This window comes from Ammospiza nelsoni, chromosome 12, assembly GCF_027579445.1.
Source record: "Ammospiza nelsoni isolate bAmmNel1 chromosome 12, bAmmNel1.pri, whole genome shotgun sequence".
Taxonomy (NCBI): domain Eukaryota; kingdom Metazoa; phylum Chordata; class Aves; order Passeriformes; family Passerellidae; genus Ammospiza; species Ammospiza nelsoni.
The window spans coordinates 2,041,237-2,112,161 of record NC_080644.1 but is presented as its reverse complement, the minus strand read 5'-3'; the positions used below and the strand labels follow the sequence as shown (position 1 = coordinate 2,112,161).

At 46.2% G+C, this 70,925-nt stretch overlaps 1 protein-coding gene across 6 annotated transcripts; it reads left to right on the top strand.

Annotated features, from left to right (window-relative positions):
- The first annotated feature begins 10,202 nt into the window (after positions 1–10,202).
- On the top strand, positions 10,203–44,785 carry BCAS1 (brain enriched myelin associated protein 1). Of its 6 annotated transcripts, XM_059481070.1 has the most exons (13): positions 10,223–10,328; positions 10,809–10,952; positions 13,067–13,140; positions 13,230–13,311; positions 19,038–19,546; positions 24,286–24,432; positions 24,933–24,977; positions 27,667–27,807; positions 30,149–30,184; positions 30,816–31,016; positions 34,958–35,125; positions 41,211–41,459; positions 43,707–44,785. In XM_059481070.1, the coding sequence occupies exons 3-13, from the start codon at positions 13,072–13,074 to the stop codon at positions 43,779–43,781; spliced, it is 1,722 nt and encodes a 573-aa protein (XP_059337053.1). In that variant the 5' UTR covers positions 10,223–10,328; positions 10,809–10,952; positions 13,067–13,071; the 3' UTR covers positions 43,782–44,785. The 6 variants fall into 6 exon arrangements, with proteins under 6 accessions (XP_059337054.1, XP_059337053.1, XP_059337056.1 ...); XM_059481071.1 differs by lacking the exon at positions 10,809–10,952 and having other exon boundaries at positions 10,203–10,328; XM_059481073.1 differs by lacking the exon at positions 10,223–10,328 and having other exon boundaries at positions 10,726–10,952; positions 19,041–19,546.
- Positions 44,786–70,925: the final 26,140 nt, after the last annotated feature.

Here is a 70,925-nt window from a genome sequence, read left to right as displayed (position 1 = left end):
GCTCTGCTCCATTTGCACCTTGCAGTTCATTGTCCCATTCCAGCTTTAGCCCAGGCAGTCCCACCCTGCTTGTTTTTCTCTCTCCAGCCCACGGGATTTGTGCTCCTGGGCTGAGATTTGGGTCATTTGTCCTTGGTGCCCAGCTGGAGCAGGAATTGTTTTGTCTCCCTGCTCTGTGCACAGAGCTCAGCAACGCTGAATGTGAAGTTCAGAATTACACCCCAAAGCAGCACAGAATGTGAAAAATAGAAAAGCCAAACCTGAGGCATCTTTGGGAGCAGGCCCAGCCCCAGGAATGCCCTCAGGGAGCAGCAGGAGCCACTTTGGGAATGGGAATGGAACAGGTTGGGATGCCCAGTAGCCAGGCTGGACCTGCAGCAGCAGCAGGAGCAGCCCAGTCCTGCCTGTGCCTCCTCCAGCCTTCTCCCACTCCTGAAGGATTTGCTGAGTGAATGAATTGCCCTTCCAAAACCCTCCATATCTGGGGGAAACAGAGTTTACAGCCAAGCTGTGTGTGCCCAGCAAACCCAGCTGACCCCGAGCAGCAGAGCAAACCTGCCCAGGAATCCCTCTGTGATAAGGGAGAGGCCAACGAGGGCAGCCCAGCCCAGCCCTGCCAGCACCTGACCCACTCTGCCCTGCCAGAGAATCCCTGGGCTGCAAACACCCCTGCCCTCCTCCTGTGGGCTCCAGCACAGCCAGCAGCACGGGAAAACTCCATTTCCCATGGTTTTCTTTAATTGGAAATTTGGAGAAGAATATATATAATAAATAGTGGTGTTTTTTTCTCCTCTGAGAGTGGCCTCAAACTGTGTAAATTTTCAGGTTAAGTGCTCAATTAAAAGGTCAAATTATCCAAATAGAAAACCGGAGTGTCAGGCAATGATTGTCCACTGGACTCAGTTACCTGAGGAGTTCATTGCACACTGACCCCCATTAAAGATTACCTAGAGCAGAGGGACGGGCAGTGCTTCCTGCAGTTATTTATAACTCCTCAGATCCGGGGCAGGGAGGTGCCAGGGCTGCCCCTCGGAAGTGTTTGCACGTGGAATTTGCAGGATTCACAAATACGATGAGGATGCTCTGAGAATTCCCAGCCAGTTTTTTCCTGGGGGAAAAATAACAGTCCCTATGTCTCAGCAGCATTGCAAAAAGTGACATTTATGTAACAGAATATTTCAGCTGTTACTAATCCTTGTGAAGAAGTCTCATTTTATGGAATGCACCCACAATTTCCCTATGGGATTTCTGCTCTGACTCAACATTTCAAGCTCATTCTTTATTTCTGACCTTAAAAAACTCAGTTTCTGTTCGTGCTGGGTCTGCCTCTAGCAGGGGACAGTGACACAGGGAAATCGTTCCCTCTGTGATTTCTATTCATACATGGGGAAGGAATTGCACTCTGTGAGGATGGAGAGGAGCTGGGATGGCATTCCCAGAGCAGCTGAGGCTGCCCCTGGATGGATCCCTGGAGGTATCTCAGGCCAGGCTGGAGCAGCATGGGCAGTGCAGGTGTCCCTGCCATGGCTGCAGGGATGGATGATGGATGATGGATGGATGGATGGATGGATGGATGGATGGATGGATGGATGGATGGATGATGGATGAATGATGGATGGATGATGGATGGATGGATGGATGGATGGATGATGGATGGATGATGATGGAGGGATGGATGGATGGATGGATGGATGGATGGATGGATGATGGATGGATGGATGGATGATGGATGGATGGATGGATGGATGGATGGATGGATGGATGATGGATGGATGATGGATGATGGATGGATGGATGGATGGATGGATGGATGGATGGATGGATGATGGATGGATGATGGATGGATGGATGGATGGATGGATGGATGGATGGATGGATGATGGATGGATGATGATGGATGGATGGGTGGATGGATGGATGATGGATGATGGATGGATGGATGATGGATGGATGGATGGATGATGGATGGATGGATGGATGGATGATGGATGGATGGATGGATGGATGGATGATGGATGATGGATGGATGGATGGATGGATGGATGGATGGATGGATGATGGATGGATGATGATGGATGGATGGGTGGATGGATGGATGATGGATGATGGATGGATGGATGGATGGATGGATGGATGGATGGATGGATGGATGGATGATGGATGGATGATGGATGGATGATGGATGATGGATGGATGGATGGATGGATGGATGGATGGATGGATGGATGGATGGATGATGGATGGATGATGGATGATGGATGGATGGATGGATGGATGGATGGATGATGATGGATGGATGGATGGATGGATGATGGATGATGGATGGATGGATGGATGGATGATGGATGGATGGATGGATGATGGATGGATGGATGGATGGATGGATGGATGGATGATGGATGGATGGATGGATGGATGATGGATGGATGATGGATGATGGATGGATGGATGGATGATGGATGGATGGATGGATGGATGGATGGATGGATGGATGGATGGATGGATGATGGATGGATGATGGATGAGCTCCAATGTCCCTGCCAGCTCTGTGACTTTGCACAGCACTCTCATTAATCTCTGAGCACATTACAGGTGGTTCCCAGAGCTGACTGGATGGGTGGGTTCCTTCCCCAGGGTTTGGATGTGCTCAGGTGGGACCTGCAATGGTTCTGCTCCTGCACTCAGGCGCCCCAGCAGTGCCACACGTGCAGAGCTGTCCTGTCCTGTCCCTCAGGTGTCCCCTCTGCACTCACATGCCAGTGCAAGAACATTAACCACGGTGTCCTCTGTAAACCCAGCCCTGCAGCACCTGCTGCTCTCTGGGACTGTGGGCTGTCCCTGATAAGGGCTATCAATCTCCTCACAGAGCTACACACAGATAGTGGGAACACCAAAAAAACCCTGCTGAAATATCTGTTATTCCTCTTTCTTTTAGTATTCCGTGAGCACACATCATCCCAGCACAGTGATAAAAACCTTCCTGAGTCACTGCTGGGTTTGTTGTGAGGCCTCAGTGAGTGAGCCCTGACATATGAGTCACCTTAAATCATTAACCACACCTGAAAACACCAGCACGGACTCCCTGACCCCAGGGAACAAATTTAACAACACAAAAACTTGATCTGAGACAAAAAAAGAAATAAAGATAACTTTAGAATGAGCCTGGTTCAGAGCAAACAGTGGCAGCTGTGTGGTTTGAGTCATGTGCTGGCATTTAGCCCCCTCCACCTCTGCCTGCACCAGAGGCATCTTCAGAAGGTTTCTCATGCCTAAATTGGGCTTTTTGTTCAGAATGGGAACAAAGGGATGAAGCTGGAGGAGGAGTCTATCATAACAGCTGATTCATTAATGCCAGTGAAAGAAATTTGATCGTTAAAGGAATGTTTAAGTTACTCTGAATCACCCAAATATCAATGTTCAAATCAACTTCTCTTGGTTGTATTTTTTTATTTAAAAGACAATCACCACAAGAACCTAATTTTTTTAAGGATGTATGAGTATGTCCCTGACCTGTTGACACCCACATATTATTTTCACAGCTGGGACTTGGGATTTTACTCAAGATGCTAAAAACAAACCTGCCCATGAGTCTGTCATGACCAGAGCAGTTCTTGTGCAGCCAAACTCTCCCCTGAGTCACAACAGTCTATTTTATTTGTCCATTTTAACAGCACAGGACAGCAGTTGGTGTTGTAGCAGCATGGAGGAAACCCAGAGGGCTTGGAAAGATTATTTTAGAGTAGGCAATTAAAGAGTAGAAATCTCACTTCCAGTTTGAGCTGCACAAACGAGCACAGACAGGTGCAGTTCATCAGCCAGGATTGTCCTTGGCTGAAGGCAGCAGAGAACAGACAGAAAATTCCTTTGCAGGAGGAAGAAATGGCTGGAAGTACCTGGGAAAGGTTGGAAGGCACAAGGCTGCTTGAGAGTACCTCATTTTGAGTCCCAAATGCTCAGAGACTTAGAACTGAGGTTGATTATCTGGTGGCATCCTCTACCAGTGAGGAAAAGCATCAGGAACTCAGAACCGAGGTTGATTATCTTGTGGCACCTTTTCCCAGGGAGGAAAAGGGTCAGAAATTCAGAATTGAGGTTGATTATCTGGTGGCACCCTCTCCCAGGGAGGAAAAGGCAAGGCAGGGAGAGTTTTCCAGCCCTGAAGTTGCAGGACACAGATGCCAGAAGTTGCGTAAATAATGCCAGGAGTTGTATAAATAATGCCAGAAGTTGGGTAAATAATGCCAGGAGTTGTGCCCAGATCCTCAGCCCCTGCTGAGCCTGGGATTTGAGGACAGGTGACGCAAAATCAGCTTCAGACTCCCCTGCAGCAGCTGCCGAGAGACTCGGGATCCTAAGGCAAGGAATGGAGCCCCAGAGGGATTTTGGACAGGCCAAAGCTGTGTTTCCAATAATCCCAAATGTGATGTTGCAGTTGGCCTTTGGTGTGGGACAGCACATGGGGGTTTCTGCTGGGGAAATGATGCAAATCCCACTTCCAGAGAAATCTGCTGGGTTTAACCAGACTTCCCTGGAGCTCCCTCTAATCCCAAATTAATAAACAGAACACAGAGCAATTGCACAAAGATAAACACAGGGACAGCTCTGAGCCAGGGGAAAGGAAAGGAAAGGAAAGGAAAGGAAAGGAAAGGAAAGGAAAGGAAAGGAAAGGAAAGGAAAGGAAAGGAAAGGAAAGGAAAGGAAAGGAAAGGAAAGGAAAGGAAAGGAAAGGAAAGGAAAGGAAAGGAAAGGAAAGGAAAGGAAAGGAAAGGAAAGGAAAGGAAAGGAAAGGAAAGGGGAAAAGGAAAGAGGAAAAGGAGAAGGAAAAGGAGAAGGAGAAGGAGTTTTGGGGTGAAACGCTGGGCTCAGCTGAGCACACTGAGCATCTCCTGCGGTTTAACGCTGCCACCTGCTGACGGGCTGCCGGGCATCCTGGAACTGCCTTGGGTATCCCTGAGCTTCCCGGAACTTCTGTGAGCATCCCGAAACTTCCCTGAGCATCCCGGAACTTCCTGAGCATCCCTGAATCTCCCTCCTGGCCATCTCTGCCAGCCGATGCTGAGAATGTGGTCTGATTTCAAGCTCCAATTGATTTTTACAAGTGGGTAAATTAAAGGGGACATGAGATGTTATGTGGGAAGTGTGACTGCCAAGCCTTGGCCGTGGGGCCAGGTCAGGTCCTGCTCAGGAGTGTCACTGCTCGCCAGGGAGCTGTGCTGGAGCACAGCGATGCTCTGGGAATTGTGGAGTGAAGCTCTGGCTCTCTGCAGTGCTGAGTGATCCGGTGGGTCATGGAGCTCACACGGGCTCAGAAAGGGGAAAGGGAAAAGGGAAAGGGGAAAGGGAAAGGGGAAAGGGAGAGCCCAGGGGCTGGCACAGCTCCTGCCTGATATCCCAGCAGCAGCAATAAAATAATATCAAATTCTTCTCCCTCACTAACGTTAGTGTTTCCTCCCGTAACTTTAAAGATTTATCCTTTCAGTGGACTGCATCAGGGATATCCATCCTTGCAGTTCCACTCAGCAGAAGTTTAACAAATCATATTTTTCCAGGGAGAAAAATTGGCCGGAGCTGCCCTAATCCTGCAGTGACCTGAGGGGACCCTCCTGAGCTGAAGAGGAGCTTTAACATCGAGCTCCAAGGCAGCTGCAGAATTCACAGCTGGGATTGCAGGGAGAGCTCTCCCAGGTGATCCTGGTGAGCAGGAAGCACCAGGACAAGGTGCCCGAGGCCATTGATGCCTTTTCTTGAGAGAAGTTCAAAGAAAACAGAAGGAAATTTGGACTTTTCCCTCAGCCAAACCCACCAGGGTGGGGAAACAAAGGTTTCCCATCAGCACCTGACAGAGGGGCAGGAGTGTGGCCATGGCCTCACCCGTGTCCAGCCGCAGCAGGAACTGGCCAGGACACAGCTGGCTGTGGCACTCTGCCATTGCCAGCTCTGCACATCCCACCAGAGCAGGCTCAGCCTCGTGCCAGCACAGGAGAACATCCCAGATCTGACCCACGTGGGCCAAACCCCCCCAAAATCCATCACTTCTCTGCCCCTGCTGCTTTCCTCATTAAAGGAAAAAATTAAATACAGGGTTTACAAGAAGAGTTTTTTTACTTCTTTTTCTTTTTTAGTAGCTTCAGCTCCTCAAATTGTCCATATTTCAGGCTTGGCAAGGGGAAGCACTGACAGGAAAGCAGAGCTGGGGTTCAAAGCAGAGCCTGCTGTGGAGGCCCAGGCTGTGCAGAAGGAAGTGAATATTTGACATAGTATTGTTATCATCACTGCATGTTTGATAGAGACCACAAGTGCTCCTACAGGAGGGTAATTGTGGCTCAAATGCCTGTTCCACCCACTGAGGCACCACAGCTACAATAACTCTCTGTCTCAGCCCTGACACAGGAACATTTATCTGCTCTAGAAACTCCCACGTGGAGAAATAGCTGGAGTAGAGTCTGTAATCCTCCTTCTTTAAAACCAGAACGGTGGCAGCAGGAACCTGGGGGATTTCTGTCATGGGGGAAGCAGAGACAATCAGATCAGCAGCTCCCTTCCTACACCAGCCTGTGACTCACAGTCTGCAGGAACTCCTGGCTGAAACATCATTGAAAACACTGCTCAGGCATCTCCGGGAGCAGAATGAGGAATGTTTCCCATTTCCCAGCTGGAGTGTGGGAGCAGAGTGGGGATCTGCAGGGGTTCCTCTGGGCTTGGGGCAGCTGCTGCAGAGCCAGAGCACAGGAGGGGCTGCAGCCTCACCCAGGGCATGCTGAGAGGAACAGGGAGCAGGGCAATAACTGGGGATGGTGCTGCTTCCCAGGGCTCCCGCACTGGAGAAACCATCCTCTCCTTTTCACTGCCCACTCAGAGCACGGTGGGGAAACACAGACAGACCTGAGCATTAATGGAACTCTGTGAGAGACAGCAGGGAAACACAACGGGCTGAAAACACCACTGGGACAACCCAGGAACCACCAGCTGTACAGGAACCAGGTCCAATCCAGGCTGGAACTCCAGCAGAAGCAGTTTTCCCTGGAGCTCTGAGCCAGGCTTTGCAGGAACACCAGTTCAGGTGTGTGGGATCTCAGCACCTCAGGATGGAGGTGCAGAGTGGCCAAGACCACCCTTGGGGGGCTCGGGAGTCCTGGAATGTTGCCAGAAGTGTCTGGTGGCTGGACTTTGATCCTGCACGGGAGACGACACCTGTATGAGGATGGGAGGATTTCACTGGGTGAATGGTGAAGGGATAAGTTAATTAGAGTGTAAAACACGGGGTTTAGGATTTCGGTACAGGGGGGTCTAAAGAAGTAAGATGGAGGAATTGGGGCATGTCCTGTTCTTCTTCTTCTTCTTCTTGGCCTCCATCTTCTGTGGTGATGGTGGCACTTTGGGATTGGTTATTACTAGAAGTGCACTGGTTAATAAGGGTAGAAGGTATTGGGGAAAAACTATAAATATTGTACACATAACTTCGGGTATAAAGATAAGTGACCGCCCCGGGGGCTTGCGGAGTGTGCCCATGGCTGACTTGCTGTGCAGACCTCTGTCGGGCTGAAAGAAAATCTTTTAGATAAACAATTAATAAACACCGAGACCGAGACAAGATCAGAAGTCTCTCCTCGTCCTTTGAAGCGTCGGCTCTTCAAGGCCATCCCTGGGCCTTTCCAGGCCACCTAAACAGCCGAGAAAGCGACACAGGTGTGCTTTCCTTTTGCAGTTCAAATCTCTGCTCCCCCAGAGAGGAGGATGCGTGTGGTGATGGGCATGGGATGTCTGGGCGATGACATTCCACCTCATGTCTGTCCCCAGGATTATGGATTTTGTAATGGACATCAGGGATTTCAGAGTGCCAGCACCCTGTTTTGGGGTCTGTCAGGTGTGGAAGCCCCAGCTGGGTGACATCAGTCACTGCACTGCCTCAGGTTTTTGGAAACCTCCTCTAAGAAGGTTGAACTGACAGTGTGAGGTTCAGAGGGTCACAGAATGCAGGAATGCAGGCTGCAGGTGAAGAACCAAACCCTGTGGACCTCAGAGGGGCTGGACTGGGCTGGAATTCAGGCATGTCTCCCTGCTAGAATCCAGGATCCATCAATCCATGCAAATGCTGGGCTCTGCCATCTGAAAGAATCCATGATTCACTCCATCCATCCTCTTCTGAGAGAAACATCAAAGCTGAGTCAACACCCCATTTATATTTTGTTCCAAATGTCAGAATCCCACTGGAATTATTCCCAATTTTGCTTTTTGCTCAGCTGCTCTGCTGCAGGTTCCCTGTGCCCTCCCTGCCAGGGGGGTTTTGCTGCTGGATAAACCCTGGCAGATGGAAACCCTCAGCTCCAACCCAGCACCAGCATCCCCAGAGCACGTGTGGCACGGGCAGGCACACACCAGGACTCATCTGCTCCTCCACTGTCAATATTTGAATGCTCCTGGCTCTGGCTCTGGCTCTGGACAGCCATAAAGAAGCTGGGTAATCATTGCTAATTGCTGGAGCTCTGTGCCATTGATGAGCAGGAAGTTTTATGCAGCTGTCAGATGCACGAGCTGAGCATTTCCTGCAGGGGAGGAAGATTTATTTGGTGACAGCTTCATTGGAGATTTTTAGAAAGAAAAAAAATAGCATTTTGAGGGATGGAAAATCAGGAAAGCAGCACAGCTTCCCGTGCTTTGCAGAAGATTTTATGTGGCTGTCACCCAGCTAAATAATTCCCAATTTGGCAAAATAAAACTCACTGTGTGCCCCTCTGTCCGTCCTTGATGAAAACATGGGATGGCTTTGAAATTACTCAGAAAGAATATTAAAGAGCTGAAAGACACCTCAAAGAATGGATGGTTCATTGTCCACACAACTGGGGAAAAGTAATCAGGATAAAGCTCACCGTGATGGCTCAGTTCAAGGAAAAGCCTTTTTTGGAGGAAAAGGAGCACTGCAATTCTCATATTCACAGGTGAAGCACATGATAATCCGAATTATTTCCTTCATGATGAATATTAAGGTTTTAAGGCTGAATTTGAAGGCATTTTAGGAGCAAATAGATCCATGGAAGGCAAAATATGGTGCAAATTTGTAGTGAATGTAATGAGTTTCTCCTACAGAAATGAAGCATTTCCAGAATTAAATATTTACATCTTGCATTTCAAAACCACTTCACAATAATATTTTAACCAAGGGAGAAAACCCAAAAAATAAAAATAAAAAGACAATTATTCCAGCATTATTGCACGGGGGAGTTGTTTCACAGCCAGGCTGGAGTTCTGTGCCTCAGCCCAGGGATAAGCTCTGCTCCAGGGACCATTCCTAAATCAGATCTGTCTGTGGATGGAACTTTGAGACTGGACTGGTGGGATGTCACCTGAGCTTGTAGCAGACAGGGATTTGCACCAAGATATAAATGAGAAAGATGCCTGACCCAGTGCTGGAGGGAAAGAGGGAATCAGGGTATCCCCTCCCTTCCCACGCCCTGCTGAGGGGCTGGGTGCAGATTCCTGCTCTGGTTCCATCCCTGCAGGTTCCTCATCACCCCTGAAACACCTGAACCCTCCCCACCCAGCACAGCCCTCCTGACAAACCCATTTTCCTCTTTTTGCCATGATTAATAACAGAATTATACCCAAACCCATAAAGAACTCTGAAATCAAAGTGCCAGCTGGATGATGCAAGCAACTCAATGGTGTTCCCTTCAAACCATACAATTGGAAATTCTTTCTTGCTATTTTGCTTGCCTGTGGAAACCTTTGTAAAGCCAGGTGTTATTGGCTGAGGTGCTGCGAAGACTGAGAGCAAAAAGCTCTCCCTGCTGCAGCCACCCCAATGTGATGTGGGCTCTGTGACTCACCCGAGGGAGCAGCAAATGGTGACAATGGCTTTAAACAGCAGCACTTGGTCAGTGTGCACACCGTGCAGGGGATTGGGAACCACCCAGCCTGCACACTCTGCGTTAGGAACCACACTGACAACAGCAGACAGTCCTGCCACTAAAAGAACTTTGGGATTTCCCTGCATTTTGGGGAAAGCCCGCGTCGGGAAGGGGTTTGTGGGTGTCACCGTGCCCAGAGCAGGCGGTGAGGGCTGCCCCAGGGTCAGGGATCCCCAAGGGCCTTGGAGCAGGTTTGGGTGGCCAGAGAGCTGGGAAAACACCTGGGGAGGGCTGGGAAAACACCTGGGGAGGGCTGGGAGGGGCACGGGGCTGCTCCACCCCGGCTGTGTTTGCACCCAGTGTTTGTGAGCACTCCCCGTGGGGACAGGGACAGTGGCACAGCACTCGGGGCTGGGTGAGCGGCACACCCATCACCTGGACCAGCTCCAGCTCCCAGAGGCTGTCCCAGCCCCTCTGCCCCAGGTAACTCCTTCAGATCCTTCCTATCCTTCATCTCCTTCCTTCCTCTGTGCAGCTCTGCTCTGATGGTTTGGCTTTTCCTTTTGCATTTGCTTTTTGCTGCTCTGCTCCAGCAGTCCTGCCTGTGCTCTCCTGCCCAAGGGTCCTGCAAGTCTCATTTTCTGTGTTTGTGTTTTAAAGCACCAGCTCTGCCTTTCCCCAAAAGCAGCGCCCTGGCTTTTCCTGCACAAAGGGAGCCCAGGTTTGTGGCAGAGCTTTCCTCATCCACTCTGGGACTGCTTGCTCACCTGGTGGCGTTGTCCCCTCCCCGAGAGCCCAGGGCGTGAATGTTTGAGCTATTTTGCTTTTCCCACTTGGAGTGGCTGAAGGAATTGTATAAAAGTGTCCCGGGAGCCTGAAGGGCTGCAAGGCAGCGTGTCCTGCATGCCCAGCCCCTGCCAGGCTGGCTCCCAGGCGCTGCTGGGTGTTCCTTGTTTGCCGTAGGTGACTCATCCCAGCTCCTGCTGTCCCTCCTGCTGTCCCACCCTGCTGTCCCTGTGTGCCCACTGCTGCTGCCAGGGCTTAGAGCCACCTGCTCTGTTCCCTATCCCCGTCCCAGGTGCCTCTCCCTGCAGAGCTGCTCTCAAGGTAAGCGGAATTTCTGAACTCTGCACTGTTATCAGCCCTTTCTTCTCTCCATGTCAATAGAGCTGAAAATTCTGCTTTTCCACCTGGACGTGGCCGTGTCCTCAGGCTCAGCTGGGTTCCAAGGGCAGGGAAATTGATTGTTTTCTGTGATGTTTAAATGCAACATATGGTGGGTTTTAGGGAGGAGTTAGTTGTGGGCTTTTGGCATTTACAGACATGGGTGATATTCCCATGTCTATATTCCCATTGCAATATTCCAGGCTGGTCAATACATCAGGGAGGGGAGGCTTGGCTGCCTTTAGCAGCACACAGCGGATCATAGATTTTGCTATATGTCATATTTTCAAAGTTTTTACCATTCTGCCAGCACCAAACTAACGATTTTTGAGAGAGAGAGAGTGAAAAAGGAGGATTTTCCCAAGCCTTGAACTTGGCACGCTATGGTGCACGCAACATTAAAGCCAATTAAAAATGCATTTATTTTCCTTTGGAATTATTTTCTGCATTACAATGGAAGCAGCGAGGCATAATTGGCGAAAGGGATTGTTTCAGAGCTGTAGAAGCTGGTAGTTCATGTTCCTTTTGGAACCAGTCAGGCTGGATTCCAGCTGGCCTGAGGGAAGCCCACAGGGAGAATACCCTTGGAGCTGGGTGAAAAACCTGCACCTAGAAAGGAGCCTCAGGACAGGAATTACTGATGACTTATAGGGGCTTTCCTCTCATTTTGAAGAATGTTCTTGTATCAGGATCATCTCTTCTCCCCTCTCAGCCCTCCAAATTCATCTTCTCCCATAAATTTGTCACATTTTCTCTCACAAAGTGAGGAGGTCCTTTCTGCAAAGCCCTGGCACAGCTCCAGGGAGGAGGATCTCTTCACATCCCTCTACATAAAGGTGTAAGGTGGATCTCCCTCTCTGCAGACACCCAAACTCACCTGGCTGAGTTCTGTGGCCCTGGCTGGGCAGGGGCTGGGTGATCTCCAAGGGCCCTTCCAGCCAAACTCTGCTGCAATTCCCTGATTATCCACTCCAAAACCACATCATGAGAGCTCCTTTATTTGCCTTCACATTGGATAACTCCAACTTTAAGTCACGGTGTATCAAATGAGAGAAAAATGGATCTGAGCACATCAACAGAGGCCTGAGCACTCTGGGAAAAACAAAAACCCATTCCATGGGAATGCCAGGGCTGGGGCTGCTGTTTGTCAGCTCCGGAGCCACACGGGGACAGTCAGCTGCAGGAGCTGGCACAGGGCACAGCTGCGACATCAGCTGCCGCTCTGAGTCATTCTGTGTTTGGATCATCCCTGTGCTGCTCACAGCTGTCTATAGGTGGCAGTGACCTGTCATTTTTCTTTAAAATAAGGCAGAAGCAGCACACATGGATGTTTTCTAAATCACACAGGGGTTTGGGGTGGAAGGGACCTTAAAGCTCATCCTGTCCCATCCCTTCCACTGCTCCAGCCTGGCCTTGGGCACTGCCAGGGATCCAGGGGCAGCCACAGCTCCATCCTCTCCATGAGCACAGCAGAGAACAGAGCTTGGTGCTTTGGGATCACATTTGGGATTGTGCAGCAAGTTTTCCCATTTTTAGCAAAAAGCCCCTCCTGTTCATCTCCATCTTTCCTTGAGAGGGTTCCTGTGAGGGAAAATGTTTTGAAATTCCGCATGGCTGCTCCATGTTTTGAAATTCCACATGTGTGTGTTTTATTTCACTGAGAATAATAAACTGGATTTTAGGAAATGGCTGAGCGTCCCTGGAGCAAAGTCTGCCAGAGCTCAGAGCCTGTGGCCCCTGCTCTGCATCAGCTCCTGACAACTCACCTGGAGTGAGGAGCTCTGCATCAGCAGGAAGCTGCAGGGGCTGAGAATCAGAAATACTGTTAGAAATCTTTTTCAAACAGGAAAAGTTCGTTGGCTGGTGGCATTTTGGGAGCAGCTGTGAGCCCTGAGCACGATGGGCTTGGGGCAGGCTGAGGATGGGGCAGGTGCCCCGGGTGCGGTTTCAGGGATTTTAACACCTGCCCCCATTGGCTGTCTCTTAACTAGAATTGTGAATTCACATTAATGACACAGAAAGGGTTATTTGGGGTTTGTCTCTCCCCCACCTCGCAGCAGCCATGGGGAATAACCTGAGCGTGCCAGAGGAAGCTGAGGATGACAACACCTGCACGGTGAAGAGTTTCCAGGTGAGCAACCCCATCCCACACCCCCGGCTGCTGCCAGCGCAGTTTTCACCCCTTTGATGCCCTAAAAACCCCGTTCTTTGTTATTTCAGCCTCTCCCCGAGTCTCCCGATGGTATCGCGAACGGATCCGCGGTGTTTGCTCAGAGCCCTCCCCCGGCAGTGAATGGTGCAGGTACGGACTGGGAAAGGGTTGGAAATGCCCTGGGGGAGGTTGGGATTGAAGGAATAATGAATATTCATGAGAGGCTTTGAACTGGGGATGGACCCGTGCTCCAGCTCTGACTTGGAAATGTGGCTCTGCAGAAGCTGCAAAGTTTAAATACGGGAAAAAAAAAAAAAAAAAAAAAAAAAAAAACCAAAAACCCCAAAACCATTAAGGACTTCTTTCCAAAATTAAGGAATACTTGAAATTTCCGTGCTGAGAAAAATACTTTATGGTTTATTGTGAACCCTCTCAGTCTGTCACAGGCACTTGAAAAATCTAAATTTCGGTAAAAATAATCAAAGGCTGGTGTGGGGATATGCAGATGGATCTGATAGCAGCCCAGAATCTCTGCTCCGCGGCCCGAATTTCCCAGTGCCATCCCACCACAAGTCACTTTAAGCATTGCCTACCAGCAAAGCCTCTCTGTGCGGTTTTTTCGGGTGTAAACCAGCAGAGTTCTGAGGAGGAAATAAAAGCCAGATGATTTTCACTGCCTGAAGACCCAGAAAATACATGTACATTTTATTCCTCATATGTAAAATGAAGCATATGGGACTGCTTTGCTTAAATGGATTACCTAATTAATCAGTTTAAGTAGCAAGTTGAAAAATTAGACGTTCCTGTGTTGATATTTCTTGTATTTTAACTTTTTTCCTGTTTGAAAAGCAGTTTAAATCATTGAGATACCATTGAAATCTCCATGTTTGTGAAATGTAATCAAGATTTTGGAGAAATACAAGTGATAGAAGTTACTTCCAACTATGTTTTCATAGTATTTCTAAAATGAAATACTGCAATAAATAGCATTTTGGGGGCACAGAGTGAGGATTTTAGGAAAAAATAAGGGAACTTGGTTGTATTTTCAGTAACAAAAGCACTTGGTGAGCAACAGGTGGAGGGGCAAGGTTGGAACTGGAGGTTTCTGTCTCTGATTTGCATTACACAGAGCAGAAATGCAGCAGGAGGACAAAACAGCAAGAATTCCTGTGGGCTTGGCTGGTAATTCCATGCAGATTGAAACATCTACCTGCTCCTAGAAAGAATTACAAAGGAGTTAAAAAGATTACAAAGGAGAAAGGTTGAGTGGAGATGCAGCTCCTTTGTCCCAGAGGATAAATCCCATTCAGCAGATGCTGCTAGCAGCCAGAACCCAGCAGAAATCCTGAAATGTGAAATATTTCAGAGATGCTTTTAGAGAATGATCGTTCCTATTCTTGCTGCTGACTCCTCTGACCCTATTTCCATTAATTTCTGGAAATCTGCAGGTAAATAACAATGCAAGTTAAATTAGTGAAAAAAGATGATTCCCGGAGCAAAAATTTATTTGCATGGAATGATGGAGTAAGATGGCAAAAGGATTTTAGTGTGCTCCTTCTTTTTCAAGGAAGGAGGAGAGTTTTATTTGTTTTATTTTGGATTTGTATTTGCTGCAGAAGTTCATTCAGGGCAGTTGTACCCTGTGCTGCCCTGCCCTGCTGGAATTCCTGTGCCAAATGTTCCCTTGTAGCCATTAATGGTTTCTTCATGGCCATTAAAATATTTTCTCCATGATTATCTGAACACCAGGGGAGAAAAAAAGTGCTGTGTGGCTCTAATTCCATGGCTAAGCAAAATATTTGTTTGTGGCTGGCTTGTAGTCAGAAGAGAGGAATGAGATGAGCTTTAGGGTCCCTTCCAACCCAAACCATTCCATGATTCTGTGATATTGCATTAACCATTGAGCTTCTCTATTTTTTACTAAATCATGGAAAATATGTTGGTCTAATTTGCCAAATTCCAGGGAAAAATGAGTTTTTACAGAAGAGGGACTTTGTGTAGCCACAAAATTTCCTTTTTGACACACCCTGATGAAGGGAAGGGGACAGAGAGACAAATCTTCTGGAGTGTGGCTGCCTTTTGTTAAGGAGTTGAAAGGCAAATGCTGGAGCAGGAGTAGTCTGAAAAGCAGTTTGTAAATTGTGTATTGATTTTCATCTCACAGCAGCTTTTAATCTCAGTCACAACGAGCAGCTTTGATCTGCTCAAAGACCTGGCCTAGAATTTGGGGTTTTTTTGCTTATCTTTGCAATTCTGCCTCCGGATTGAGGAATAAATGTGGGGGGAAAATGGCACTTGTGTGTCTTTGAAAACAAAAATAACACATATTTTTCACCCAAATACTGGAATTTCAAGGCTTTTGTCCCTCAGTTTGCTGTGCCTGTTCAGTGCAGCCCGGCCCAGCTCTGGGATCTGCTCTGAGCAGAATTTCCTTGGAGCAGCTGGAGCTCTCCTGACACAGCACACACACACAGAGCCCATGGCAGTGACATTTTCCAGGGCTCCCATTCCTTCCATGATAATTTGAGATAAAAGGAGCTCCATGGGTTCCTGAGCTGCTGCTTGCTTAGCTGGTTTTCTTAGTGCTGAGCTTCTACCCCTAATTTTGAGCCCAAGCCAGTTTTCCTGTGGTTAATTCGTTATCTGTTACATAAAGCAGAAGTTCAGCATCTCTCACAATTATTTTCCTATGGATATTGTTTCTCCTTTCTTTAGCTGGGGAAAGGTTTTTGATTTTTGCTTCCTTCCCAAGTTTCCAACTATAATTAGAAGTTCTTTTTCAAACTTTACTACAGGAGGCTCAGGAAACTACAGCTGGTACTTGGTGGCCCCAGCTGAGTATCTCAATAGGTGCTGGAATAGCTGCAATTTGCACTTTTGCTGTGCCTGTCAGGGCATTGAAACTGAAACTGGTGCTCATGAAATATCACAGGAGGACATTGCTGCCCAAGGACTTCTGCCATGGAGCTGCTTCCTTAGAGGAATAGCAGAAGAAGAATGCAGGGAAAAAAATAAATTCATGTGTGCCCAGAAAGTGGAGATCTCTTTGCCTGCCAGAACGGGCTGTGCTGGGGAGCACTTGGCCCAAAACATCCAAAAAAGAGAGAGCAAAAGGCTCATTAAGAATGATCCAAGGGCAGCTGTGGCTGCTGTCACCACAGCCCTGAGGGTGCCACCTGTGCCCCTGCTGCTGGCAGGGGTCTGGGTGAACGTCCCTTGGGGTGATGCTGGCACGTTCCAGCACTGTCCCACTGCACCCCAGCTCGGGCAGGAGCTGCTAGGGAGGGCCCAGAGGAGGCTCCAGGATGGGCAGAGGGATGGAGCAGAGCTGGCATTGCTCACCTGCACAGGAGAAGCTCTGGAGTGAGCTCAGTGTGGCCTGGACGAGCTAAGAGCAAAGGCGTAGAGAGGATTTGCAAGGGATGGAGGGACAGCACACAGGGAATGGCTTCAAAGGGACAGAGAATAGGTTTAGGTGGGATATTAGGGAAAAATCCTTCCCTGGGAGAGTAGGAAAGGCCCTGGATCCCTGGCAGTGCCCATGACCAGGTTGGACGTTGGGCTTGGAGCACCTGGGACAATGGGAGGTGTCCCTGCCATGGCAGGGTGGGGTGAGATGGTCCCCAAGGCCCCTTCTAACCCAAAGCACTCCATGATCCTGGGTTCATCGAAAACCCCATTCATGGAAAACCCCATTTCTGCTCGCCAGGAGCAGCCTGGGCTGTGGGGCAGGGTCCCATGGGGACACCCAGCCATGGGATCAAGGCTGTGGGCAAAGGAACCTCCAGGCTGGGCCCTGGGCTCTGCTCTGCTCCTGGGATGTGCCCAGGGTCCCTGGGTGCTGCCAGGCAGGACAGACACAGATTTCCACTTTCTGGGCATACATGAATTTATTTTTCCCTGCATTCTTCTTCTGCTGTTCCTGTAAGGAAGCAGCTCCACTGGAAGCAGCCCAGGGCCCAGCCTGGAGGTTCCTTTGCCCACAGCCTTGATCCCATGGCTGGGTGTCCCCATGGGACTCTGCCCCACAGCCCAGGCTGCTCCTGGCGAGCAGAAATGGGGTTTTCCATGAACCCCAGGATCATGGAGTGCTTTGGGTTAGAAGGGGCCTTGGGGACCATCTCACCCCACCCTGCCATGGCAGGGACACCTCCCATTGTCCCAGGTGCTCCAAGCCCAAGCACTCCCCAAGCAATATCTTCCTGTGATATTTCATGAGTACCAGCCCAGGACCTGCTGATGCTTTGTGGGATTGTCCAGAATCCCTGGCAGAGTGGGAAGCTTGGGGGAATTTTGCTGTGAAAAGCCAAGGGGTAGCTTTGAAAGCTGGGATCTAAAATTGTTCTGTTTTCCTAATCCCAAAGAATTTCACACTGAAGATCTGAAGATGTGTTTCAGTCAGTTATTTTTTGGTATCTGGGGTTTTCTTTCTCTTAAAGGAAAATGTGAAAGGCATAATATTGACTAGACTATTGCAATTATAATTTGAAATAATTTCAATTTTGCATTGAAACTGACAATTTCCCTATTCTAATTCAGCAAGTTGGTTTGAGCCTGTCAGTTTTCCACGGTTATAATTAAATACATCTAAATTCATCCTTGAAATGTGGTGATGAGTGACAGGGAAATCAGATCCATATTCCAGCCCAAGCAGGGAAGAGAAGCTGGAGCTCAGGGGAGCTGTAAGATTTACCTCTCAACAAGACCCTTTTAAATTTTATTTTATTTTTATTTTATCACATCACATCATCTGTGCTTCCAGCCACAAAATAGATCCAAGCAAGATTATTTTTCTTTTGTCTCTTGTTTCTTTTGTCTTGTGCAAAGCAGGAGCTGCCTTTTCCTGCCTGTGAATCCCATACCAGGGATTTTCACCTCAGCTGTGTTATCAAAGCTCCATTGTTTTATAAAATCATAAAATACACTTTCAAATCAAAAGGGGTTTTGCATCTAAGGTGTGATGGCCACATGGAATGATTTGTGTGAGTTTTGGGAGAGGAAACGTGATTCTGAGCCACAGTTTGTGAGAGGAGAAATGTAAAATGTAAAGAGAAATGTAAGGCTAAGAAACCTGGCCGGGTTGTGATTTATCAGTGCTCAAATCAGGCTCAAAATAACCCACAGGCCAAGGAGAGGTGCAGGCAGGAGCTGCACTGAGGAGAGCAGGCAGCAGGGTGAGAAAAATGAATGAAATCAGTTGTGAGTGCACAGAACTCCTGCTGGGAGATTGGCCAACCAGGAAACGGGATCAGTCCTGGTGCTTTCCCTTATTTTTGTTTCTTTAGCTTTGACAGAGGAGCAGGGGATACATTGATATATAACTGTCTCAAGTTTTACCAGTTTTGGGGTTTTTTTTGAATATCACTGATTTTAATTTGCTGTCCACTGGGCTGAGTAGTGCCAAGCAGAGCTGAGATCTGACTTTGGCACTGCAAGGGGGTTGTGCAGGGGGTAAATTCACACTGAAGTCAGGGGTGGCAAAAATCAACTCTGGGGATCAGCAGAGGGTAAAATGTGCACTGGTATCAGGGTGCAGGGGTGGCAGGGGAGCAGAAATCAGCTCTGGGGGCTGAGAGCAGAGGGTAAAATGTGCACTGATGTCAGTGAGTGGCAGAGGAGCAAATATCAGCTCTGGGGATGAGCAGAGGAATAAAATTGACACTGATGTCAGGGGTGGCAAAAATCAGATCTGGGAATGAGCAAAAGGTTAAATTCACACTGATTTCAGTGAGGGCTGGCAGAAATCAGCTCTGGGGCTGAGCAGCAGCGCTAGGGTCCCCCGTGCGCCCTCAGACCCAGCTCACCCCACCACGGGTGCCTGTGCCCATGGTGCCCACAGTGCCCGTGGATAATTCGCTCTCTCTCCTGTGTTACAGCAGATCCCAGGGCAGCAGCAGCCCAGGATAACGCCGCCGTTTCTCCATCGGAGCCAGCGGAGCCAGGTCCCGGCGGTGCCCGGGCGGGCGGGCAGAGCGGCGGGAGCGCTGCCAGCAGGGCCCCGCCAGCTGCCAGGCCCCGCTCCCTGCTGCCCTTCCCCTGGGCCGTGCCAGCGCCTGCCCAGCAGCCAGCGGCAGCTCCAGCCCCCGCAGAGCCCACCCTGGGTGCCAGCAAAGGCCCGGGCGAGGGCACAGAGGGGCCCGGGGCAGCCCCCCAGCAGGGAAGCCATAAAAAGCCCGGGCAGGCCCCGCTGCAGGACGCGGAGCTCGTGGGGACAGCCGAGGGACGCGATGTGGCTGCCCCCAAGGGCAGAGCGGTGACACTCCTGGACAGGATCTTCAGGCTGGAGAAGGGCACGGCGAGGACAGCAGGGGACACTGAGCAGGGCAGGCAGGGCCTGGACGTCCCCAACGGGAGCATCGCGGCCCACGGGGAACCGCTGCGCAAGGCAAGTGCTCCATAAAATAACCTTTAATTCCATTGTCACTGACAATTTCATTGTCCCCACTGCCAGGGTGGGATAACTCCATGTGGGGTGGGAACGAGTCAGTGTTGCCCTGAAAATGGCCACAGGTAACGCCCCAGGACAGAGGTGTGGAGGATGAACCTGTGGCCAAGGAGTGAAGCTCTGTCTTGTGACTAAATCCTGACCTCCAGTTTAATTCAATTTATAATTCCCCAAAAGGTTTGGGCAACACGGCTCCAGCTGCCAGGAGGAGCAGCTGCCAGCTGCAAATGAAAGCAAAAATACCTGAAATTAAACCAGTTTCTTGGAGTTTGACTCTGGATGGGTTTCTAAAAGTTCTTTGGTGTGTTTAGTGCCATTTTTAAAATAGCCCTACTTCTCTAGCTAGGGTACCCTATTCAACAAAATAAGGAATATTACGCAGCAATGATTTTTATATTCCAGCTCATTGTGGTGTTTTAGTCAAGGAAAAGTGGTTCATTAGAAATGATTTTACAGGATGAGAATGTGATACAAGAAACTATGGATCTTAACTGAAAGAGCACTCTGGTCAAAGGAGTTGGAAGTTAATATGAGTTTAGATTTTGCACTTCCTGCCAGACCTGATGTATAGTATATACAAAAGGTATAATTTTCTGGGAATTAACCACAGAAAAGGCCCATCCTCTGAAAGGGAGTACAGGAATTGGTGATCAAACTGAAACTCTGTCTAATGTCAGGAACAGGAGGGAAAACCAATGTGTAAATACCACTTTAATAATTGCTTTTATTGGCTAATTCAGGCTTACAAATAAGATGGTGTTCACTGATGCTCTGGGTAGTGTTGAACTTAACTCAGGAGATACTCACTGCTTACGCTGCCAGCATTGCAAGTTGCCCCAAAATTCTTTTGTTTTTAATCTTTGTTTTCTCTACATTAGACTTTCTCAGATTCGAAGAGCACATTTCTTGTATAAATGTACACATTGTAATATTTTCCTCAGGGTTCATTTTTAAGAAGGAACAGTTGCATTTTCCATCCCTGCCCCTCAGGAGTGCTCCCATCACAGCTCGGGATGCACATTTAAAGAGCCCATTAAGGCATTCAGCACCTAAGCAGGACAGGGTGGATAATTTGCAATGAATCCTCTGTTCAGGGCACACTGGCACTTCTGTGTTCAGCCTCTTAGAATGGAGCTTTTCAACACCCCAAATTCCTGCAGATACTTTTGACTGCCACACACAACAAGTCCTCCCCGTGGCTTGCAGGAATTGTCTCTCTTCCCACCAAATGCCAAATTCTCATTTCCTACTTTGCTGTCACTGCAGTGCCACTGCTGTCATTTACAGAGTGGGCAGGGTCACAGCTGTGCTGCTGAAGGAATGCTGTGAAAGTCCAAGGAAAGAACACTTTGGAGCAGTTTTAACTAAAATTCAGAGTTAAACGCTGCTGGGAACAAACATTCCTGTTGAAAGCTCAGCTGAGGCAGTGCATGCTCAGGGACAGAAGGGAATCTAAATCATTCTCCCAGCTCAAGCAGGGAAGCACTGCTCATCCAGATCAAGCTTTATTATATCAAAACACCTGGACTTCTTATTAATTCCTGCAGTTCTGCCCCAGTCCCCTTGTGCCCATCCCCATCCTGGAGGTGCCTGGTGGGAACAACCTGGAAATCCCAGGCACAGCTGAGCCCTGTTTGGTGCTGGGGCTGGCTGGGAGTGCCTGCAGGATCCCTGCAGCTTTCTGGAACATTCCTAAGGACAGCTGTGGTTATCAAAAATGGCTCTACACCTCCCAGGTGTGTGCAAAAAGCTGCACCATAGATATCTTTGAGGAATCACCAAATTGGGGTTCACTGTGTAAGTAAATGACAGATCTGGATCACAGGGAGAGGAATTTTAAACTTATGCTTGAATTTTTAGGCTATAACTTGGTCTTTGGTTCTTTCAGATATGAAAAGGAATATATGGTGGGGGTAGAGAGGAGTTAAGCCCCTTTTTTGGGGAAAATACATCAGCTAAACACTGCAATGTGTTGCCAAATTCAACTCAATCCCTAAAACAAAGGCTGTGGCTCTGCCTTGCAGCACAGTTGCCTTCTGTTCCCTCTGAAGTTCCAATTCTCCTGCTGGATGGGAGAATGACCAAGCCTAATTTAATTACTGTTACTGTAGAAACTACAAACTGTTACCAAATAATCATACTAAAAATCAAGATATCGCTGCCAACAGCTCCTCTTTTCTCTCTCTCTTTTTTTTTCTTTGTGGATTATGACTTGTAGTATCTGTAAATGCTAAAAGCAAAGTTTCCCTGCACTGAGTGCCAAGACAAAACAAACAGCATTGCTGGTGAGTAAGAGAGAGGCTCCACAGTTGTAGCTTAAGAGCTGCACAAACATTCTGTGTTTGCTGAGCCACTCTTTATTTTTGTGGTCTACAAAACTACATTCAGAGCGCAGCATAATTAAAACAAGGGCAGAATTCATGAATTCATGAAGCATTTACTATGTAAGCCAAAGAAAAGATAAATTATATGCCTGAAATGTTTCACTGAGCCATGATTCATGCAAACAAAAGTGCTGGCAGGAATACATTCTTTTGATATGTTTGGGGTTTTTTTTTTTCCTGATGACTGAACTGAAACTACAGTATATTTAAGGTGTTTATTACCCCCAAATTTAGCTTCTCAAAGACATGAATTGAACATTTACATAGCATCTATTAACTCCTAATACTGATCTTCTGTTATTCCTGGGGTTTCTTTCACGATTTACCCCCAGGGCTTTGAGCGGGGAGCTGCCACAGAGGCTTTTGTGGTGATTTTGTGATCCTGCAGGGCTGTGTGCTCTCTGCGCCTGATTTCTGCGCTGATGGCCCCAGCCTGGGCTCTTCCTGCAGGAGCATTCCCATGGGAGCACAGGATGGAGCTCAGCCCCTCTCCAAGGCCAGGCTGGAGGGATCCTCTCTGGCCAAGGGCAGCCTCAGCTTGGGCAGGGACATTTTTAGTGGGCAAAATTAGAATAAAATTGTTCTAAAGAACCTTTCCCTGTGCTGGGTGGTTAAAATAGCACAATAATTGTATAATATGGATTTCTTTATGTCACCAGTGGAAGGAATAAACTTTAAATGCTTTAAAACCTCAGAGGGATCAGGACAGCTGGGTGTGGGGTGGGCAGTGCCAGCAGAACACAGGGAGCTGAAATGGGCACATCCAACGGGACCCATCTGAGCTGTGAGTGGAGTTCAGGGATTTTGGGATGGCCCCAATCCTCAGGATCTGCAGTGGCTTCAGTTCTGGATCAGCCAGGGGTGCTGGAAACAGCTGTGTGCAGCTCCCTCCTGAAGTGCACCCCAAGGGATGCATTGGGCTTTCTGTAATTCCAAAAACTTGTTAAATCTGTTTCTTTTCCTTGATAGCATCCAGCTCTAAAGAGTGTGATGGCACCAAGCACTTGTGCTGTGAAGCTGGTTTTGTTCAGCAGCACATCAGCCTCCTCCTCCTCCTCCTCCTCCTGCCTCAGTGTGCCCTGAGCCCCTGGAGCAGAGCCAGCGTTTTCCATGGCCCCAGAGCTGTGTGTGCCACCCTGGGCACGCGTGTCCTGCATGGGACAGATTGTTCTGGGGCCACGCTGGGGCTGGCAGCTGCACAGAGTGCTGTGTGAGACCCTTCAGTGCCTGGGAGCATTCCTGCCCTGCTCTGCTGCTCCTGGGCCAGCCTGCAGAGCTGGGTGGGTGGGGAATGGCACTGAAGTCCCCTCTGGCATTTCAATGGATGCTTTAACCCCCTATGTTCTGCTGGCACTGCCACCCCACACCCAGCTGGCCTGATCCCTCTGAGGTTTTAAAGCATTTAAAGTTTATTCCTTCCACTGGTGACATAAAGAAATCCATATTACACAATTATTGTGCTATTTTAATCACCCAGCATTCTTTAGAACACTTTAATTCTAATTTTTCCCACTAAAAAAAACACTGAGTATAATGGGCTGGTTAGGGAAAAATACCTTTGATGTCACTTAGGCACTCTTTGATGTCACTCTCTCCTGCACAACACTTTTGTTGAGTTTTCCTGTGCAGGCTCAAGGTAAAGGTGGCCAAAATGGAAGGTAAATTCAGTGTGAGAGGTGCCAAACTCTCCAAAACTGGTTCAAGAGTGTTTTTTTAGAAGCAGACCCTTGTCCAGGTGTCTAAAGAGAAAACAATTTCGTTAATATTACCTACTTGTGAGTGCTTGAGCACTGGAAAATGTTTTGGGGCTTTGGGAAGTGTAATTCCATGAAGAGAAGAGGCAGCTCCATCTGGCTAAGAGGAATTACTTTGATTTGTTACCTTTTTCCTTCATTTAATGTTTGACATGTTGGTGTTTGATAGATAAAACTGATTCCTGGCATGGCAACCCATCTTTGTAAGGTGCACTCAGACATGGAGCTGGCAGGGCCAAAATCTCAGCATTTGCTGCCATTTTTCACAAGTTCAGCCCGGAAAAGCCAAAAGAGGAGTTTGGGGCTCGCGCTGTGCCTGCTGTGGCTGAGACCAGCGTCCCCCCAGCAGCAGCAGCAGCGCTGAGTGTCTGAGCAGAGAGGGAAGGAGAGGATAAATGCTGGATTGTTCTGCCCGTGGGCTGGGCAGGAATGGTTGGAATTGCTGCTGTGACTCCCAGCGAGTCACAAAAGCCACTTCTGCATTCCACGGGGAATCGGGCAAGCTGGCACTGAGCAATCTGTGCCCCCTTTTATGTTTCAGGAGATAGATGAGTGCAGCCAGAAGGAGCTTGGGCAGGACTCTGCAGGTGAACAAGACCTGGCTGCACCTGACAGGGCACAGGCAGAGCAGCACAGTCCCCAGGCAGCTGCAGGACAGGGCTCAGTCATGAGCTTCCTCAAAACTCTGGTAAGTTCTGCCTTTCCTTTCCATCTCTTTGGGCTTCAATTGCTTCCAAAAAAAACCCTGTGGGACTGGAAAATTTATATAAATAATGTAAAAATGTATAAATAAATGTGAAATGTTCTCTGTCCTTGGGGGGATGAGGAGGGGGACACTGAAATGATCAAGTGAGTGCCACCTGCTCTGCAAACTTCCACTTCTGCACAGATTATACAGATCTGGAACTGTCTCAGAGACTTTCTGCTTGATATTCGTTTTGTACCACCTCTAAAAGTTCATTTTTATTAATTGATTAGGAGCTTGAAGAGTAAATATTCAATCCAGGCATTTTTCATCATAGCCATTATGTGTTCTCAAGGAATATTTGCATTATCAATTTTCCCACTTGAGGCAAGCAATATTTGTATTTTCCCTTTGTGCAAATAAAACCTGCTGATTTCAAACTTATCTTTTTGACCCTTTGGAAGGCTGGGTTGAGTGACTGTTTTTTCTCAAATTCTTTTAAGGTCTCCCCAAGCAAAGCTGAAGCCAAAAGTGATTCTGAAGACAAGGTAGGCAGTTCCTTTTTCACTGCTCATTGGGTGTTTTTCACACAGGGATTTCCTCTTCATTTTGTTGGGCTTTTTCCCTAACTGATACAATCATTTGAAGTAATTTCAAATATTTTTTCCCTGGATAAATTGAAAAGGAAGAGACTGAACAGTGCCATTCTTAATGTCATCTGTTACAATCAAAATCTGTTGTGTTTTCTGCAAGCTTGGTGATGATTGGTGATGCTTTTGGTTGCTTCTCTGACTTGTCTTTGATCTAAAATTTCAGTGAAAACTTTGAGTCCACAAAAAATTCTGTTTGCTCATAGAACAGTTTTCCTTGTGACTTGAGAAAACTTTATTAAGAAACCAGGAATAAAACCTTAAAAATGGAACTGTTTTTTTCCATGCAGATATTAGCCAAAATCACAACATTTTTGGGTTTTCTCCTATTTTTTTTAATTCTTCTGTCCTATTCAGTCTTTGCAGCAAGCTTGGTTAGTACGTAGGAGATTTAATTCTCAATAGCTCTGAAAATTATTCTCAATAATTTTGAGTAACTCTGAAAATCATCAGATAGAGTGAAGCTTTTCCAAACAATGTAGAAAAGGAGAGACTCAGGGAGGCTCAGGGAGACTTGCAGCTCTTCCCAGAGGTGGTGAACAATCTGGTTTGGATAGAAACAATCCAGTTTGGATGGAAACAATCCAGTAAAACCCCATTTCCTTCCCTGAGTGTGTCCCCTGTGCCAGGTGACTGCTGGTGCTGCTGTCATTTGGACAGGGATATTCTGGGTGGGTTTGGTTTGCTGGCACACCTGGCAGGGCAAACAAAGCCGGCTGACTTGCAGGATGTGCAAACTCCTTACAGGAGATTAAGTGGGAGTTCTCTTTTATTGGGAATTCCTTTATCTGATATGGCATTTATACTTCAATAAGGGGAAATATGTTGAGGACGTTCATTTATCAGCTCCCAGGTAGAAAAGCTGCAGATTTTTTGGCTGATAGGAAATAATGGTCTTTTTTTTTAATGTCAAAAAAAAACAACTGAAGGGTGTTAAAGGTAAAGCTTTGCTAAGTGAAGTTTTCCTGAGTGCCATGGGGGTGTTGGGTGGCTGCTATGCCTTCAAATGATAGAATCATGGAATATCCTGGAGCTGGAAGGGATCCAAAGGTTCATCCAGCCCTGGCCCTGCACAGACCCCCAACAATCCCACCCAGAGCCCTGTCCAAGCCCTCCTGGAGCTCTGGAAGGTTTGGAGCAGGGAACGAGCTCTGGAGAGCCTGGGCAGTGCCCCAGCACCCTCTGGGTGGGGAAGAACTTTCTGTTTCTGTAGGGTCAGGCTCTTATCAGTGCTGATCAGCTCTAATCAGCTGTGGGCCACGTGTGCTGCCAGGCACACCCTTGGTGGTGTCTGTCCCTCTCATGCCTTGTGCAGGCTGAGCTAGAACAGAGACTGGACAGACCTATGAATAAAGCAGGGATTTATTCAAAGGATCCCCTCCATGGACCCACCTTGGGCAGCACCAGAGCCCAGCCAGGGCTGCACCCAAGATGAACCAAAATGGCCCCAAAATGCACGAGCTGGCACGGGCTCTGTCCCTGGGATCAGCTCTGCTCCATTTGCACCTTGCAGTTCATTGTCCCATTCCAGCTTTAGCCCCTGCAGTCCCACCCTGCTTGTTTTTCTCTCTCCAGCCCACGGGGTTTGTGCTCCTGGGCTGAGATTTGGGCCATTTGTCCTTGGTGCCCAGCTGGAGCAGGAATTGTTTTGTGTCCCTGCTCTGTGCACAGAGTTCAGCATCCCCTGATGTGAACCCAGACCCACACACTAAAGCAGCACAGAATGTGAAAAATAGAAAAGCTCAAACCTGAGGCATCACCCCGGTGGCCATCCCTCAGTTCCTGTCCCTCAGTGCCCGTCCCTTCCTCTGTGCCCACACGGGTTCAGAGCCCGGTCACACCTGCTCGGGCAGTTCCTACAAACCAGGAGGATGTTTGGACAAGGTCTGCCCCAATCGCTGACCTCACCCTCCTGTGACAGGTTCTGAGCTGATCCTGTGGCACTCTGTGTTCAGGAATTGTAAGAATTTTGCAGGAATAAGGGTCATTTTTGCTGTGAGAATTAGTAAGGAATAATCCTTCCTCCTCCTCTAGGCCAGGTAACCAAAGGCATCTTCCTGCTTTAAAGCCTGAGACCTTGAAGAATTAATTAATTAATTTCAAGGACATTAATGCAAGCTTGAAATATTTTAGGCAGTGTATATCATGAATATTCACACTGCCCTTTTCCTAAATAATGCATTATATAAAACATTTTAAAGTCCCTATTATGCCGCAATAAAAAGACTGAATGTTCCTCCAAAGATTTATATATTTGCCTGTTTAAAAATTATAAATCCTAAATTGCTTCTTCATGACTTGGAAAGGCAGATGTTTGTGGAATTTAGGTTTCAGTTTAGTGGAGGTTTTAGAGGGAAGGTTGTGGTGTAATTTGGAATCAGGTGGATTGCCTTGGCTTTTATTTTGCTGCTCATGAGAAAGGAACTCTGAGGAGAGCTGAGAAGTCACTCAGGGAAAACCCCACAATTTATCCAGAGCTAAGAGGGAATACTTTCCTTTAATCCCACGTGTGTGATGATGGAATAACGTCTTTGCTAAAGCAAATATCTGCAGCAAACACTCACCTGCACCTGCTGTTGTGCACAAGGGCTCCAAGGCGGAGAAGGGCCCAGGGGGCCAGCCTGGCCCGAAGGCAGCACCAGGATCCCCCTCCAAAGGAGCCAAGAAAAAGAAGGCAGAGAGCCCCAAGCTGGGCCACGGCACCTTTAGCAAACTCTTTAGGCACAAGGTTGGTATGGAGCTCCAGGGGCAGCAGAACCCTGGGAATCACAGCTGGCTCCTGGCACCCACACACAGAGGAGTCCTTGCCAACATCTGGGCAGATGTGCAGAGCTCTGGAGGTCCCTGGGGGAGCATTTCTGTGCTGGGGGAATGGGGACATCCTGAGCTGCACCTTCCTTTCACTGGGCTCTCTGTGAGCTCGGGGTTCTGGAGCAATCCCTGGAGCAATAATTCCTGCGAGTTACTAACACTGACTAAACCCCCTGGCCACTAAAAACCAAATCAGAGGTGCTGACAAACAATGAGTTGTGTAGAGGTGGCCAAAGCCTGAGACCAGAGAGGTTTGGGAGCTCAGCCCAGCCCCAGGTCAGGTTTTATGTCATTAATGTACACCTGAAATTGGCATTTTGGGGCATCTGATACGGCAGAGAGCAGGCTGGAGCATGGAATTTCCTGCAGAAATAGGGATTTCTCCTTGCAAGCAAGAAAATTAATTTATTATAGTTCTGATTTAGTTTGGAGTAGAAAAAAATTCTGGGTTTGATGGCTACTTTAAAGAACTTAAAATGCACAGTCAAGCAAATGGCTGTTTCAGAGGGCACAAGCTTTTGTATTAAAACCCAGAAATCACCAAAAATGTTGGTCTCAACCTCTGTATTTAAAGATTTCTGCACTCTCTGAAGATAATCATGGCAGGCAAGCAGAGAATTGAAGCTTTTTAGCCCAGAGAATGCAGAAGCAGGGACCCTTTCAGTGGGGGAGGAACATAATTAATAAATATGTAATTCTCCCTCCAGACACCCACGTGGAATTTCTGGTGAGTAGGGGGCTTTATAACCAAGGGCATAGGGCATTCTTTAATACATTTTAAAACCAAAAATGTTCTTTCCACTATCTCATTTTTGAGGAAAAAAAAAGTCATCTGCATATTACTGAAGGAATAATAGTATTCCAAGTGAATTCAAGTGTGCAGTTCTTCCCAAAACCTTAAATTTGATATCTCAGCTTCTTTTTTTAATAAAATTAAAATATTAATTACTTGTTCATAATGAATTAAGGTTTTCTGGTAAAAACCGAACCTGACTGGCATTTTTTTTAAGATTCCATTCCAATAATTAATCTTGCAATAAATTGTAGTGAGAAGAGTGCCTGGAATATTTAATGGAAGTTGAAAGAGTTTGTGATTTAACAGAAACATTGTTTTTCAGGCTCCTGTGTTACAAAATCCTAACTCTAAGGCAGCTTGTGGTGCTCTTCCTATCCATGCACGTTTGTCCTTCATTCCATGCTAATTTTGCATATAACTGAGCTGATTTATGGAATTTTCCCTTGGAAGAGAAGGGTGAATCCCTCACTTGCAGCACTAATGCTGAAGCCAGCCTGTGCCATTCTCACCCTTGTTCTCACCTCCCGTTCTGGATGTTATTTGTCAGAGCTGACCATAAAAAAGAAGTTCTTGGCTCCTGCAAAATAACTCCCCAGAAAATATCTCACCTGCCCTGCAGAATGTCTCACCTGTTCTGTGGAGAGCTTCCCAAAGTCTGCCCAGGCTGCTGGAGCCTGGCCAGATGGTTGTGTGGGTTTTTGTGCAGCTCAGGTCATTGTTCAGTGTGAGGGGTAGGAGATGCAGCCAAAATCCCCGGCCAAGGAGGGATTTAACTGGCTCCTGATGAAATTTGTGTATCCTGATGGAATCAGGAGCCCCATCACTGAATGGTTGTGCTGAAGGAAATCCCACCTCATGCCCAAAAACATGAGAGGCTGGGTGGGACCAGCCTCCAGCCCCTGCAGAGCTGCTCTTTGGAGAGCTCCTGCCCGAGTTCCAGTTCAGGGCTCTTCCATGCCCTGGGTTTTTTCCAGCATTTCGTGTGCTGCCTGTTTTGGATGCCAGGCATCCGAGCCTCCTGCTGGAAGGTGACGGGAGCACATCCCTGATGGTGGTGTGGGATTCCCATGGAAAACACCCAGCTCTGTGTCCCTGAGCACTGGAAGCTGCAGACACGGAAAAATCTGTTAATACTTTAAATTCTCTGTAGTGACTTACCTGACCTGAATGGGAATGTGAATATGGGAATACATATATAAATATACATATTTTTAAAGAACAAGTTGAGAACTACAAGCACAAAGAAAATAGCACCAAGCTCTGCAGGTACAAGGATGGGACCTGGCATTCCCTCCAGCCTCCACTCTTCCAGGGATCAGTTTCCATGGCTGCAGGAGCCAGGACTTGCACACACATTCACTAAAAATAAAATAATTGGTGCCACAGACAATTGCTGGCCTGTGGAACTGCAGTGCTGCCGTTGCCTCAGACAGACTCATCTTTGTGTTTTGTTTCCCTGCAGGCTGCGAAAGAAACCCAGCAGACAACCAACACCAAAGTGAGTAGGAGGGGTTGAATTATCTGTGCAATGCAGGAAAAGGGGAATTCTCACTGGCATGTTTGGTCTTTAAGTGTTTTAATTTATTTTAATTTCTTTATCTGCGTTCTGGCTTTGCTGTGTGTGATGGTGTTCACAGGGGTTTTCAGGTGAGGGAAGAGATGAGAATGTTGACTCCATGTTCAGAAGGCTGATTTATTATTTTATGATATATATTACATCAAAACTATACTAAAAAGAATAGAAGGAAAAGTTTCATCTCAGAAGGCTGGCTAAGCTAAGAATAGAAAGGAATGAACAATCAAGGTGTGTGTCTCGGACAGAGTCCAAGCTAACTGGGCTGTGGTTGGCCATTAATTACAAACATCCAAGATGGGCCAATCCCAGATGCACCTGTTGCATTCCACAGCAGCAGATAACCATTGTTTACATTTTGTTGCTGAAGCCTCTCAGCTTCTCAGCAGGAAAAAATCCTAATGAAAGGATTTTAATGAAAAGATGTCTGCGGCAGCTGTGTCAAGCAGGGATGGAAGGGCAGGGGAGAACGGGGAGAGGCGGTGCTCACCTGCCCAGGTGATGGCTGAGCGTGCTGGATTTGTTGCTCACAATCTTAATTTCCTTTCGTTCCCAGAGCCCTGAGCAGCCTCCTGTGAGCTGTGTGAAAGCAGACAGAAATGTCCCTGCCTGCCCAGAGCCGCTGCCCAAGCAGAACCCAAAAGCTCCAGAGGCCGCGGCCCCTCCGCAGAGCGTGAGCACAGAACCACCCCGGGAGGGCACCAAGGACAAGGGCTCAGCCACCCCTCTGCCCCTCAGCAAGCTCTTCTGGAAAAAGGTACTGGGGCTGCAGTCATTGCTGCCAAACCCACCACGGGCAGCAGCTCCCGCCTGTTCCACAGCAGGGACGTGAATTTATCTGTGGTGGTTCTCTGGCTCTCTGTGACCGTGTTCACAGGGATCCCAGGGTGAGGGAACAGATGAGGATCTGACTCCATGTTTCAGAAGGCTGATTTATTATTTTATGATATATATTACATCAAAACTATACTAAAATAATAGAAGAAAAAGTTTCATCAGAAGGCCAGCTAAGAATAGAATAGCAAAGAATGATAACAAAGGTTTGTGGCTCGGCTTTCTGTCCGAGCCAGCTGACTGTGATTGGCCATTAATTACAAACAACCACATGAGACCAATCCCAGATGCACCTGTTGCATTCCACAGCAGCAGATAATCAATGTTTACATTTTGTTCCTGAGGCCTCCCAGCTTCTCAGGAGGAAAAATCCTAAGGAAAGGATTTTCCATAAAAGATGGCTGCAACAGTTCTCTTGTTTTATGGAATCAGGAATGCTATCCCCTCTCAATTCAATGCTTCCGTTGAATATCCCCCAGAGTTCACAGAGTTCTTTACTAAAATTCATTATTAATAGAGATAAAGCTCTAAAACCTCATTTCATTTCTTTGCTATAAATGTCTGAAAAGCTGGGATCAGGGGAGCCTATTCTTACTCAGCAGAAAATGTTCTGTGACAGAGCAGACCAGGCTTTAATTTGGGGTCTCAATTGCTTAGGAAGACACATTGTTCCTCCGGTTAAATAATGATTTTAACTAAATTTAGGGCTAACTCTAAAAACACAGTTCCTGTTTCCACAGTCCTTATGGTTTGTAAGCTGAAGTTTATTCATTCTTAATTTCATTTCCTAGATGGGCTGTCTGAAACTTTACTGAGTCACAGGATGTTAAATAACTGCTTTTCTGGCCTTCTGCTCAAGCTCAAATCCCAGAAATTTGCTGCTTCCAAACACCCAGATGCCCCTGAGTTGCTGCTGCTCCTGCAGCTTCTTTAGCTGAGTTTTCCCACTGGAGATGCACTTTGGATATTTTATTTATGTTTTAAAAAATCCCAAAGGTGTTTAGGTATTTACAGAGTAAACATGCTTGAAAATAATCAAAGCTTCAAACATTTGCCACTTGGGACTGAATTTCCAGGGGAACTGAGGGGATCAGGTGCTTGGAATGAGAGGAAAGCTGGGAAGAAGAGGGAGAGGGAGGTTTTTCTGTGGTTGTTATTGCTACAGAAACCTCCTCCTCTGTGTAATCCGGCTTATTTGAAAGCAGAGCTGGGAAGCAGGATGTGTGCTGAACATCAGGATGAAATAAGGGAAAGAAGAGACCTTCTGGCAGGCTGCTGTGTAAAACAGCAATAAATCCAGTCTGAGTTCAGTCATTTGTTAATGAAGTATCAAGGATTAAAAAAAAAAAAAAAAAGAAAGGAGAGGTGTACAAAAAACCAAAAGAAAACAGGTTGGCCTCAAACTCAGCTTGGTTTGAAGACTCTGTGCGGTGTTCTGCAGTGAATTTATCTTTTTCTGGCACATTTAATTCGCTGGCCTTTTGCTAGGACAGAGAATCCAAGCTCAGATAGGTGGAGAATTCAGAGTCAGGAGTCGCTTTGCTTTTGAAGTCACAAACAGCAACCACAACACTCAATAGATGCAGGATTCAGCTCCAGCTTCTCTTTCCAGGCACTCTCTTAAATATCCATCTTCTGATGAGCTTTCACTTCAAAGTGCAGCTAATGAAGTGCCTGTCAACACGTGGCAGTTAATGCTGCTGCTCTGCCTGCAGATGAATAAATATGGAAAGGGAAAATGAAAAATTCCTTATTCAGCTTCTCAGCTGGGAGCCACTTTGTATTTGCCCCATTTCCTGATCAGTCTTCACAAGAATTTTCAGAACTGTTACTCAAATATTTGCTGTGCCAGCATTTCTCCTTTTTTTTTTCTTTTTTCAGAAGGAATACTAATAGGGAATTACAGTGGGCAATTTCCAATATTTGTGTTGGAAAGCTGCTTCCAAGGCCTCGTAGATATCTGATCAGGGCAGAGAAACATGATGCTTCACATTTATCTGATCAAAGCAGGCCAGGCCAGGGTGGAAGGTGATCAAGGCAGCATTATTTACACTGCTCTGGGACCTGTCTTTAAAAGCAGATGTGTTTGCTTTAAAAACTTGAATTTTAAGCGACTCTTGCCATGCAACTGCAGGAAAATCATGCTTGTTTTGCTGACGTGCAAACAGCAAACTGGTTAATTACTGGGTGAAGCAGAACATGGAATCCCAGGATGGTTTGGGTTGGAGGGACCTTAAAGTGACCCGTGCAGTGCCACCCCTGCCATGGCAGGGACACCTTCCACTGTCCCAGGTGCTCCCAGCCCTTTCCAGCCTGGCCTTGGCACTGCCAGGGATCCAGGGGCAGCCCCAGCTGCTCTGGGCACCTGTGCCAGGGCTCAGCACCCTCACAGGGAGGAATTTCCTCTGTACATCCAACCTAAATTTCCCTTCTTTCAGTGAAGCTGTTCTGCCTTGTTCTGCAAAAGAATTTCCTGAAGAAATGTGCAAAAATCCCTGATACTGGAAACAGCTCAATCCCTGAGTAGCTGCCTAACCCTAATTTAACTGGGCACTGCTTTTTGGAGCTTGGCATTTGGTGCCAGGGTGCTTTTGTTTGTTGTGCCACCAATTCCAGTGCAGAGCCAGAGCTCAGAGACAAAACTGCTTTGGGGTGCAGCAGAGTGATCCCAACCTGCCCCCTTGGAGAGGAGAGATCCCAGGAGCTGAGCTCTGCCTTGCTGAGCCACTGCTTCCACTCTGCTCTGAGTCATTCCCTCCCAGCAAATAGATGGGGAATTGATGATATGGATGTGTGAATAGGCAGAGATCCAGAGTAAAATTATTATAGATTGATTATCTCCAAGCTGTTCATAAATATAAATTAAATGTACGATTCCACAGGAGAGTGGGATGTGCTGCAGCCATCTCAGGCAGCAGGGGATAAGGAATATTTATTCCCTCATCATTCTTCTCCCTGTTGCCCCACCCCCAAAATGTTGTTTCTTCCACAAAAGAGGAGTCAGGAACAAAGCAAAATCTTTCCTGCTGTGGTAGAAATCCATGGTGAATCCCCTTCTTGAATGTGGAATTCCCTGCAACTTAAAAATATGACAGAACTAAAAGGTGCGATGGAATACTGAGTAAATATATTGGATGGCTTCTGTAAGAAGGACTAAATAAACTGGGATTTTATTTGCTCGGAAATGGAGATGGAAAACTGCTGGAAAGGGGGACAGGAAATATAATTGTTCACAGTAAAAGTGGCAGAGTCCAAATAAAAGAATGTGGTGACAAATAAGAATAAACAAGTGACAGGACAGGGGGAATGGCTCTAAACTGGCACAGAGGAGGTTTAGATGGGATATTGGGAAGGAATTGTTCCCTGGGAGGGAGGAGAGGTCCTGACACAGATTCCCAGAGGAGCTGTGGCTGCCCCATCCCTGGGATTGTCCAAGGCCAGGTTTCAGCAGTTAATAGTGTCCATAGTGTGTTTCAAATAATCTTAATTCTGCTTTTGAGTGCAAATTCCTGAGTATGAATTTTCTCATATTTACTGGATTCACTTGACTCCCATCTCCTCAGGACATGCATTGCTGTGTGTGATTTCCTTTTCATTCTTCTTACATTGTAATCAAAGCTAGGTTCTCGTGATTGAGAACCAGCAACTCAAGGAAGGTTATTTCTTTCGTTTATATAAACTGCTGGGATTTTAACACTTATTTACTTCTTTCATTTGGGATTAATCAAATTCCTGAAACAGCACAAAGAGAATAGTGAAACTGAGGATGTTTTTATGCCCTGTTTGATTGTAAAATTTTAAGAAATCAACCAACTCCTCACAGATTGAGTCAGAATGTTTCTTCCACTTTATTCCCAATCCCAGAACTCCTCGGAAGAAGCAGAGGCCGTGAGCAATGAGAAGGCAGAGGTGGCTCTGGAGGCCGTGGCCCCCGACAGGGACGAGAGCAAGGGCACAGAGAGCACCGAGGTGAAACCGCGAGGGGCGGAGAGCAAAACGCCCAAGGCAAACCTGAGGAAGTTCTTCAAGCTGGTAAGAGCAGCTTTGTCCTTTGGGAGCTCAGAGGGCTGGGTCGAGGCTGGGAAAACACTTTGTCTTTGTCTGGGAGGGCACAGGGGTGCTCAGGGATGAGGGATGCTCAAGGATGCTCAGGGATGCTCAGGGATGAGGGATGCTCAGAGATGCTCAGGGATGAGGGACACTCAGGGATGCTCAGGGATGAGGGATGCTCAGGGGTATGAGAGGTGCTCAGGGATGAGGGGAGATCAGGGATGAGGGACACTCAGGGATGCTCAGGGATGCTCAGGGATCAGGGATGCTCAGGGATGCTCAGGGATGAGGGATGCTCAGGGATGCTCAAGGATGAGGGATGCTCAGGGATGCTCAGGGATGAGGGATGCTCAGGGATGAGGGACGCTCAGGGATGCTCAGGGATGAGGAACACTCAGGGATGCTCAGGGACGCAGGCTGGGATTTCTCCCCGCATTCCCCGTCCTGCATCTCCCTCTCGCGGCTCCTCCCGGAACATCCCAAGGGCTCAGATGGCCCTTTCCCCACCAAGGTGGCCCAGGGAGCTCCATGGGTTGCGACACCGAGGATGCTCCGCTTCACAAAGCGCAGCATCCCCCTGTGGGAAGCTCCTGGAGGAGCCCACCTCCAACCCCGCCTCCAGCCCCATCTCCCGCTGGCCACGGCGCTGTCAGTCCCCCTGTGCCGTGCCCTGTTCTGCCCTGGCTTTGGGGAGCTGTATTTTTAGTGGCACGACCGTTTTTGGCAGTTTATGTAGGTTAGGTGAACTGGCACGTGAAAGGAAAGGAGGCAATCATTCCTGCAAAGTCCATCAGGTGGGAAAAAGGAAAGGCAGAAAGTAGAATCTGATCCTGCTTCCCAGAGGAAAAGTGCTCCCAAATCATCTGCAGTCCCTGTGCTGCCCTGCTTCCCCATATAACCAAACTTAGGCAGTAAATAGCATTTAGAATTGAGAATAACTCTGTTGTCACAGCTATTGATGAAAGTGTAGCAGGGTATTGGCTGTCCCCACCCTCCTCCATTTAAAAACATCCCAGCCCACCCTGCTCACTGCAGCAAACTTTGTGGGCAGCCTTGGCCAGCAGCAAGCCCAAGTGACCAGAGGCAAGGATGAGAGGTCAGCAGCGCTCTGCAGAGAAATCCTTGGCATTGTTTCATCCTCATCTCACTGGCAGCAAGAGGGAGCTTTGTCTAGACCTCAAGGCCTTTACTCTGGTTTTGGTTAAAAATAATCATAGCAATAAAAACACGAGGTGGATTAGGGAGGTTGGCTAAAGCAGGGCTGGTCTTATCTGGGTTTGGGGTGTTTATAGGGAGAAAGGTAACACTGATTGCTGTTAGAGCAGGGTTTTTTTTTTTTTCCTAGAGGCTTTTGAGGACTTGCTAAAACACAAATGCAGAGCAGATCTTATCACAGCCCATCCTCATGCACTCTGGAGGGGTTTGTCCCCAGCACAGACCACACTGTGCTTCCTCCCCTGCACAGATAAAGCTCCCGAGCACAAACCTGTGCCAGGCCCAGCATGGCACCCTCAGGGACAGGCTTTTCCCACAAAAGCCATGAATTGTCATGGGGTGGTTTCATTTTCCCTCCTGCTGCTGCCATGCATTGATTTCTGTGGTTTTGTAGGAAAGGCAGGTTGCAGTGAGCCCATCTGTGGGACCAGGCTGGTGCTGTGTGCTCCACGTTACAAACACAGAGCTGCAGCAAACCACAATTCCGCCCGAGATAAATTTAGAACAAAAGTCACATCCTTTCATTGTTTTCATTGAACTTCTGCAATGAAAAATGACATTTAAATTTGGGCACTCTGAAATCCTGCAGTTTGTTTTATGCTTTGCTGCTGAGCTCTGTGCGTTCTGAGGCACCCAGGAGAACACACTGAACCCTCCAACACATTTTTAAACACAAATACTCATTCCTGTTGTCCCTTTTGTAGCACTAATTGTAACTTAAGCTTAACCTAATTCTCACAAAGCTTGTCCTACTTACTCAGTCTGGTCAAATGGGGGTTTCTCACTTTTAAATCTAGATGGAAATGGGTTTTTACCTTAAAAAGATACTTCAGAGTCAAGGTTTGCTCTGAGTGACCTTCCAGTGCTGCAGCCTCAGGCTCTGCTCAGATTGTCCTGGCTGGGAAGTGTGGGAAGCAAGGAGGATTATTATTTAGAGGTTTAAAGACTGCAGGAATAAACTGCAAAGCAAAAATCAGGATTAAATGGATGCTGATGACAAAATATGGAAACATCCCTCCAAAGCTGAGTGGGCTTTAATTATTCACAGCACATGCACTTAGTAGGGTGGATAAATAGAGAGCAAGTCCCACTAGGTCTTGTAGGACAGATTTTGGTCTGGAAAGCAAAGAAAATCTCTTTCCTAGAAAATTCCAGAAAATCTCTTTCCCAGAAAATTCCAGGGCTGACAGCAGGTTCTTGTTTTGGGCTGAAATGATCCCTGCTCATTGGGATTGGAGGCAAACCTGACTGGCAAGCGACAATCCCACAGAGCAGAAGCAGCAAAAGCCACCCTGGAGATGGGGACATCTCCAAAGGGGAGCTGCTGAGGTGCCTTCGAGCCTCGATTGCTGGGAGTTTCCATCCTGGATGAAGGCTCAAGCAGGACCTTTGCTGTTTTAGTCAGGCAGGGGGGATGCAGGGACCCCCGTGCAGAAGAGGGACACGGTCCCAGCCCCAGACACCACCTAAGTGACTTTGTGTTTCTGGCCTGGGCTTCCTCATCCCCTGGTGATGGGCTCTTGTCACCTCCTCCCACCCAGCTCTGCCTCTTGAAGTGTAAAAGTCACTGAAAGGAAAGTGCTGCACTCACTGAGCTTCGTGTATTTACACTTCTCTGTTTCTTTTATCTGTTTGTAATATTAAACAAGATTTTAAAGAGTCGACATCATTTTTTTTTTTAAGAAGCTTTTTCCGGGTGTGTTCCTTTTCTTAAAATAATCAGTGGGTTTGTGTTCAGTCTTCTTCCTCTCTCTTGCTGCTTTTTGACTTTCTGCAAGAACCTTGGCTGAGGCAGTGGAACTAAATACACACAGAATTATTTTTACTTTGTTGATTTACTTGTCTTCTGAGGAAAGAATCATTTAGGTGGAAACTCTACAAAAGAGAACTGAAAATGAGAATGAAAACTGTTCACTGCAATGTAACAAAAGCCATGATCAGATTTGTTTCTTGTTCTGTTTTTGTTTCTTTCATTATGTGTTCATAAAATCTAAACCTTTGGGTGTGGTATTTTCATTCTATTCTTCATAGCTTTCAAAATGCTTCATAAAAATAATATTTTCATTAGAAATACAAATTCTATTGAGCTTCAAACCCTCATCTGCTGCAAGTGAAGATATTCAGAAGAATTCATCTCTCAGTAATGAGAACTAAAACAATGTTCTGTCTATAGACAGTTTCCTTTAAGAGGAAAACTGAAGTTGCATTCAAAACTGTCATTTCAGAATTTCCTTTTTTAAATAGCTGTAAAATTATATCTCTCTCTTCCTATTTTCACAGTGTCTGATGACACCAAGGTTAATTTTCATGAATTATGTCTCTAAAAGCATCCTAAATATAGAAGAGCCTTGTCTTGTGACACTTAATCCTTATTTGATACAAGAGCTTTGTGAAGTGATCTGAGTAAGACAGCAAATGTTTCAGCCCTGGATCTATTTTATTATTTGAATGAGCAGCCAGCTTCCTTCCATTTCTGTAAATCAGTTTATTGTTCTTCCTCCTTCTCTCCCTTGCCCTGGTGTAAAGTAGAACAGTTTTATTCCTCAGAGGAGCCCAAGGAAAACTGGATCTTGCTGACTTCTTCCTTTTTTGGGGATTTCTTTGAAAGGATTTCCTTAAATTATGCTGTAGTGTCTCTGGAATGCTGCGATTCTTCTCCCCTTCCCATCCCTGCCACTCTGCACCCTGCAGAAATTTCAGCACTGCTCCAAAACCACAGAAATCCTGGGCTTGAAAATCAGCCTTGGCCCAAGGTCTCCTGTAAGATAACGGGGAAAATGTGTCCATTTTTCATTTTTTATTTCATTGGCACTGCTAATGTTGAGGGAGGCAAAGCAAAGTGCCAGGAGCAGCTCCCCTTTGGAGTAAGGAGCATTAACATCTTTCATTATTCATTGGCCTCACACCACATTTCCTGAGCTGCTCCCATCAATATCAAATCTGCCAATTTCCTGCCTTTCAAGGTTAATATGAAACACCTCAAAGAGATTATCTGATAGGGTTTGAGTTGGGTATTTTTTGCCTGGAAAATGTATTATGAATATTTTTTAAGAAGTGTTTAGTCTGCCTGACATCAAAGGCCCCACCTGCTCTCAGCCATGGGGTTCTGCTGTGGCTGCAGCGCTGTCTCAGGCACGTGTGGGGAGGAAAACTCTGCTTTTACACCCACAGACAAAGCCACAGATTGCACAGAGTGTTTCTGAGGCTTCCAGGCTCCTCTGGCCCCTCTGTGTCTGGGCTCAGCCCAGAGCTGTTGTTGCTGCAGCGAAGGTGAACGTTGGCAATTTCACCAGAAAATCATTTTCTCACTTCCAGTGGGAAGGGTCTTGGGAAGCAACTGCTCAGAGCTCCCAGATTTAACTGAGCCAGAGACATTTTCAATTTGCTCTGTGCCCATCCTTGTGCTGGGGGAGCTCCTGCACCCCTGGGAACTGCAGTGTCACTTCCCAGGTGAGGTGACACAGGTGGGGTGTGAGCCTGCTTGAAACATTTATTAATCTGCTGATCTTCACCTTCTCCTGCACAAAGAATGGATTTTTTAAGCCTAAGAGCAAAGCAATCCAGGTGTGAGGAAATATTTACCACATATATCAATCTCTGGAAAAAGAAATCATTCCAAAAGCTCATATGCAGTAGAGGAGTTGTCTCCTGGTCAAGCCTGACTGTATTAAATGGGTTCTGTGATTTAAACATGCAACTTTTTTAAGATTATGTAGCAAGAAGAGCTGAATTGAGTGAAAAAGGCAAAGCAGCAGGATTGTTGTCCCCTCTCATCCTTGTTTCCCCAAAATTAGGCAGGCTTGAACATTTTTTATTTTTAAATGCAAGAGGTGCATTTGCATTCTGTTTCTCTAAAGTTTCTGCTTTCAGGGTTTTCTCTGAAATCATGATATCTAAAAATGTTTTTGTTTTGAATGAAAGCTAAGCCTGGCGTGTGAGCACATAACCCCAGGCCTTCAGAAGAACACCAAATATTTCAAGAGTAATGGTAAAATTCCCAAAGCTGGAAAAATACACAGCATTAAGCTTGGGCCATGGCCTGAGGGCAGATGTGAGATTTCCAGCTTTTCAACATGGCAAATTTGTGCTGTTTTAATGATGGCAATAAATAAAGCCATATGGGTTTGGGGTTCTTTTTACATTAAAAAAAAAAATCCTATTTGCAAACAGATTTCCTGGCAAAACCACCCTCATTTACTGCTTTCCAAACAGTGACAATTTCATGGTCTGATCCTTTGTTTGCCAGATAGGATTTTTCTTGTGTGAACTTCAAATATATCCTGAACTTCTCTGAGTTCCAGAATCTTCCCCTTTACTCTAGGCAGGTGATTGTGTTTTTTGGACGATTTCCTGTCTCTTCTTTTGCACTTGTACGTGAAATTTTCTATGACATTCTGGCTTCCCTGAGTTGTTAATTTTTGGGTGAAGTGTTGTTCATTCACAGGGAATTTCTTTTCATCCCTTGCTTTATGGGGTCCTTTGATTTTTGTCCTTTCCCAGATCTTTTCCTTGCACTTTTTGGGGGTATTTCAGTGGGCAGTGACTGTCAGTGATGCCCCTGCCTCCTCGAGCAGCCCCAGCAGACACATCCATGAAGTTGTTCCAGGCAGGGATGGTTCAATCCCTCAGTCCTTGCTCGTGGAATTCCATCAGCTCCCTGTGATCCTTCCCTGAGCCAACACTGCAGGAGCTCATCCCAACCTCTGGCAATGCAAACCTGCTGGGCAGCAGGACTCCTCCTGCCAGGTGGCATTCCAATTTTTAAAATAATCTTATTTTTTCCCTAACATATTTATGGATCTCCTTCTGAACTCTTTCCGTTGCCCACTAAAATAACCCCTGTTGGCTGCAGACTTTGAACGCCACGGAGAAGCCTCTCGCCCCACCTGAGAGCGACCCTGGGGGCCCGAGGAGCAAAGAGGGCTCCAAAGACAAGAAGGCCACGCTGGAGCTGGGCAGGCAGAAGGGCAGGGAGCAGCCCGAGCCCCGGGAGCAGCCAGCAGCCGAGCCTGACTCCATCCACAACGGCGGCGACGCCAAGGAGCCCTCCCACAAGAAGGCAGAGAAGAGGCAGTCCCTGGGAGGGTTTTTCAAAGGCCTTGTACGTTCATTTCTCTTCCCTTTTTTGCTGTTTTCCGAATACTTTCCACGTGCTGAGCACTCCCAGCTCCTGACAACTGGACTGTGAGTTGTTCCAGCTCAGGAAACTATGTTATTAATCTTTTTTTCCCCTTTTCTTTTCCTTTCTAATCTAATCTTTCAAAGTCTCCCTAAATACATTTGCTACAGCTTGTAAATTAATCTCTTTTACCATAGGAACAACCTTATCTGTGCTCAAACCCTGCAGCCGGGCACTGATGCTGTTTGCTTGCATCAATGGCTCCAGTTGTAGCCAAAATTCCAGCATCTGTAGCCAAAATTTCAGCAATTTTAGCCCAGCTGGGAGCAGAGGCTGGAGCTGCAGTGTTTAATCCGCATTCCTGCACTGTGATATCCTCCTGCTCTGTGCCATTCCCAGCACGTGGAAAGTATTCGGATTTTTTCTCATCAGAGTATGTGTTGCACTAACCCAGGCTTCTCCCGAGCAAAATCTGGGGGAAAAAAATACTCCAGCACCACGATTTTGCTGTGTGTGCCCTCTAAAATGCTCTGCCCAAATGTTACATCCTCACTGTCACAAAGCCATGAGCTGGTGGTACCTGAGCTCCTCACTGCCAGGGCAGAGCTGGAATTTGTCCCTTAAAAAAGGCAGAACAAAGTTCTTTCTTTCACGAGAAAGAAGGGCTTGGAAATTCCAGTTCAGCAGGAATCAGCAGCCAGTCTGATCTTCCTGCTTTAATCAGCAACCACCTTGAAAATGGGTGCAGCAGGAGACTGCAGTGAGCAAATAAGTGACCTCTGCAGAATGGGTGCTAAATGAGGCAAAATGGGGATTATCTCCAAGGAAAATCCTCCTCTTCTGTCTCCTCCCTCCAAGTCTTTTATAGGAAGAAAGGCAAATTGTGTCATCTCATTCCCTGATCAGTTTAGAAGTGACTTCATCATGCTCAGACAGGAGCTGGCACTGGCAGGGCCCATTACTCCTGTGATGTGGGAAATCTTCACCTGGTGGGGATAGTTTTAGGGGTTTTGGTTAAATTTGGAATGAAGAGCTTACTTAGTATTGGCTGATGGTTAAATGATGGATTTGCTGCTACCTGTAAGTGGCCAAACCCTTTCATTCTGCTCTAGAGCATCCTCCAAACTCAACACCAGGGGAAGCAGAAGTGAAGCCACTGCAGCCAGCTCAGCTGCACAAGGCTACAATCAGCTTTAGATGGCATTTTTCAGTCTATTGTGATTTTTGGCTGCTCTTTTTCATAGTGAGATCCTCCAAGGTGAAACATTAAAGGAAGATCAGTGAGGTGGAGCCTTATCAGTGTAAAACCTTACTGGTTTAATTCCCTGAAGGGCATGAGGAAGTCGAGACCTTTCACTGCCCATGTGTAACACAGAATCCTCCTGAAGCAGAGACTCAGGTTTCCAGGAAGGAACAATTCCCACATTATTCTGCCTGTTTCCTATCCTAGGGAAAGCACAGAGGCACCTTCAGCTTTGTCACGCTGGATTTTCTGCTTAGCAAGGCATGATTTGGGTTACAGACAGCACTGACACCCCACAGTAATAACAGTGACCTCAAACACTGTTTGTGGGTCCTTTTTGCTCAAGTTTTGGCAGCTTCAAGCCAGCAAAATTAGGTCAAGCACCTTAAAGCAGAGCCAAGTTTTTATCAGTTAGTGAAAAAAGTGGTTGGTATAGTTAGAGCTATACATTTCCTTCATCTAAGCTGGATTAGTGTCTTGGACTGGTTCCAAAGCCAGAATTATGTTTGCAGTGTAAAAAAAGCTTTATCACTCGAACATTGTTGAATACCTGTCATGCATAAAAGTATTTAATGTTCCTTTAACCTAGAGCAGAGCAGGGCTGGCTATAATACACCATTCATCATGCCTGAAGGACTCTTAGCAGGGCTGCACTGAAGCGTTCAGGGCAGGGAAATGTTACAGAAATTATGCCAAAACTTCAATGCTACAGACACACAGCAGCCTGGCTCTGGTGTGTGAGCCTAGGTCCTGACAACAATTGTTTCCATGCCAATTGAGAAAATTCTACTAAAATAACCCCCACATTTAGGCAGGAACTTTGTGTGGTTCTTGTGATGCACATGGTGCTCATATATTTGTGCATATTAAATGAAGAAAAGCAGGGAGATTAAATCAGTGGCAGCAAAAGTCCAGGGCACAGTTCCAGACTTGACCTTTCAGAAATACTTGGAAATGTTTCTAAAGGTGTCTCCCTTGTTCCACAGGGCTCCAAAAGGATGTCGGATGCAGAAGTGCAGACAGATCCCGTGTCCATCCTCCCTGCTGGCAAATCCAAGTAGTGCCCAGCCCTGGCTGCTCAGGAGGCTCAGCAGCTCTCTGGGAGCTCCAGGAATGACTCCTTTCCTTTCTGGCAGCAGGAATGACTGACTCCTTTTCCCTCCCACGGCTGTCACGAACACCCAGGGCTGAAGCAAACACTGGCTGCCATCGCAGGTTGTCACTGGCAGGGTTTGTTTGTTCCTCACCTGTAGAAAGCAGCTCCACAGATCCCCATGAAATGTGTGTAAGGTAAGGTGCTGTGGATGGTTTGAGGCGTGGGTAAGGCAGGCAGGAGGGTGGCAGAGAATTCAGTAAATGGCAGGAAAAGCAAGCAGGTGGCAGAGGAGGGCAGCGAGGCACGGGCAGAGAATCCTTCACTTCAGAGAGCTCGAGAGCAGCCAGGAAAGCACAAATCCCTGCAGAAATGTCCTGCTTTGGTGTAACCACGGCCCAGTCACTTCTGGGGTGGTTTGGGTGGAGCTGGGATTGGAGCTGAGCCCTTCAGCCCGGCAGAGCCCGCGGTGACCGAGTCCTGCTTGCTGCTGGTTATTAATGTAAATTAAAACGCTAAAATGCAAAGGCCTGGCGGGATCGGGGCAGCTCCTGTCTCGGCCGGGAGGGGTGGGATAACAAATTAAAAGCTATTTAAGGTTCTAATAGGACACAAGAGGGCAGCCACGTCCCCTAACGCCGGGCTGTGCCTGCCAGCCCGGAATTAATGTTCCTTAGATCATAGGAAACTTAGCTGTTCATCCTGATGTTTGTTTATATCCATATTTGTAATTAATCCTAATAAAAACCAAAATCAAAGCTGCCCAGGCAGCTCTCTGCTTCACGAGACTCCTGTAATAACTGTAGTTAATAAATTTTACAGAAAATAAAGATTTCTGTTCGTTCAAGCCTAGCCTGTACAGGGAACCAGGGGCCTGACATTTTAATCCACACTGATTTTAATGATGCAATGCTGTATATTTTGACATCCTTATCTTTAAATAAACTAATACTTATCATTTGAAACAAAAAACCAGTTGCTGTTTCAATTTCCAAACCAAGTTTGTTATTTACATCCCCGTGGTCTGATGATTGATGTGACATTAAGGCATAAACCAGCACAGACAAACCTTGTCTGTGGAGGGAACAGTTGTTATCCTCTCTTTATTTGAGGGAAGATTACACCTGGAAAGCAGGGGGGAATTCTGTACATTCTGCACAATTATGTTCCTAACTAATCAGAGAGGACAGAGGGATCCCTGCAGCTCAGTGGGATTTTGGCTCTGGGTTCTGCAGAGCTGCAGGTTTGGGGTGCCCAGCCCGAGCTTGCAGCTGGTTCCGTGCACAGAGAGCACAGACCAAGGGTTCTGTAGCTATAAAGGCACTTTCTGCTCCCTCCTGGCACTTTGATACCATGCAAAGGGATATCAGTCCTCTGGTTCTGTTGGATTCCTCCCCTGGTTCTGTTGGATTCCTCCTCTGGTTCTGTTGTATTCTCCCCTGGTTCTGTTGGATTCCTCCTCTGGTTTTGATTCCTCTCTGGTTCTGTTGGATTCCTCACCTGGTTCTGTTGGATTCCTCCCCTGGTTCTGTTGGATTCCTCCCCTGGTTCTGTTTGATTCTTCTCCTGGTTCTATTTGATTCCTTGCCTGGTTCTGTTGGATCCCTCCTGCAGCAGCAGCTCTGCAGAACCCCTCCTCCTGCCCATACCGCAGCCACACGTGGAAGGAGAGGAAGAAAAGTCTTAGGAGAAGCATCCCCAGCTCGGGGAGTTTCCGCATTCCACACGGATATAAGGAACATTAAATGCAGCTTTCATGTCCAGGAAAGCTTAAGGAGTCATTTGGAAATCAAAGCTTTGCGAGGGCTGCAGCCCTGACAAAGGGAAAGAGCAGCCAAGGCAGTACATTGCATTTGGAGCCCGTTGTCAGCAAACAGGCTCTGGTTTGGTGCTGTGGGGCACAACTGGAGCAGATCACACTCATCAAGGGTCTCAGGGTGTGTTTCGTGGGGCATTTTGGAAGGGTTTTAAGCATCTGATAAATATAAAAGGGAATGGATCAAAACTGCAGGCTTCCAGCACACAGGGGTGCATTTGCCCCTCAGCAGGAGCAGTTCCCTGTGGGGTTCTCAGTGTCCATCCCGGGAGGGCTGCAGAGCCATCAACTCCTCCACTCCCTCCCTGCTGACCATGCCAGACCCATCCACCCTCAGAGCAGGGAATCTCACCAGGATTTTGCCTTTGGAAGTTTAAGATCCTTTACTTTAGAAGCTGAGTCTGTTCCCGCTGAGCCAGGCCCTGATTCAGGGTTTGTGTTTCACAGCTCTGCACCCACAACATGCTGTAAGAGCACCTGGATACCTTTAAGGATGGAAATGCCCACAGCTGGCTTTAAAGCCACTGATGCAACAAAAGCCATGGTTTTCTGCATGAAGGATGGTGTGACAGAGATAAACACAGAGGGGTCTGGCTGTGGCACTGAGCCCATGGCAGGCTGCGGGTGGAATGGCTCTGGATTCTGTACAAACAATCTCAGAATATCAGTGACAAATCTGGATTTGTTAGAGACTCCACCTCTTCTGGATAACACACCCTGGGCTTTACTGGCAATTTCAGCAGCTCAGCAGTTCTGAGAACACAAAAACAGGAAATTCTGCAGCAGCCCTGACGAGGCTGAAGATGCTTACGAATTCCTTAAAGAAGTGTCATTTTCTGGAAACAAATTATCAAAAGCCTCGAAGAAGAACAAACCTCTTATCAGCAATCTTTGCTTTGACTTCATCATTTCCTATTAAATCTGTCACCTGCTGAAGGGCAGAGGAAAGAACCTCCTGCACAGGAAGCACCAGAGATTGGACTTGAAACCAGAAAGGGACAGAGTCCAAATTCCTCCTTTATCACATGCCAGAGTGAGTGAGCAGGTGATGCAGAGCCAGCAGTGCCCCTTCACCTGCCTTTGACACAGCAGGGGCCTTTATTCTGGTCACAAACCTTTATTCTGGTCACAGACCTTCATTCTGGTCACAGACCTTCATTCTGATCACAATTGTTTATGCTGATCACAATCCTTAATTCTGATCACAATCCATTCTGATCACAATCCTTCATTCTGATCACAGTCCCTCATTCTGGTCACAGGGGTGATAAGGACAGACCCTCACCAATGGCATCTAAACCACAACCAGAATTTTGCAGCCTCATCTTTGTGCCCCAGTTCCAGGGCTGTTTGTGATGACTTCACTGGAGAAGTGAAGTTTGGAGAGCAGAAGGGAAGTGTGGATTAAGCTGCAGAGGTTTCACTTTTTTTTGCTGTCAGCAGTTTTGAGTCCATTGCAGAAGCAGATTCTCAGCTGGTACAGGCTGAAATTTTATTGCTTTGGTAAATGGATCTGAAGTAACCCAGAATGTTGGGACTCCATCACAGGAGGATTTTCTCTCTGCAGCTTTTGAGCCCTGGCAGTGGCTGCCATGAGAGAAGGAAAATAATTGCTTGTGAAAAATTTGCTTGTAAAATTGAGCTGAAGCATTCTTTTCTTCCCTGGTTTTAAAAATTTTACTTTTTTTTTTTTTTTTTAACCACTGCTTTACATACTGAAAAGCCACATAATTATCAAATGCCCTGTTCAGGAACCCTTCATCAAATGCAGTAATCAGGGCTAGATAACTTTATTACTCCCTGTTTATTGCCACAAAATGCTCTATCAACATTCACAACCCCAGCCACGGAGCAGAACCAGTCTTAAACATTATAGAAAAAATTCTCTTTACCCCAAGAACCCAGGGCTGGGCCACACCAGAAGGATTTTGGTGTGGAGCAGCCCTGCCAGACACAACCACACCAATTTCATTCCAGTGAGACTAAATCCATGCAAAGGCTTTTATTGCCATTGTGACTACACTCAAAAATGATTTTTTTGCTCTCATCTCCCACATTGTTGCCTCCACACAGTCCTACCACAGTAAAACTGCCGAGTAAAAATCAGATTTTGCTGAGGGGATCTGCAGGTGCCACGGGGCACAGAAAGGGTTAAGGGCTGCGCTGGGGTCAGCCCAGCTGGGTCCATTTGGGAGGTGGTGAGGAGCTTTAATCCCCTGAAAGGGATGGGCAGGGGAGGAAGAGCTGCAGGAGGAAGGGCTGGCTGCTCCAGAGCAGGTAAGGCTGTGCCCAGCCAGGCTGGGGTGCCTTTGTGGGTTCTGGTGCCTTTCCAGTGTTTTTGTGGCTTCCCAAGGAGACAGCAGGGCTTGATAAGGTTTTATGGTTCCAGCTTTTTGTGGGGTGCTTCTCCCGTGGTTTGCGCTGATTCCCCTGGAGTTTGTGAGGTTGTTGTCCTGTGATTTGGGGTGGTTTCCTCGTGGTTTTTGGGGTGATTCCCCTGGGCTGATTCCCCCATGGTTTTTGGGGTGATTCCCATGGATTGTTTGGGGTGGTTCCTCCGTGGTTTGGGGTGGTTCTCCTGGAGTTTGTGGGCTGATTCCCCTGGACTGATTCCCTGTGGTTTGTGGGGTGGTTCCCCTGGGCTGATTCCCCTGGATGTTTTGGGGTGGTTCCCCTGGATTTTGTGGGGTGTTTCGCCCATAGTTTGGGGTGTTTTCCCCCATGGTTTGTGGCATGGCTCTCCTGGACTGATTCTCCTGGATTTTGTGGGGTGGTTCTCCCATGGTTTGGGCTGAATCTCCTGGAGTTTGTGGGGCGATTGCCCTGAATTGACTCCCTGTGGTTTGTGGGGTTGTTTCCCCGTGGTTTGGATTGATTCTCCTGGATTTTGTGGGGTGGCTCCCTCATGGTTTGTGGGTTGGTTCCCCTGGATTTTATGGGGTGGTTCCCCTGGATTTTGTGGATTTTGTGTCTCCCCTGGCAGCGCTGTGCAGCTCCATCCCCACCGAGCCCCACTGTTTGGGAGGTGCTGCCCACCTGCAGCCCAGCCCATCCCTCTGCTCTCCCACCTTTCTGCTGGAAGCCAAAATGTGGCCTTGGCCACCTCATCCAACCCTGAGAGCATAAATAACTCTGATCTCCTTAAATACCTATTTAAAGGTGAATGGCAATGCTAAAATGTGAATTTAGTGGGGCCTGGAAGTACAGGGGAGCATTTATCACAGAAATAACAAGTTTTTAAAGTTGCTTTACCCTGTAAAATGTGCTGGGAAGGAGGGGATGTGACACTAAAGCCTCTGAGAGACCCAAACAGGGCTGGTATTGAGAGTTTGATGTGAAAAAATGATGGATTTTGGTGCATCAGAAAAGCTTTTTAGGTGAAGGAAATTGTGAAATGCTCTTCCTTGAGTTAATCTTGGTGGGGGATTTTTTTCTGTTTTATTAATTCTCAACAATCAAAATTCTCTGCATCACTTAAGTTTGTAACTGGATTAGTGCAGGGAAATTAAGAAATGGTGTAAAAGGAGCCTGAATTCATCAGAAAAGGTTTCTTGGTGAAGGAAATTGTGAAATGCTCTTCCTTGGGTTAATCTTGGTGGGAAATCGTGTCTGTTGCATTCATTCTCAACAAAAAAAAATTCTCAGCATCTCTTAAGTTTGTAACAGCCTTGATTAGAGCAGGGAGATTGAGGAATTGTGTGAAAGGAACCTGAATTCTGCCTTCAGAGCCCCCAGGGGCTGTGGCAAGGGGAGGGTTAAGGGAAATCTCCTTTTCCCCTGTCCTGTGTGTCAGTCAGAGCTGACCTGCAGTGATGTAACACAATATGGACACGAGGCTTTTACCAAATGTCACTTTGAAACAGAGCATGTGCTTTTAGGGAAAGTTGTTTGTTTTAACTGAGCCCAAAATGAAGCATTCATCATCTTGTCTCCTGTACAGCACATTGTTCTAGCTCGGAAAAAACTGAAACTAAACCATATGCTGAAAGGGGAAGAACTCAGAAAAATTTCCTCACTTTCCATCCAGTCTGTGCCTCGTTTTTTGAGCTTCAAGGGGAGCAAAAATGTGATTGCTGCAGACAGGGTAAAGATGGGAGTTGCTATTCCCAGTCCTTTACACAGAGTAGGTGCTTTCAAGAGCTTGGAAACAAACATTGCACTAAAATTGCTGCTGGTTCCTGGCAGAATTGCTTGTGAATGTCTGCATTGGAGGCTGGAAATAGAATTTGGGGCTTTGCAGAACGTGTTCCTCAGGCTTGTTGTTCACAGATGTAGCTTTGTTCTCACGGGCACTCGGCTGCCAAGAATTCCCTAAGCAACTGCTGATTATGCAGGCTTGAATTTGGGGGGTTCTGCTTGGAATTTCTCCAAGAAATGAAGATTTTATAAATGCTGATTGCTTGGCAGTGAGATGTTGTGGAGGTCACCCCAAATTGGCATTGTCAGCTCATTTGAAACTTCTCCTTTACCTTGAATCTACTCCTAATTGACTCGTCATAAGTTGTACTGTTAGTTTCTATGAAAGGTGAAAAATATGATGTCAGTTTGGAAGTGGATTTGGAAGTCTGGGGACAAATCACTGTTTTTGTGGAGTATTGTCTATTTTCAATGTATTTTTGGACTCCACATATCAACCACATTTATCTGAGTACTTCTTTATATCTGACTTCTTAACACATTTAGTTGATCTCTGCCCTGCCAGCACAAGAACACAAAGTACTCCTGAAAGATCTCAATTTGCAATCTGAGATAGTTAAACTAATGTAGCAGCCTAGTTGTTATCACCAACAGCCATCTCAGATATTTAAAGTGAGATTTTTATTCCAGCTGTTAGCCTGAATTTAGATTTTGCTGTTAACTGTCTGTAGAAAAAAAAATCAAAATTAACCATCAGTTTTTGCAAGTTAATGCAGTGCTGACTTCAAATCAGGCACCTCCAGGAGGAGAATGCTTTATTCTGCCTACCTTTGTTTGCACTCCTTGGGCATCTTTGGGGTTTTTTACATCCAAGGCAGAGATGCAGAGCACCCACAGTAAGAGAGCTCCATCCACTGTTTAATTTCCCTTTTCCCAGGGTTTATTGCACCTGAGCTGTTTCTGCACAGGGTTTGCTACCAGAGATGGCCACACTCGGGCAAGACAGACTTTTCTTTTTTGCCCTTTCTCTATTTTTCCTTGCTGCACACCTAACTTCCATGAGCAGGAGCAGCCCTGAGCTGTTTCTGATTTAAGGTCCAGGCTGGGCCCGGGTGAGGAGCAATGGAAAGGTGAAGGTGCTGCCCTGCAAAAAGCTCGGCTCAGGTGGGAGGTGCACAAACTGCTGCAGGACCTTCTGCAGGACCTGCTGAAACATTCAGGGCTGAGCAGAGCGAACCACGCTGGCTGCTGAAAATCAGATTATTGTCATGTGTGTGCTTGGCAGGGCAGCCCTGCCACAGATGGACACTATTAAAGCAGAAATCAAACACCAGCACGTGCTCCAGGCACAAAGGGAGCCTGATCTGAGCACGGGAGCTCCTGCATTTATCTTTATATCAGAGAGGTGGGCAAGATTTGAAGCTTTTTTGGGCTGTTTCAGTGCTGGTTACCTGGAATTCTGTGTGCAAAATATTTACCTGGAATTCTGTGTGACTCCCACAAATCCCACTCTAATAAATGCAGAAGATTTATCTTGAATTCTGTGTGATTCTCACAAATCTCAATCTAATCGTTGTAAAAGATTTACCTAAAATTCTGTGTGATTCTCACCAATTCCAATCTAAAAAGTACAAAATATTTACCTGGAATTCCCTGTGATTCTGACAAATCCCAGTCTAACAAATGCAAAATATTTACCTGGAATTCTGTGTGATTCCCACAAATCCCAATCTAAAAAATACAAAATATTTACCTGGAATTCTGTGTGATTCTCACAATTTCCAGTCTCACAAATGCAAAATACAGTTGTCTTTTTTTCTTTTTTTTTCATGAAAAAGTCTGATGCATGAGCCTGGGCTCACACAGGGCCTGGTCACCCTTTCAGGCAGGTTTCAATGTGTGCCAGGACAATTTAGATGTCAAAAAGTGCCTTGCATTTACATTTAAATGGGTGTACCTGAGAATTCCTGAGCTGGATTCTGCAGAATAATCCCAGAGTGCAGAACAGAACAGTGCTGCAGATGCTGATAAATACTGCAGATATTCCCCGGATTACCTGGGATATGACAATTCTGGGCACAAACTCTCAAAAACATCACTGCTGTTATTACACACTTGGGAAATTATTCCCCTAGAACTATAGTTATTTTTAACCACCAGTTTGTCAAAGTTTGCTGCTTTATTTTCTTTTCTTTTTAATTTTAATTCTTTTTTTAATTAATTTTTTTTTTCTTGCCATAGCCCTGCTGTTGGCACTGCAGTTAACCCATAGTGATGTTGGTTTGGTTCAAGTTTTATGAAGGCAGTTGAGAGCATCCTGTGGGTTCCTGAGCTCAGTGAAATCTCCGAGCCCCACAATCCTGTTTGTCACAGAACTTCCCCATCCTGCAAACTCAGCGTCAGCAATAAAACCATAGATGCTGCTTTTCTGCCAGGGCAGGGATGAGCTGCTCTGTGCAGAAATCTGCCTGAAGCAGATTTTCCATGAAGTGTTGGGTCAGTGTGTGCACACACTCACCGCCCAGCACTCCTGGGAATCGGGGTTCCCATAAGCATGGATGAAATAATTCCTTCCAGCACCAGATTCGTGTGCTAATGGCATTGTTACACAACTCGGCTTTAAAACAGCAACATGAGGTGCTAAATGATCAAAAAGCTGTCTTCTTCCTTGCTTCGCCACTAATTTTTCCAATGAGAAACTGAAAATGTGGTTTATTTTTTTTTTTAATGTAAAAATACAGTGATATTCTGTCATAACACAGACTTTACATCAAAAAGAGTTTTGTCATCTCCCTTCCCCAACCCTGAACCAGAAGCAATTTCCTCACCCTGCCTGGCCCTGCTCTCACACAGAAAAATGTTCTTTCCCATGTTCTGTGCCATGTTCTCTAATATGTTCTTTCCCATGTTCTGTGCCATGTTCTCTAATATGTTCTTTCCCATGTGCTGTGCCATGTTCTCTAATATGTTCTTTCCCATGTTCTCTAATATGTTCTCTAATATGTTCTGTGCCATGTTCTCTAATATGTTCTGTGCCATGTTCTCTAATATGTTCTTTCCCATGTTCTCTAATATGTTCTTTCCCATGTTCTGTGCCATGTCCCGAGCCGGCAGCCTCAGCCCAGCCCTCACAGCCCCGCTGGGTTTTCCCATCCCCTCGTTCCTGCCCGAGTTTGCTTTGAGCGCTGCCTCCCATCGCTTCCCTGCCCTGCTCAGCCCCATCTCTCTCTCCAGCGCCGGTAGAGGGCACTTGGATTTAATTTCTTGCGTGCTTCAGCCTCTAAAACTGTTCAGCAGTAGCATTTTCCTCACCAAACCAGCCCATAATGCCAATTTAGGATCCCAAATCCCAAACCAGCCCATAATCCCAGTTTAGGATTCTGGATCCCAAACCAGCCCATAATCCAAATTTAGGACCCTGGATCCCAAATCCCAAACCAGCCCATAATCCCAGTTTAGGATTCTGGATCCCAAACCAGCCCATAATCCCAGTTTAGGATTCTGGATCCCAAATCCCAAACCAGCCCACAATCCCAGTTTAGGATTCTGGATCCCAAATCCCAAACCAGCCCATAATCCCAGTTTAGGATCTCAAACCCCAAACCAGCCCATAATCCCAGTTTAGGACCCTGGATCCCAAATCCCAAACCAGCCCACAATCCCAGTTTAGGACCCCAAACCAGCCCATAATCCCAGTTTAGGATTCTGGATCCCAAACCAGCCCATAATCCCAGTTTAGGATTCTGGATCCCAAATCCCAAACCAGCCCACAATCCCAGTTTAGGATTCTGGATCCCAAATCCCAAACCAGCCCATAATCCCAGTTTAGGATCTCAAACCCCAAACCAGCCCATAATCCCAGTTTAGGACCCTGGATCCCAAATCCCAAACCAGCCCACAATCCCAGTTTAGGACCCCAAACCAGCCCATAATCCCAGTTTGGGATCCCAGATCCCATCTGGAGCCCAGGCAGGAGCTGGGGTGGCACTGAGGGTCCCCCCGTGCTGATCCCAGCTCTGCTCCTCAGGAGGGTTTCTCCCCTCTGTGGGAGGACCATGAGCAGCTCCTGAGATGTTTTCAGAGCGGTTTCTGCCCTGCTCTGGGTCAATAAACTCCTGCAGCCTCAGCAGAACCAGGCAGATCCCAGCCGGGCTCAGCACCCCTGAACTCCCTGCTCATCTCTCTTTGCCCTTTTGGGGTGTTCGATGTTTTCCAGGATTTGCAGCTCAGGCTGGAGGTTGTGTCTGGTGATCTGTGCTCAGGTTTCCTGTATCCTCCCCTCCCTCATGCAGAATAAAGCAATGCCCCTGTGTGCTTTAATCCCAATGCCTTTAAAGCAGGCAATGCCCCTGCGTGGTTTAATCCCAATTCCTTTAAAGCAGGCAATGCCCCTGCGTGGTTTAATCCCAATTCCTTTAAAGCAGGCAATGCCCCTGCATCTTTAATCCCAATTCCTTTAAAGCAGGCAATGCCCCTGCATCTTTAATCCCAATTCCTTTAAAGCAGGCAATGCCCCTACATCTTTAATCCCAATTCCTTTAAAGCAGGCAATGTCCCTGCGTGGTTTAATCCCAATTCCTTTAAAGCAGGCAATGCCCCTACATCTTTAATCCCAATGCCTTTAAAGCAGGCAATGCCCCTGCATCTTTAATCCCAATTCCTTTAAAGCAGGCAATGCCCCTGCGTGGTTTAATCCCAATTCCTTTAAAGCAGGCAATGCCCCTACATCTTTAATCCCAATTCCTTTAAAGCAGGCAATGTCCCTGCGTGGTTTAATCCCAATTCCTTTAAAGCAGGCAATGCCCCTACATCTTTAATCCCAATGCCTTTAAAGCAGGCAATACCCCTGCATCTTTAATCCCAATTCCTTTAAAGCAGGCAATGCCCCTGCATCTTTAATCCCAATTCCTTTAAAGCAGGCAATACCCCTACATCTTTAATCCCAATTCCTTTAAAGCAGGCAATGCCCCTGCATCTTTAATCCCAATTCCTTTAAAGCAGGCAATACCCCTACATCTTTAATCCCAATTCCTTTAAAGCAGGCAATGCCCCTGCATCTTTAATCCCAATTCCTTTAAAGCAGGCAATGCCCCTACATCTTTAATCCCAATTCCTCCCTCATGCAGAATAAAGCAATGTCCCTGCCTGCTTTAATCCCAATTCCTGCCTGGCCCTGCTGGGGCCTCACTGGGGATCCTTTGCTGCCTCTGTTGGTTAAAAGCTGATGTGGGTCAAACAAAAGCCAAGGAGTGCTGGGAAAGGGGTGATGATAAAGGGCAAATGAGAGACTGATACTTGCAAAAACTGATGTGCTTAGGGCAGAAAAAAAATAATGCAACTAAAACTAAAAATGTAACTGCACAGTGTGATGGGAATGCAAAGCTAGCACCACAGAAATGCATTTATATTAAAAAGAGAGAGGATACATGAGAATAAGTGCCTGATGTATATGAAAAGATACATATTCCCTGCTCCGTTCTCCCTTTGTCTTTCAAATGCAGAAGAAACAAAAAGGTCAGGAGAGATTTGGTGGTGCCATAACACGGAAGCCACTCTTTGTGCTGCTGTGAATGTGGCATTGTTCTTCTCTTGGTGTCCCCTTCAGAGTCAGAATGAAATTAAAACAATGCTGCTGAGGGAGGGACAAACCCGTGCTGGGGAGGAAGCTGAGCTCACCTGAGAGCTCAGAACAGGCTTTGAGGGAAAGCTGCAGCTGGTTCTCAGCAGAAGCTGCTCAGGAAGCTGTATTTGATTTATAAATGTGAGGATAACTGGGGTAAACGGGGAGCCTCGAGTTGTTAATTTGGGGTACCTGGGAGCCTTGAGCTATAAATGTGGGGTACACTGAGGTAAACTGGGATCCTTGAGTCATTAATGAGGGGTAATTGGAATCCTTGAGTTGTTAATTTGGAGTACACTGGGGTAGCTTGGAGCCTTGAGTTATTCATTATGGGTAACTGGGAGCATTGAGTTATTAATCTGGGGTACACACACTCTTTTTTTTGCTTACAAAATACCTGTTCTTGGAGAGAGCTCTGAGAAATCACTTCTTTTAGGGTGCAGATGAAACTCTTGGGGGACAGAGATAAAAAGGAGAATTTCAGCCCCAGTTTGTAGGGGTTTGTTGGAACCAAATGATCCATCCTGTGCAGGGTGATTTATTCTGTGAAGCAAGAGCAGCACTTCCTTCCCCACAGCCTGTCAGGAGACAACAGAATTGAGGCGCAAACCTCAATTCTGGAATTTGACCCAGAATATTTGGGATCTCTCCCCAGCCTGTGTGCAGGGATTGATCATCTGTGAGCTCTGGGCCAGAGGCTGCTGGTGTTGTCTGTGCCAGAGGGAGTTCCAGAGAGAGAAATTGCTGATTTTGGTTCCACACAGGGGATGTTTGGAGATTGCTGTGCTCAAAAAGGGAAAAAACAAACCAAAAACAACAACAAAAAAAAACCAAAACAAAAGATTAAAAAAAAAAAAAAAAAACACACACAAAACCCAACCAACAAAATAAAAAAGAAAACAAACAAACAAAAAACCCCTCACAGTATTGGAGTAGGGAAGTGACATTATTAATGTCAGTGAGAGTCGTGTTTGGGTTTGCAATGAGCAGAGTGGGCTGAGTAAAATAAGTGACCCAAATCTGAACTGCAAGAGGCTCAAAACTTTGTTGTTCTTCACTTAAAATCTCACTCAGTGTGTCTCACTTCGCTATTTAATACTTTAAAGAGTTTAACTTAGGCACTGGGTAGTTTAGATGAAAAATAGTGTTTTGTGAGTAAGACAAGATAAAGCACTTGGAATTGAGCACAGACAAAATGAATAATCTAATTTAACCCTTTTTCCATCAAAAATCACCTGAATCAAGTTGATTTACTCACAATGGTTTGTCAGATATTGGTGCAATCGAGGCCTGTCCTGTGATTTTTCCGTAGATGCTCCAGGAGCAGCCTCACATTGTTCAGTTTTGTCACATGAGTGGCCACAAGTCACAGTCTGTTATTTCTGTTTCCTGTTTGATGACAGAAATAAGAGATTTGCGGGTCCTGCATATTATCTGATCTATTATGGAAATAAACCCCAGCTGCTGAGAACTGACCCAGGAGCACTTTCCCTGCCCCTCTTGCACCCAAAAAAACCAGTTTGATTTAGGAGCTCCTGCTGGAGCTGCTTCTCCTCAGTGTGCTGGAGATCAGCGATGCACAAATCCTCCTTTTTTGTATTTATACAAAGTATTTATATACCTTTGGTCTTTTGTATTTATATACCTATATTTATATTTAAATATAGATATTTATAATAGTTAAAATAAAAATAAAATTAAAACATATATAAATATATATTTTTATATTAATATATAAATGTATATTTTATATATGTTTTATCTATTATATATGTATATATGATTATATCTATATTCTATATATATTTATAAATATATATTTATGTATATAAATATATATTTATATATATTTAAATATATAATTTAAATATCTATAAATTTGTAAATAATTAATATATATATGGGGCTTCAAACCAAATTTATATATATATATGGGGCTTCAAACCAAATTTATATATATATTAATTTATATATATAAATTTGGTTTGAAGCCCCATCAGAGCAGAGGTTAATTTGATTTATCACCTTTATTTCACGTACCATGGGCCAGTTGTCTCCCTGAGCAGAAGCAATTTGAGGAGTCGATGGGAAGTAGCTCCATGAACATTTGGGGGTGTTTTGCCACTGATTTCACTCACCAGAGCGGAACCATGGAATGGTTTGGGTTGGGAGGGACCTTGAGGATCTTCTCAGGGACACCTCCCACCATCCCAGGCTGCTCCAGTTCCTGCCCAGCCCGGCCTTGGGCAGTGCCAGGGATCCAGAACAGCCCCAGCTGCTCTGGGAATGCCATCCCAGGCCTGCCCACCATCCCGGCACAGGTTGGGTGCAGGATTCCAGCTGGGGCAGTTCCAGCTGTTGGTGCCCAGCCCCAGGAGCATCTCACCCCAACCTGGCGCCTTTCACTCACCGGGGCCCTGCCATGGCCAGCCATCAGTGACTGAGCCAAAACGGGACAAAAGTAGCACAAGAGGGAGAAATTCATCCCCTGGAGCTCACAGGAGCCTGCTGTGATGAGCTCAGCCACAGCATTTCCCATCTCCTCAAACTGAGGTGAAAGAGCAGAGATCACACTAAAAAGGAAGGGCACTAAACTAACTCGGTGCCAGCTCCTAAAAGGCATTTTTATAAAGGATGTTTAGCAAAAAAACAATGTTCAAGCAGGGTCTGACATCTCATAGATCATTGCCCACGTTCAGGAAACTCTGGAAATTCAGGGGGAGGGGGAGAGAGGCAGCAAAACCCACCATGGGGAGCAGATGTCAGTGATGAGAATAATCCCCAACACCCATCCCAGTCCTGCTCTGAACCCTTCAGCAGGGCATGAGGACAGGCAGGGGCTGCCCCTGGGACCCCACACTGGGTCATCCACCCCAGGAAAGCCGGAGCTCAATCTCTGCCGGGCTCCTGGAGGTGAATTATTATTATTATAAATGCTTTGTGAAATCACACCGCTGTAACCAGAGTTCTGCTCAAACCCACAAGGCTTTGGCAAGGTTACATTAAAGAGAATTTTCGCAATTCTAAAATTGCTAAATGCTATTTAGTTTTGTCTAATTTTTATTGTAGTTTAGACTACAGTGCTATCAATTCTGAAAAGAAAAATAGAGTTTTCAAGTCTAGGTATGTGAGACTTCTTTAACCTTTGGAATAGATCCAGCAATTCAATATCTTAATCCAAAGTCAAACTTTTTGCAGAACTGCAGTTTTATTTTTGTGGTTTAGGTGTATCTGGGAAGGGGAGGAAAAACAAACTGAATTTCTTTGTATTTCAGTTAGAACAAAATACAACCCCTTAAAACTGCAGTGCCTAAAATAAATGTGACTAGATATAGAATATCTGGATTTATGCAACGTAAATATAACAAAGCAGTGCCAGCAAACTTTGATTTTGTGACATAAACACAGACTTGGTGTCAATCAGTACATGCCTCAGTTCATGTTCATTCAGTACCCTGATTTTAAGCAGCATTTTTAAACAGAATGTAGGTACAATTTTAAAAATTTGTTTTTAAATTTTAAATGAGCTAAGTTAGGAATATGATCTGCTTGGTCCCCTGATTCTTCTGTGCTCTGAACCTGTGGCATTATTTATATGTAAAAACTTGACTCCTAGAAATTATTTATTTAATAATTCTGGAATAACTCCTCTTTTGGGGTGAGGAGTTTTGCTCTGAGGTCAGAGTGTGCAGGAGCAGAGCTGCAGAGGATTTCCCAGAGCTTTGGATGATTTCTGCATTTCGGGATCAAAGCTGGGGTGAGATCTCTGCCTCTGTGGTGTGCTGGGTGCTGGTTCTTTATTCCCTCCCTCTTTGGTTGCACTTTGAGAGCAGAGGGAACTGCCAGCATCTCCCTCATCCCCTCCTGGAGGATTTAGGAACCTTTGGAAGCTGTGTTTTTACCCAGCCTTATTTCATTGTGTGCCAGTCTCTAAAGCTGACACACATCAAATATTTTATGTTGGTGTCATATCCTCCCTTAGTCATAATTTGGTCAAATCGCACTCATTCAACCTGTATCTTGTTGTCTTCCTTTTGCTTTTTAATAGATTCATTTATTTCATTTACTTTCTATTCCCTGAGTTAGCAATAGAGCTCTATAAACAGATGGGCATTAAGGGGAGGAAAGGGGGAATTAAAAAAATTAGATTGAGTTCATATAGAACTATTAGAAGTATTTTAAATTGAAAGTGTTAAGAGTGAGGGTTTAAACTCTGTCTAAAATGTGCAAATTAATCCTGGAGGGGTTTTTTTGTGTGATTTTTTTTTTTTTTTTTTTGTTAAAAAGCCACAAAACAAACAATTCTCTCCCTGCCACTTCAGAGCTCCTGAACTGTTCTAAAATTACTCAGTGCTTTGTGTTAACTTTTTTCCCCTTGTTTAATTTTCCCTTGTGTTAAAATTTTTCCCCTCTCTGATGGTGATTTAATTTGAGCACACCTATGATTAATGTGAGACAATAAATTGCCCCTTCCAAACAATATCCTGGCTTTGGGAGAGGAGCTGGGGCTGGCAGAGGAGGGGGTAGATGATGCTGGAGGTGAAATCCAGAGGTGAAAACACATCAGGTGCAAGCACAAGGACCTCAGATTACATTTAGGGATTTTTTTCCTAAATTTGCTGGAATTTTCCCCGATGTTGGGATGGTTTTGGGGCGGGCAGGGAGGCTGCCCTGCGTTTCCTCCACGTGGAACAAGCACCGAGCGTGGGGGCAGCGATGGGGATTCCTGTCACTGGGGATTGTTCGGCAGCTGATGGCTCCAGAAAAAGCCGGGAATAGGAAATTCCTGCCCCGGGGAGAGGCAAAGCCCTCGGAGGCCTCCAGGAGAGGGAGATGGAGATGGAGGAGATGGAGGGAGCTGCTCCTGTCCCTGCAGGGTTTGGGTCCCTGGGAGGGATGCGGGTTCTGCTCCCATCACTTGTCCAGCAACACAAAAAACACAAAAAGCCCCCAAAAACCCCTTAAAATCTGCCTTCCTTCCCATTCTTTTTCCATCATCCAGTTGTCCATTACAGCCAGCAGGTTTCTCCCAGTGCTCGGGGAAATGCTGTTTTCCAGGGGGATGCAGAGGCAAACTTTGCAGGCTGGGGGAAGGGAGAAAAACAAAGCATTTATTTATCTATTTATTTATCTATTTATTTTTCTATTTATTTATTTATCCTTCCCCTCCCCCTGGACAGGGAGGAAGCAGAGGGGTGGTGGTGGCAGAAGTAGGAAGAAGAAAGGTATTAAAAAAGTAAAGACAACTGGAAAGCGGAGCAAGGAGAGGAATTTAAAGGGGAACTGTGCAGTTTTAGCGAGAGGGCTGGATTCCAGGAGGCAGACAGTTCTGCCTTCAGCGAGCCAGTTACTTTAATTGGAATTGACTGTAATTGAATGAGCGCGGTCCTGCTGACAGCAGCATCCATTCCCAGCGAGGTGTGGCCCCGGGTTTGGGATGGAGCAGGGATGGTTTGTGTAACATCCCTGCTGCTCACACACACAGAGTTTCACCGGGTTTCATAACCTTTAAGCTGGGTGTGTGCTGATTGCAGGGGCAGAGCCAGCCTGCCTTTGTGTGCTGTGCTGAGGATTAACCCAACCACCTGTCACTAAAACGTGAAACTCGGCACCAAAACACCCCCAGCCTTTCCTGAGGCACCCCGAGCAGGGATGGAGGAATGGTTCTGTCAGGGAGCAAAACTTTGCTTTTCAAACTCTTCCATTGCTGTCCCCAGGTGCCAGCTCTGTGTCTCTGTGATTTTTGTGCCCTGCCTTGGTGCACACACGTGTGAGGACACGTGAGCACACGCACACTTGGGCTGAGCACAACCTTGCCTGCTCTGCATCCTCTGAGCACATTTGGGGCGCTCATTTGTTCTCACTGTATCCGCTGTCTGAGCACATTTGGGCTGTTGATAAGCAAAGTTTACATCCCACACTTGTAATCATGTGTTGCTCCACTTGTGGACGTAAGTGCAGCTTAAGAAAAATATATATTGTATTGACCAGCATGCTGACCTGGGGCAGAATCTCTCCTGATTTTCCCCTTAAATCCTGTTTTAAACATAGAGCTCTTGTTTCATTTGGTTGTAATTACTCCTGAGCGCAGCTGCCTTGGAAAGCAGGGTTTGTAATTCACAAGGTTTCCTTTTCCTTTTTCTGTTTGCTTGCTCACTTCCAGCTTGCTTTGGGGAAGATGCAGTTTGTTAATTTGGCTGCAGAGCAGCTCCACAGCCCTGCAGGAATATTGACAAGGACAGCAGGGAAATGCAGGGCCTGCAGTGGCCCAGCAGCTGCCCCAGCCCTGGCTGGGCCTGCCCAGCCTCGTCAAACCCAGCGTGTTTTAAATAACCCATCCCAGCCTTGGCCAATTGTGGCTGCCCAACAAACCCTGGCTTTGTCAGAAACTCTGTGCCCAGCTTCACTTTGAGTAACGTGCTCCGTCTGACCCAGCAGAGTAAAATCCTCTCTCCTGGGGCAGGGAGTGTGTGAATAACTGATAATGCACGCCCAAAGTTCTCCCACTGGATCAACATAAATGTTTCCCCGAATTAGATCTGAAACAATCATTCAGTTTTGAATAGGATCAAACCTGCTTCTGCCACTTTTGTGTTTGGGCCTGAATTTCTGTTCTGGGGAGGCTCAGTGAGGGCCCTGCTGGAAACCCAAACCAGGAGGGTTCCTCATTCCTGGCTCCTCCCTGCAGGGCACAACTCCTCCTTTTTGACAATGCCAGCCTGTTTACTAGCTGTTGGAAACTGGTTGTAGAGCCTTTGTACTTGGAGTTAGTAGCTGTAATGAGAGCTGGGGGTGTGTGGAAGCTCAGCCTCCTCTTCCTCATTCCCTGGCAAAGCTGCGCCAGGACACATTGGCAGCCCTGGGTTGTGCAGCCTTTCAGGTTGGCTTTTCCCCATTTCCTTAGTTTGGGGTTAAAAGAGGAAATAAAAATGTGCAGCTATTCCTATCTGACAGCCAGACCTTAGCTCCCGGTGGTTCTTTTCCTTTCAAAACACGAGCAAGATTAAAAATAAAGAAGTGTCAGTGTGCTAATGTTTCAGTTTCTAATCAGTTCACAAATGGCAGGAAATTAACTGGCTTTTCATGAACATCTGTTCCACTTCTGGCTTGAAAGGTTGGAGGCAAATGCTATCTGTCAAATCTCATAGTGAGAATCAGCAATAAATCCACTTTTCATTTTCCTCCCCCATTTCTCTATTAGCCATTCAAAGCAGGACTTTGTAGCCAAATGCACTGGTTGCTTTTGCTCTGGTATTTTTTGGTGATGGAGAGGATGATGAGCTGCCTCAGAGTAAGGATCAGGAGGAAGGTGGGGATTGCAGCCCTGCAGTGCTGTACACCTGCTGGATGTGTGCAGCACTCATCCTGAGTCCTTCTCAGGTGAAATGTGCTTTTTTTTTGAATATTTCACAAGGGCTTGGGGAGCAGAATCTCCTTTTCCTGGCATTATTTATCTTTAAGTGACTTGAGGAGCTAAAGGTCTTGTTGCTGCAGCAACAGTCTCTATGGGGATGTCGCATAAAGTGACTTTATTTCATCACCTTCCCATGCCTGTGTGCCCAGGTTCTCCAGGCTCCACAGGACAGGTGTAACTCACCTTGTGCTGAGTTCATTTTCTTCAGCTTCAGGGGAATTCATGAATGTCCAACCCCTCTGGGAGCGGTTTTGTCCCTCAGCAGAGACTCTGCTGCCTCACCCTAGTTCTGGAATTGTGTTTTTTCTGTGCTCTGTACTGGGTGCTGCCTCCTCTAACAAACATTTGAGATTTACTGTTCCCTGCTACGAGGCTGACAGGGAATTCACAAGCGCAGATTATCTGGAGTTTGTAACAGCTGTGCTTTTCTTGGTTCCCTGCACACACAGGGATTGAAATCCTTGGCTGAAGGGACGCTGGGATGTCTCCATTAAACTCCTGTAACAGCTGATTATTCCTGAAATTGGTTTCAGTGGCAATTCAAAGAAAAGCTGCTCTGGAGAACAGAGAAGCTGAGCAAAACCTTAAGCAATGCACACACCACTGGGTTTTGAGCAATCCGGAGCTGAAATAGAGAATGACAGCCCAGATAATGCAACAAATGGCCTAAAAAGCACCAAAAGCTTCCCAGATTCCCTCGTGGGGTCCAGAGAGGAGGACATTAATCAGGCCAGACAGAGGAATCTGTAACCAAACAGGTTTGGCCATTACACAAGAACAGCCGGCAAACATGAAACTGGAGGAAAAGGTCTTTATCATTCCCTGCATGCAGAACCATAGAGGGGAAACTCGGAGTGTTCTGGGCTCTGAGCAGCTGCTCAGGGAGGTGGGACCTTGTTTTCCTCCTTCCTGGCAGCAAATCCTGCTCCCACAGGGAACACTCAGCAGAAATTCCCCTGTTTTCCTGCCCAGCACCAGCTCTGCTCTTCCCACCATTCTGGTTGCTTGAATTGAAAAAGGACTGGGGCTTTGTGGGGCAGACAGGCTCAAAGGGCTTCAGAGCTGTACATTTGTATTAAATAGAATGATAAGGTGTCAGGACATAAGGTTTTAGAGAAGCTGGTGCACGCAGTGTTTAATCACAGGATGAAGTTCCTGCAGATCTGCAGAGCTCAGGCCGGTTTGGTATTTCGGGGCGCAGCTGAGCTCCCTCTGTGGCTGATGCTGTGCCTGTTTCCCACAGCAGCACCTGCCTGATTTGCCCTTTCCCTTTTTCTGGGCATGGCTCTCCTTGTCCAGAGCTGGCCTCACCCAGCAGTGTGGCTGCAGGGCGGTGAGACATTGCCCTGGTGCCTCCATCCCCCCAAACCCCGCAGGAGCTGCTGCTCTCCAGCTTCTCAGGGCAGTCCTTGCTCATGTTTAGTAACAGGAGGATTAGGAGTCTCAAAGAGTGATGGAAAGGGCAGAATACACCCCAAAATGTGGTCAGTGCCACAGCTTGTCCCCTCCTGGTACCAAAAACCTCTGGGACTGCAGAGGAACCCATCCCTCTGGCCTTATCATGGTGTCTTATCACTGCTCCTGCTGCCTGGCAGGGGTTTACAGAGAGTATTAGTAATTTATTATATAAAAGAGTATTAGTAATTTATTACTCTTTAGTAAAAACAGTATTGGTAATTTATTATATAAAAGAGTATTAGTAATTTATTACTCTTTAGTAAAAACAGTATTGGTAATTTATTATATAAAAGAGTATTAGTAATTTATTACTCTTTAGTAAAAACAGTATTGGTAATTTATTATATAAAAGAGTAATTTATTACTCTTTAGTAAAAAGAGTATCGGTAATTTATTATTGCTCACTCTGAGCTCTCAGAGCTCCCTGCAAGGCTGGGGAATGATTGTCCTTGCCTGGCTGGTGGGAAAGTGAAGTGGAGCAGATGTGCTCAGAGATAGAGAATTGCTCAGGCACCAGGGTCAGCTTTCCTCAATTCACTCAAGTGCCAGGCTCACATTGTTCCTTCTCACCAGTCAAATAATAATAATGTACACTTTGTGCAAATCTGCATGGCTGCTGGTTTCTATATTCTTATTCAAACAGATGCACAGATCTGGTTTAATGAAAGGACAAGAAATATTGTCTGTTAATGAACTCTGAATAATTATGTCATGCTCTAAGCATTGAGTACAACAGCGCTCACAAGGGGAGGAAGGATCATTGGGCAAGGAAAATAATTGTCTCACTAGCAATTACCATTAAAGTATTAAAGAAACTAATGTACTTCTCATTAAATAATCTCTCTGGAAGCTTTTGTTCCCTAATAAAGTGCTCATCTCATGAAGTGCCATCAGGAGCTCAGTAATTTGATTTGATGATGAGCCTTTACCTGCTTACAGGAAAATTGCTTGTAAATATTAATAATGGATTCTCACCAGGGGAAAAGAGGGTACAAGAGACATTCTGAAATTAGGGAAATAAATCATTAGGTGCCCTCCTCATCCTGTGTTCTTGATGTCTTCATGACATTAGAATCACAGTTGTTACAACACAGTTTTTCCTTTGTTGCACAGTTTATCCCTCTGAAATGGTGAATTTTTGATTTGCTTTTTCTAATCAAGATGGGTTTTCTGCAGCTCAGTGCTTACACTGCGTTTTTCCACCCACCCATTACCCAGAGCCTCCCAGACACACTGGGTGGATGGAAAAAAAGGGGTTTGCTCTGCCCAAAAATGCATCACAACTCTGCCATTTCCACCACTTCAGAAATGCTGCAGCGCTCTGAGCCAGAGAACAAACACACTGATGCAAACCCAAATGCCAGGAGGTTTCTGCAGCCCCTCTCCAAAATGCCAAGGCACCTGCTCCACTTTCTGGAGGCAGCACAACCTGAGACTCTCAGGGCTCCGCAGGTCTGCTCTGTGAGTTCTTGAAAAACAGCCCCAAAAATAGCACGAATCTTGCAGTTTCATTTTGCAGCGTTGTAGATCTGTCTTGACAGGAAGCCTCAGAAGGAGAATTAAAGGCTTCTCTTGTTTTTTTTTTTTAATATTAAGTGGTTGTAATATATTAAGAGCTTTGTCTAGAAGGCAGTGACACATCCCTGTCCCTGCACACCCTGGCTGAGCTTCCTTTGGACTCTGCTTTCCGTGGACTCTATCTGATAAACACTCAGGTGTTGATATGATCAGCTCCACCAGGAGCCTTTCATTCCTCCCATTTATCTCTATTTTATTGCAGCGGGTGGCAATAAATGTGGGATAAGATGCTGCATTTGTCCCTAAATGATATCAATTTATGATTTCATGCTGTGGGGTCAAAGTTTCCCGCCTGGCTCTGTGCTGAGTGTGGAGCCCTGAATGGCCCCTTTGTGCTGCCCTGGGGAAACCTCACCTGGGACCTCATGGAACAGCAGTCAAAGAGAAAAGAGACACTCCTGGGTGCTGCTGCTGATTATTCTTATTTCAGCCATTTAAACAGCTCTTTACAGAGAAAACAAAAAAAAAAAAAAACAAACCCCCCCCCAAAAAAAAAAAAAAAAACACCAAAAAAAAAAAAGAGAGAGGCTTATTGAAAAAATAGGCAAACCCCAGGAATGTTTGTCTGGTTTTGTGTGGGTGAGGATTTCTAATGAAAGTTCCAGGAATTTTTTATGTCTCTTTTCAGTCCATTTTATTTCCCCATCTCTCACAGGTATTTTCTGACTGTTGACACTAACCTTTGTGTCACCCACATCCTGGTACGCATCACCACGTTCTGTGTGTGAAACACAAGAGAATCTTTATTATTATCAGGAACGCACAGGGCAATCATTTCTATTTGCTTCATTTATTTCCACTGAAAAGGGAGACCCGTCCTGGAAAAGTCCTGCACAAAACTTCTCTGACAGGAGCACTTGGGGCGTTCCTCTGCCCTTTCAGTGTGGGGGGATTTTCAGATCAAATTCTGCTTTAAACTCTGCCTTTCTCAGCAGGGTCGGTGCTCTCTGCACTCACCTCAGCTGGAAGATTTTGGGAATATTGGGAATTATGGAATGGTTTGGGTTGGCGGGACCTTAAGGCCCATCCAGTGCCACCCCTGCCATGGGCAGGGACACCTTGCACTGTGCCAATGTCCAGCCTGGCTTGGGCACTGCCAGGGGTCCAGGGGCATCCCCAGCTGCTCTGGGAATCCATCCCAGCCAGGAATTCCTTCCCAAATCCCACCTCAAACTCCCTCTTTTGGTCTGAGACCGTTCCCCCTTTCCCTGCCACCACACCCCCCTGGAAACGGGAACAGTTCATTTCTTCAGGTGTCTTCATTGACCTCTGGGCTTTGTCCTGTTTGGATCACTTTGGGCCCAGATAATTAGGATTTTAACGATAAAATTAATTAATTAATTAAATATTAGATAATTAATTTAATTAATTATTAATTTAATTATTAAATTTAATTAAAATAAAATTAATCCGCATTTACACCAGAATAAGGGAATACTATTATGGGATGTGGCAGCTGCAGCTGGGTTTAGTTCAGGTAACGCAGGTGAAATGAAATCAATGAGAAGAGTCAGCAGGAAGGAAACCCTCAGTGTTCAGGGTGTCCCGAGGCTTTGTTCCCTCTCCTTCACTCCTCTTCCTCCACCTGTGTCCCTGCAGTTCTGAGAGCCAGGTGAGCCCAGCAGGATGGGCTGAGCCAGGGAGGCTCTGCTGACCCCGGGGTGCAGTGGGAACACAAATGTCCCTGCAGGGTCTGTGCTGAGTTTTCCTGCCGTGAAATGAAGGCTGTGGCACTCATTTAGCACTGACCCTTATGCAGAAGAGGTGTGAAATCACTTCACGGAATTCCACTTCTGTAATTACAGCTACTCTGTAAAATGCATTAAAAAAAATTAAATATGTAAAACCCGAGGTTACTAAACATGAGCGTTCTACAGAATGTTACAACCCACCATGGAATTTCAGACATTTCATTTTCTCCAGAAGACAAACAGAGGAGGGAGTGGAGCAAAAAGCACACAAGTTTTATCTCCTCGTTTCTGCAGGGGGAGGTGTGCAGCAAAAACGGAGCCAGGCCCTTCACCTTCAGAAATGAGAACCTTAAACTCTCATTTGTATAATTAAATATATTTCTATTTATTCTATATTAATTATATATATTCCTATTTATTCTATATTAATTATATATATTTCCATTTATTCTAAATTAATTATATATATTTCTATTTATTCTGTATTTCTGAATGTGTTGGGAAGGGTGTCCCAGCAGTGTTTTCACACTGAATCCTGGGTCTGACCACACCAAGAGCACCCATATTTAATATTATATATATTTAATGCAGTCACTCTGTCTGGAGCTGGAGAAATCCCTGGGGTGCTGCAGCTCTGAGAACCCCAAAGCTTTTTGTCAGTAATTCAGCACATACCTGACCCAAAAAAAAAAAAAAAAAAAGAAGAAAAAGAAAAGTTGCCTGACTGGTTTTGTTGTTTCAGCTGTGCTGAAGGGGGAAGCAAACAAAGCTGCAGCATTTCAATTTCAATTAGCTTTCTACTCTGACTAATATTTCCAAGTAAATATTTCTCAGCATTGATGTAGCTCAGCCTCAGCATTTTGTATTTTACAAACTCTTTGCCGCCATCAGAGATGAGGATTTCTCTCAAGGAGGAGGAAATCTATCACTCCATCCTCCCCAGCCCTGGTTTCTGGTCTCCTGTGCTGGAATTTGTCTCACATCTCTTTTGTGGCCCTTGAATGAGTGGGGACATCAGAGCTGCCCCGTCTCAGCACAACCTGCAGAAAATGTGGGTTATTTATTCTGCTCTCAGGAAGCGCCTGCCAGGCCCTGAGCTCCTCTCGGAGCTCCTTTCTGCCCCAGTGCTGCCAACAAACACCAGAGCATCTCAAACTCTCCCCTCTCCCTTTCTGCTCCACGCTGCCATTAAGAACAAAGTTTTGCTTTGCTGTTTCCAGCTGATTTTAGCAGAAATCTGTCCCAGCGCATCTCAGTGCTTTCAGTATTTTCAAAGGATCTCCCAATTAAGTGGCAATAATCCCAAATGCAGCTCTCAGAGCTGGGGGGTTTATTGGGACTGGGCAACTTCAAAGCAGCAGCAGCAGCCCCGAGATTATCCAATTGCAGCTCCTGGCAGCAGCTGTTAAATCTTAAATTGCTGAAACATTATCTGCCGTGCAGGATGATGGAGCCGGGCAAAACCGTCTGCAAATGCACAGGGACAAATCTGAAACTTGCATCCTTTCAAACTTCAGGAAAATAAAAGTAAAGGGGGGAAAGGCCTTAGGAAAGTGATCAGCAGACAGTGTGGAGACAGCTTATCTCTTTGATCAGAAGATACTGGTTTTAAATCACAGGTAAACAGGCTTTTGAAGTATTGCAGACTATTTAATCTCTAACCACCAACATAAATTATTTTTTTGTACCCGTTTCAATCAGGAAAAGTGACTATTTCAGCTTGGAGGGAAAGTGTCTTTAGCAGGGTGACCGGGTTATGCTGCAGGGTGAGTGTTTCACCCCATTGAGCTGGGAAATAACTCCAAAAACACTGGAGAAGAGCTTTTATAGATGTGCCTGCAAGAGCTAGGAGTGCCTTTATTGGTGTTTATTCAGCCCAGCTATTCAGTTGCTATGATTAAAACACATGCTGGTATTTCTGCATTTCCCTGCACCAGTTTAAAATCTGCATTTCCCGTGGTGAAAGGCTGGCCTTGCACAATTAGGGGTCAATGTGTGATCTCTCCTTGCTCTTGGTGTGAATTTGCCTCCTGATATCCCTCCCTTGCATTCTTTTCCAGAGTGTGATTGTTAAAATCAGGGAGCAATCGCTGGAGGAAAGAAAAGCTAAATGAGATTAAAGTTTGAACTGGCCTTTGATTTGCATGCAGGTAGCGCCATTGAAACCTCTCCTTCTTACAGATTTTTTTTTTGTTTCCTGCTCTAAATCTGTGTCTATCGAAGTTCTAACAGCTCAGGGGAGGTGAGGTTGATTTATTGGAGGTTTAGGGCTGTTACAAATGCACTTCTGTCATTCAGTCACTCGGGCTTGAGGTCAGGTTGGATGGGCTGCAGTTACAATTTGTCTGCAGTGATGAACTTTCATTATCTTAATATCCCAAGCAAGGTGCCTGCTAGCAGCAAAACCACTTCCTTTGTATCTCTGGGTAAAAAAACAACCCTGGGTCTGGGTATTATTATCTGCCAGAGCTTAAAATCTGCACTTCCTGAAGAAAATGTGCAGAAACTGAGCTCGGTGCTCAGCTGGGCAAGGGGTTGAATGTTTGACAGGTTAATCTCACATTCTATTTGGTAAGACTCTCAAAACTTAAATAATTTCCTTCCTTTTGTGTGGCTTTGGTGGGCAAAACTTCAGCAGGTGGAGGGAAAGAGCAAAAAAGAATAAAACAAATTGTCAGGCAGCAGCTCGAGCTGGAGATTGCTCTGACGTGAGAAGTTCTTTGGGGAAGAGCTGCAGGTCTGTGTAATCATTGCAAAACTTTATTTTTCACAGTGAATTGAAATAATTTGATCCAAACCTTCTAAATTCAAAAAGTTTTTTTGTCTCAGGACATTTTTGCATCCCTATAAACACTCTGTGATTAGTTTGAGGATATTTTATGGCTTAGATGTTAAGAGGAGGAACAACAGCCATTCTTTTGGCTCTGGGTTAAGATCTTCGTGGTTCTGTTTTGACTACAGCGATCAAATACAGCAGTGCTCTGACTGAAAATGTTATTTAGGATAAGAACTGGGGAGAAAGTGAGAGATGTTTTCAAGGTTAACCGTAAAAGCTCTATCTAAAGGCACAACATAGCAAAATTCTTCTGCCCAGCCTGTCTGGAATATCTGATTCCTGCTCAGTTCTGCAGGGCCCGAGCAGCAGAAGGCGAATTTGGGGGTGAAAAACAAGATCTGAGCGCTTCAGGTGTCTGTGGGAACAGAAACCAGCGCAGGGCTGTGGGTGCAGCAGGGCTTTGTCTGCCCACACGTGTGGTGTGCGCTGTCAACTCATCTGTGAAGCAATTAAAAGCTTTTTGTTGTAGCTCAGAGCGAGGAAGTTTCCCCATGTATTTTTAATGTGGGAATGGATCCATTACAGCCCCGATGTGGACGGGCACTAACATGCAGGGCTGTCT

Bases quoted from the DNA above. Each gene is read 5' to 3' on its own strand.
- BCAS1 (XM_059481071.1), top strand. From the start codon at position 13,072: ATGGGGAATAACCTGAGCGTGCCAGAGGAAGCTGAGGATGACAACACC. The intron at 19,547-24,285 runs GCAAGTGCTCCA...TTTATGTTTCAG, and splicing joins ACGGGGAACCGCTGCGCAAG to GAGATAGATGAGTGCAGCCA. The intron at 31,017-34,957 runs GTACTGGGGCTG...TCCCAATCCCAG, and splicing joins GCAAGCTCTTCTGGAAAAAG to AACTCCTCGGAAGAAGCAGA.